Source organism: Oryctolagus cuniculus, chromosome 11 (assembly GCF_051225735.1).
Source record: "Oryctolagus cuniculus isolate XC-2025 breed Fujian yellow rabbit chromosome 11, ASM5122573v1, whole genome shotgun sequence".
NCBI classification, from domain to species: Eukaryota; Metazoa; Chordata; class Mammalia; order Lagomorpha; family Leporidae; genus Oryctolagus; species Oryctolagus cuniculus.
The window spans coordinates 55,630,872-55,697,022 of NC_142877.1; the positions used below are offsets into that span (position 1 = coordinate 55,630,872).

Below are 66,151 nucleotides of genomic sequence, written 5' to 3' on the forward strand. Positions count from 1 at the left end.
CTGCCATGTGAACCACACGGGCGTGCGTGGACCTGTGCCTCCATCTGTTTGTTGCTTGTCTATTTCAGTGATTAAAGCAAATTCCACGACAGCTTTCACAGGAGACCTGGCTGTGAATCAGAGAGGAAAGATCCATGTGGACCTGGAGAGATGAGTTTGCTTCCGTGTTCTTAAAAACAAAGAATGCAAGGAGAAACCCAAGAGGGGTGAGAATGCTTTGCTGTGAGGGGAGGGAGGGAGCAAGGGGAGAGGAGAGGCGGAGGGCACTCAGCTTCTGGCATTGTTGAAGATCCCAAAGGAAAGAGAACAGCGCCCTCAGACCTTGAAAGCAAACAACAAATACATGGAATCAGCTTTTTATCCAACTATGGGAACCCATGCAGGGAAAAACCATATTCCAGTGGCTCCGAACGACGCGGTTTCAGTCTGCATCTCCAGCAGTGTGTATCGTAGTAGAACTAAAGCTACTGCAGAGAGTGCATGCAGGAACGCAGCAGATGGTTCCAGTAGCAATACCGGGCTGAACGTTTAGATGCATCCTCAGTACAGTGTAGGATGAGAAGACTAAGTAGCATGGTGCTGGCGTCCTGAGCCAAGCTTTTCCGTGAGAGAGAGAAAAAAAAAAACAATTCAGGCATGGAGTCATCTTGTAATCTTTCATCAGAGCAGGAAGCATCGTACACACTTCTGTTTTGTTGTCATTTTTCCAAGTGCATTTTTACATTTTCCCATAGCTCTGTCTGCCAGAACTGTTTCGGAGCCCTGGGATGTCAGGGAGTGCTCCTGGCGCTCCTGGTGCTCCTGGTGCTGCACGGCCTGGTCCTGGCCATTGTTTCCCTACAAAGGCACCAGGGGAAAGGCGGATCCACATCTGCCGTGTGGGAACCCCAAGCAGGCCCAGGTCCCTGCAGGCTCAGGCAACTGAAATGCCGTTAGCGGCCAGAGGAGCACCCATTGGCCCCAGCGGGGACCAGGGAAGCCACAAAAAAGCAGCGACAGCCGTAGGGGCCTGAACCACAGTGAATTAATTCACTCATGGCGACTGTGCCATGATCCTGCCACTCACTCGCACCCCCCACCCCCACCATGCTTCGGTGTCCACGGAAGCCGGCCACAGCCGCAACCTGCTCAGGAGAAAAGTGTGGAATGGGGCCGCTACTGTGACTCTTCCGTGCAAGTTGCGTGTCCTTGCCTACAGAGGAAAGTTGCTAAGGACGTGTAGGAAGCCCAGCAAGATCACGTAGGCGCTGTCTGAGCTCTTGAAGCAAGCGTGCATCTGGGGCTCGGTGGGCGGACATGGAAACCTCAGATGAGAAGTCCATGTGCCGGCAACAGAGGGACCTTGCCCAAACCAAGGAAACCCTGGATCGGGGTCATGGGACACAGCGCTAGAGGACGGTTCCTGGTGCCACCTAGCTCACATTCTGGCCTGCAACCGCCACACAAAATCTGATCCTGTGTCTCCTACTGTCGCTCCCCCTCTTCGCGGAGGAACGACACTAGACCCTGCGTTGTTCTTTCATCTGCTCGGCCCTTCCCGGGTTTGCTGCTGGTTCTTCCCGGGTTGGCTGCCGACCCTTCCACCTCCGTGGAAGGGCGGTGCCCCCTGCCACGTTCCCCACTTCCGCGGGGGAGCGGCACACCACCGGCCGGCTCTCTCGGGGGCTGCTCAGATGTTCCTTCAGATAGATGTTCCTGGTGCATGGTGTCTCTCTCCTCTTTATAGTCCTCTTCCACCAGTCCCAACTCTGCTACCCACACGCCGAGTAGGCTGCTCTCCTCCAATCAGGAGCAAAATCAGCTCCTGCAGGTTACTGGTTGAACTGGAGGCAGCTGTGTAAAAGTTGTTTTAACTCCTCTCCCAGTGCCATATTGTGGGAGAGCAGATGCATAGAATAAGTCTTAATTCCAGTAACTTAGTCTAGTCCGAGTTGCTCCCCACACCTACAACTCGCAGGAAACCCAAAGACACAAGACACCAGTAGGCAATGACAAACCACAGGCCGCAGCATGGAAATCTCATAGTGGGGAAGAATTTGGCCACAGGTCCACGGCCCATCACGGACCCACAGGGAGCTGGCTTGACAGGAAAGAACCTCAGAGGCCCAGCAGCCCCAGGGCAGGCGGTAGGCGAGCCCACTTAGGGGCGGTAGCAGGCAAGGCAGCCACAGGGAGACGTCTCTGATGCAACCTGAGAAATACAAGTAGGAAGCATTCCATCAAGGGATGACGGCGACAAGATGATAAACCCACCATCAGACACGCAGCAAGCATTTACCATACACATCACCTGGTTTCTGGATCTCCCATAAGCGCTTGCAACAGGAGAAGCAGTTAGGTGTGCAGAGGAGGAGAGAGTGGGGGATTTGCATCAAACAGTAGTGAGAAAGCAGTGATGATGGCTCAACCTGGTGATTGGTACCAGGAGGTTCATATACCACCCTTTCGTGTCCTGTTTGAAATTTTCAGAATACACAGTGTGTTAAAGCAGGAAGATAACGTGTTACACAGAGGAACACAAATTAAATTTTTAGTGTTGCCAAAGATGATGTGTCACAAAAAATATTTCAGGTTCAAGGCTGGCATTGTGGCATATAGCGAGTAAAACCACTGCCTGCGACCCCGGCGTCCCATATGGGCACCAGTTCAAGTCTCGGCTGCTCCAATTCTGGTACAGCTCTCTGCTATGGCCTGTAAAAGCAGTGGAAGATGGCCTAAGTCCTTGGGCTCCTGAATTGGGCTGCCCACGTGCCCAGGGAGACTTGAACTTGAGATAAAGCAGACAACGCGTTGAGGTGGGAGAGGGTCCAACACGGCTTGGAGCTGAGCTGACCTCAAAGTTGCTTCCTGCGTATCTGACAATCAGTGTGCATTTCTCCTCCCAGGCCATTTACTGAATCTGGCACCCTTGCACCTAGATTCAGCCTTGTGCACTTGACCCACAGACCAGAGCACCGCTGGCTGGGCTGCTGCTCGGGACAGCTCCTGTTAGGGCCATACCATAGCTCTTCTCCTCCAAAGCGTTCCCTCATCGCTGCCCAGGGATTTCACTCCAGGTCGCTGCCAAGCACCTGCCCCAGCACAAATGAGCTCATAGCTGCCTGAGGCTCCCCTGGGGGATCTGAGGGTTTTTGTTTGTTTTTGTTTTTTTATAATTTCAATGGCAGAGAGACAGAGAGAGAGTTCCCATCCTCTGGTTCACTCCCCACACGCCCATAATACCCAGTACCCAGGTGGGAGTGTGGATCTGGAAATACAAATCAGGTGTCCCATGTGGGTGGCAGGGACTGAGCCAGCGACACCGCCCGGGTCTTAGCTGCAATGCTGAGACCCCACCTGTGTCTTGGTTTCCGTGGTTTTCATTTGTCGGTGCCAGCATCATGCCTTCCAGGTATTTACACAGTTCCTGGGGACTGATCCTGCAGGAGGGAGACAGCAGCACCAGCACCACCCCTATGGTGGGAACTTGAACCAGGGCTTGTTTTTAAAGGACATCGTGGGGAACCGGTGCTGTGGCATAGCCGGTAAAGCCACCGCCTGCAGTGCCGGCATCTCATATGAGTGATGGTTCGAGTCCCAGTTGTTCCACTTCTGATCCAGCTCTCTGCTATGGCCTGGGAAAGCAGTAGAAGATGGTCCAAGTCCTTGGGTACCTGCACCATGTGGGAGACCCAGAAGAAGCTCCTGGCTCCTGGCTTTGGATCAGCTCAGCTCTGGCTGTTGCAGCCATCTGGGGAGTGAACCAGCAGACGGAAGACCTCTCTCTGTTTCTACCTCTCTCTGTAACTCTGTCTTTCAAATAAATAAAATAAATATTAAAAAAATAAAAAGTAAAGGACATCGTGTAGGGCTGGCACTGTTATGTAGCGGGTAAAGCCACTGCCTGCAGTGCTGGCATCTCATATGGGTGCTGGTTGAAGTCTCGGCTGCTGTGGCTCGCTGTGGCTGCTCCACTTCTGATCCAGTTTCTGCTATGGCCTGGGAAAGCAGTAGAAGATGGCCCATGTCCTTGGGGGGCCCAAGCACTTGGGCCATCTTCTACTGCTTTCTGAAGCCATAGTGAATGGCTGGCCCTGTCTCCTTGGAGATGGTGAAGTGAAGCTGCGTGGATGTCCAGGCTGTCTTCTGCCAGCAGGTGCACCTGGGTTGGAGGAGCACTGAGGCTCCCTCTGGCTTCCAGCTAAATGCACCCTCACACATGCTGGGGCCTTTCATTCCTCCTGATACAGTTGCCAAATCCAGTTTACCGGAGTCTGTGGTTTTCCAGAGCGAGGCTTCTCAGTGAGTAGGAGAACAATTGTCACTCAAAGAAGGGCTTGTTTTTAAGATTTAGCTATTTATTTGAAGGTGGAGTTACAGAGAGAGAGAGAGAGAGAGAGAGAGATCTTCTATCTGCAGATTCACTCCCCAAATGGCCACCATGACGAAGACTGGTCCAGGCCAAAGCCAGATGCCTGGAGTTCCATCTGGGTCTCCTCTGAGGGTGACAGGGGCCCAAGCACTTGAGCCATCCTCCGTTGCCTTCCCAGGCCACACGAGCAGGAAGCTGGAACAGCTGGGACTTGAACGAACATTCATATGGGATGCAGGCAGAAGGATCCTTAAGGGATTCCTGGAGAAGGGCCGGTATGTCAAAGGAACACACTGGTGAGGTGCTGCATCCAAGACTTGTTCAGGGAGGAGGTGAAGAAGAGACGGAGGGAAGAGGGGTGGGTCCCGAAGTGCTAAGTGGAGAAGAAACTGCTCAGTGCGAGGAGCAGCAGGGTGGGCGAGGGGCTTGGGAATGGCCCAGCGGGGGACACGCTCATGGACAAGCCTCCCACAACAAAGTGTCTGGGTTCAATGACCAGCTCTGCTTCTGACTCCAACTTCCTGCTACTGCAGGAGGAGATTGAATTCCTAGAGGAGATTGAATTCCTAGCACCATGTGAGAAACGTGTGCTGAGTTCCTGCTCCTGGCGTTGGTCTCTGAACCAGCTGAAAACATTGCAGGCATCAGGGAGGGAACAGGCAGATGGTTTCATTCTCTCTCTCTCCCTCCCCACCCTCTGCCTCTACCGTTATCCCTCTCCGATTAATTTACAAGATTTTCTCCAAAGATGGGTACAGTCAGTGCTGTACCCCTGGAGAAAATGTCCCACCCCATGATGGGCAGCCAGGTCCAAGGCCAAGTTCAAGGAGCTGTTGACCAATGGGAAGTCTCAGGTTCACCTGCCGGGCAGCCCGCTCTTGTTGGCACAGGAAGGTGTGTGTGGCAGCTCAGGCCTCCACTCACTGCCCTGGGAGACCTGGATAGACAGTGAGGAGATGTCCAGGGGAGACGTTACCTGTGTGGCTGGGGCGTCACTGCAGAGGAACACAGCATGAGCTGAGGGCGCACATTCGGGCGGCCACGGTCACGTCCATCTTTATGGGAGAGCAGAACGTTAAGGAGGTAATGGTCACCCACGGGGAATCTGGGCCAGACAGGGTCCAAGGACAGCACACATGGCCCGACCCATGTCCCCGGGTCCTGGGGTTGCCCTTTGCCACTCATGGACGGCACCAGGCCAGTGCACGCCTGCGAGCAGCGGGGTCAGCACGTGTGACCCAGACTTGGTTTCTGAGAGTCCTAGTGAGGGGCTGGTGTGTGGGATTCAGGGAGCATTGGTTCTCGTGTTGCCTTCACCCTGCAGCCTTACTCGGGGAAGCTCGAATGTTTCAGGTGCCTCACTGAGAGGCGTATGGAGCAGCAGAATACCTTTGAAAAGGAGATGGCACTTGTCGTTCCTTTTTTTTTAGAAGATTTATTTATTTATTTGACAGGCAGAGTTATAGAGAGGCAGAGAGAGAGAGAGAGAGAGAGAGAGAGAGAGAGAGAGTCTTCCATCCGCTGGTTCACTCCCCAGATGGCTGTGCAGATCCGAAGTTAGGAGCCAGGAGCTTATTCCAGGTCTCCCACACGGGTACAGGAGCCCAACGACTTGGGCCATCTTCTACTGCTTTCCCAGGCCATAGCAGAGAGCTGGATTGGAAGTGGAACAACTGGGAATCGAACCAGCACCCATATGGGATGTGGGCACTGCAGGCAGAGGCTTTACCCGATATAGCACAGGACCGGCCCAGGCACTTGTCTTTGACTCAGCTTGAGAAACAGCAAGGCCAGGCATTAGTTCATAAATCTGCTTTATTTTGCATATATGAGAAAGCAACCACAATTTGTAGCCACCACAGAGCTACAAATCTGTCCATCTCAGAAACAGACACTTGTATTTTCACAGGCACAGCAAAGGGAGTCATCAGGACCAGTGTGATGAGGACTCTGGGAGACAACGGGACATAAAACAGAAGTTGCTCAATTTGTCGGCAGAACCCGGGGAGTTTTACAGAAATAAATCGCTGAGCTGTACACTAAGACTCAGCGCTCTAGGAAAAGATTGCTAATTTAGTACAAAAGTGAGTGCCTGCTTATGACAAAGTGACAGTTGGGAGGCAGAGGTCACCTGTGATGGTGACAAGGGCGCTCGGGCACAGCTAGCGGGACAGAGAGGAGGAGGGAGGGGCCCTCGGCAGCCTCAGGTCCAAGCAGAGAGCAGGACGGAGCTGAGGCCAGGGCAGAGCAGGCCGCCTGCCCCGAGGTCTCTGCAGCCAGGCGGGGGTCCAGGGCTGGGGGCCACGCATCAGGGGTGGGGCTCAGTGCCTGTAGCTCTTCCTGCTGGAGGTGGTGCTGCTGTACTTGATGGAGGCACCGCTGCCCCCGGCGGAGCCCAGGCCGCCCCCGAGGCTGAGGCCGATGCCGCTGCCAGCACTGAAGCCGCCTCCGAGCCCGTGGCCACTGCTGTAGGAGTAGCTGCTGCCGCCGCCCACACCTGCGCCGCTGCCACTGGCGCCGTAGCCGCTGGACACAGTGGACTGCACCACGGCTGCAGGGTGCACACAAGCACACAGCATGAGCTGGTGAGCACCTGTGCCCAGCCCCAGCCCAGTCCCAGGAGCGCCAGGGCAGGGAGGAAGGGAGCAAGGACTTACAGATGTTGACTTGTCCAACGCCTTCGCCACTCAGCCTAGGAGAGAGGACGGGGGAGGTGAGACTCAGGAGTCCCACTGAGGACCGGGGCATGGCCAGCGGCCCTCCCATGGTCCCAGAGAGACGCAGCTGGGCCCAGACTGGGAGCCCTGGGCTGGCTCAGACCAGGTGCCTTTGCACCCAGGTGCAGAGGGAGGGCAGGCCCACCTGCACTCCTCGCCCTCCAGCAGCTTCCTGTAGGTGGCGATCTCGACGTCCAGCGCCAGCTTCACATTCATGAGCTCCTGGTACTCCCTGAGCAGCCGCGCCATGTCCTGCTTGGCCTTCTGCAGGGCATCCTCCAGCCCCTCCAGCTTGGCCCGCGCGTCCTTGAGGGCCAGCTCCCCGCGCTGCTCAGCGTCGGCGATGGCCGCCTGCAGGGAGGCGCACTGGGGCGGGGGAGAGCAGGCAGAGGCTCTGAGCATCTCCATCTCCCAGATCCCATTTATCTGCCATTCCCTGGTGGAACTGGCACTGTTCCCACAACGTGGGTTTCTTGCCCTAGGCTGGGTCCACCCCTGCTCAGCCCCCTAGGGTAGGGAAGTCCCAGCATCTTGCCCGATGCGAGCCTAGGGTGCAGCAGGGACACCAGAGAGAGTTGGCCCCACCCCCGCGCACCTGCTTCTTGACGTGGTCGATCTCAGACCTCAGCCTCTGGATCATGCGGTTGATCTCCGCGATCTCCTGCTTGGTGTTGCGCAGGTCGTCCCCGTGTCTGCCGGCCGTGACCTGCAGCTCCTCGTACTGCGGGGGGGAGGGCGGGGGAGACAGACATCGGTGAGCCGCACCGGTAGGGTTTTGCGAGCGAGGGAATGATATAGAAAGACACAGAGCTGGGAAACAGAGATACACCATCCCCTGCCTCAGCCCCAGATGTCTGCCAACAGCAGGGCTGGACAGAGCCAGGTCCAGTAACATCCCCACCTCCCAGGTTGGAGCAGGAAGCACTCATAGAACCTTCACTGGCTGACCTTAGGCAGTCAGAACAGGGTTCCCATGTGAGATGCAGGCATCCTAACTGCTAGACGCTGGCCTGGCCCCGCTGTGGGTTTCTCCATGGAAACCATGTATAAGGCTTGTGATAATGTTACCATAATGACCTGGCAGGGGGCACTGGCTCAGAGGGACCCTACCAACTCTGTTTTTTGTTTTTTGTTTTTTGTTTTTTTTTTTTTTTGACAAGCAGAGTGGACAGTGAGAGAGAGAGAGACAGAGAGAAAGGTCTTCCTTTGCCGTTGGTTCACCCTCCAATGGCCGCCGTGGCTGGCGCGCTGCAGACGGCGCACCGCGCTGATCCAAAGGCAGGAGCCAGGTGCTTCTCCTGGTCTCCCATGGGGTGCAGGGCCCAAGCACTTGGGCCATCCTCCACTGCCCTCCCGGACCACAGCAGAGAGCGGGCCTAGAAGAGGGGCAACTGGGACAGAATCCGGCACCCGACCTGGACCAGAACCCGGTGTGCCAGTGCCGCTAGGCGGAGGATTGCCTATTGAGCCGTGGCGCTGGCTCCTACCAACTCTTTGTAGAGACCTGGTGACATCCTCATTTTCTAGGGTTCAGGGAGGGCCCTGGGTATCCCACAGCGGCCGCCCCGCCCTGCCCACCTTGGTCTGGTACCAGGCCTCCGCCTCGGCGCGGCTCCTCTGGGCGATGTCCTCGTACTGCGCCTTCACCTCGGCGATGATGCTGTCCAGGTCCAGGTGCCGGTTGTTGTCCATGGACAGCACCACGGACGTGTCGGAGACGTGGGTCTGCATCTGGGACAGCTCCTGTGGGGAGAGCTCCGTGACCCCTGTGCCCTGGGGGTCTCTGAGGGCCTGACCCCGGCATGAGCCCCCGCGCAGACTCTGAGTGGGGCAGATACACGGTGGGTGGAGCCACTGACCGCGTCATAGAAGGCTCTCAGGAAGTTGATCTCGTTGGTGAGACCGTCCACCTTAGCCTGGAGCTCCACCTTGTTCATGTAGGCGGCGTCCACGTCCTGGGGAAAGGGGCCACGGGCTGAGGTCAGCAGAGCGCCCCCTGCTGGGTCCCCACTGCTGGGTCCCAGGTCTGCCCCAGGGTGGGCAGGGACTCAGAGACAAGCCCCGCCCTCAGCCAGACACCTGCTGCTGACATCATAGGCTCACCTTCTTCAGAGTCACAAACTCATTCTCGGCCGCCGTGCGCTTGTTGATTTCATCTTCATATCTGCTCGGAGAAGACAGGACAGGGCTGGGGTGGGGAGCACCAGGCGGCAGAGGCCTGGCCAGGCCCCCAGAGTTTGCACGAACAGAAATAGTCCAGGCTGAGCTCATGGCACTGAGAGCCTGACAGGCAGCCTAGGGTGCCCCTCACTGTCCCGTGCTCAAGCCCTGTCGCGTGGTGCTTCTGTGCCATCAGAGGTCCTTGGACACTGTCAGGTTCATGTCCCAGCCCTCGGATGCTGCAGCTCAGGAATGGGGCCCTGGTCTGGACGCAGTCACCCTGGCCGGGACCTTGGCCCGGCAGCCCCTGAGCCGCTCCCCCACGTCACTCACTTCTTCTTGTAGTCCTCCACCAGGTCCTGCATGCCTCGCAGCTCCGAGTCCAGGCGGCCCCGCTCCCCGAGGATGCTGTCCAGCTGCCTCCGGAGGTTGCTGATGTACTGCTCGAACAGCGGCTCCAGGCTCTGCCTCGCGGGCCGGGTGCCCTGCTCCTGCAGCAGCGTCCACTTGGTGTCCAGGACCTTGTTCTGCTGCTCCAGGAAGCGCACCTGCGGGGAGCCGAGTTGGAAGGTGGAGACACTTGGCTTTGCTGTGACTTCCCTGCCTCCCATCTGCTGCTTCCCCCTAAACCTTTCCTGGGGGCTCTGCTTGGCCCTGTGTCTGGTGGGGGTGGGGAGACCCAGCGGGAAGCCCCCAGCCTCCCACTCTCAGGGCACAGCCAGCACCAGGAATGGCTGGCTGGAGTGGGGGGAGCTGCAAAGGCCCAGGCACTGCTGCTGCCTGGAACCTGTGGCCTTCCTGGGCCATCAGCCCCGTTATGTGAGCACAGAGTTCATGTCTGTCCTGCAGTAGCCGAGGAGCCCCAGGGCAAGCAATAATGTCCTGTCTGCCAAGCCCCTTCCCACCCAGGATGCGGGAACGAGCAGAAACCCGCACCTGCCATCAATGAAGTGATTTGCACAGAGCTGAAACCAAACTTCCCTCCCGCTGCTGAGTCCTGCATTTGCCGAAGGTCCCGGCTCACCTTGTCGATGAAGGAGGCGAACTTGTTGTTGAGGGTCTTGATCTGCTCGCGCTCCTCCGTCCTCACCCGCTGGATGGTGGGGTCGATTTGCAGGTTGAGGGGCGTCAGGAGGCTCTGGTTGACCGTGACCTCTTGGATGCCTCCAGGGGGGCACACGGGGAAGCCGGCGCCCCCGTAGCCACCGCCAAAACCAGCTCCACCGCCGAGCCCCAAGCCGCCCCCCATGCCAGCGCCAAAACCAAATCCGCTGCCGGCTCCACCTCCGAAGCCATAGCCACCTCCAAATCTGCTGGTGTAGCCGCCTCCGACGCCACAGCTGCCACCCACCACGGAGATCCTCCTGGAGCCCCCCACGCCATAGAGGCTGCGGCTTCCAAAGCCAGTGCCTGCACAGGCTCCCCCGAGCCCTGCACCGCCCCTGGAGCGGGACACGGAGACAGAGCTGAAGCCAGAGTGGCTGCCCCTGGGGAGTCTGGCGGAGCTGGTGCTGAAGCCGCGGCGGCTGACGCTGGTCTGGGTCCTCACGGTGGACTTGCTGGCCATGGCTGCAGGAGGGAGAAGGCTGAGCGGGCGGGAGTGCGTGAGCTGGGGCTGCGGAGCAGGTGTGTGAGCTGGGCTCCGGGCTGCACTTTATATAGGCTGAGAATGGGCTGGGCCCGTCCTGGAAGTGGAGCTGGCAGGGCGGGGAGGGCTGGCCCTCCCCATCCTGAGATCACCTGGCTTAGCAGAGAAGTTTCGAAACAGCCAGTCTGCGATTTTGCTTCCTGAGTCGGGCAAAATTCCTCTGCCTCCAGCTTGGGCTGGTCCTTAGCACAGAGAGAATTTCCTGGAATTAGATTCGCCTGGGGCCGGGCATAGCCCAGCGAGGTTGTATGTGGGACGTTGGCTGATTCTCTTACGTCTCCACCTGACTCTTCCAGGCCAGACATCACAGTCTCCTTATTTTGGGCATTATGCCCTGGTCTGGAAAGATGGCCCCCCCACCCCCGTTCCTCGCCAGGCCTTCCAGGTGTAATGGGACTGCCCCTCCTCTGTGTAATCCCACAGAGGTAGCACCAATGGAGACCAGCAGGCTGGGTTTCTGTGGACCGATCCCACCTGCAACACAGCCTGGAGCTGGCCTCTAACCCCTTATGTTCAAGGCAGATGCAGCATGGCCAAGACCAGAATGCTCGTGATGCTTGCCTCCAACCACTGCATTGTCACCCAGCTGTTACCCGTGTCCCGTCCACCCACCCAACCATTGCTGTCCACAGTCATGACCGGACATGGCCACTGTACTGAGCCCATGCACTCACAGCTGTCTGTCATGGTTTCCCCACTCTGCAGTCTAGGAAGGATGCACACAGCGAGTAGAGGCTGGGGTGCAAGGTTCCAGGGAGGTTATCTGTGCAGTGTCCCGTGCACAGCTGTGTGCAAACTCCACACCATTTCTGCAGACACAGGCCCTGTGCTGCCCTCAGGCCTCCTGGAGTCACCACCCTGGGACCCGGCAGGGAACCACGTAGGGGAGTCACAGTGCTGTCAGGTCCTGGTGGGTCCTTCTAGAACCTTCCCTGGCATACGCTCCTGTGCTGCTCCTGGGGAGCCTGTGGGATGCAGGTGATGAGTATGAGTGTGTGTGCGTGTGTGTGTGCATGGTTGTAGATATGTGTGTGTGGATAGGTGTGAGTATGTGTGTGAGTGTATGTGTGCATGCACAAGTAAGAGTTTGTGGTGTGATTGTGCGTGAGTGTATGTGTGTGTGTGTGAATATGTGAGTGTGTGTGTAAGTGTACGTGTGAGTGTGTGTGAGTGTGAGTGAGTGGGTGTGTGAGTGGTTGTGTGTGAGTGAGAGTGGTGTGAGTGAGCGGGTTGTGAAGGTGTGTGGGTGTGAGTGTGAGAGTGTGTGTGAGTGTGTATGAGTTGGATCTTGGGTGGAATTTGGTATTTTGGGAGTGACCTGGCTTTGTTGTAAGGGAATCAACATGGATTGTACATGACCACACCTTGTGCAGGTACATATTACCTGCACATACGTGTAAGTCCGCTGGAGACAATGACAAAAAGGCCACGGGATATCACAGGATCATTCTGTTGCGGGCTGTTTGTGTGGCACCGTGGGTTAGGCCACCAGCTGTGCAGCCGCCTCCCCTGTCAGGGACACCCCGGAGTCCCAGCTGCTCCTCTTCCAACCCCACTCCCTGCTATGCGTTAGTGCAAGCAGAGACAATGGCTCGAAACCCCGCTCCTGCCGCCCATGTGGAAATACTCAGTAGCCCCTGGGCTCCTGGCTGTGACCTGGCCCAGCTCCAGTGTTGTGGCCATGCAGGCAGTGAGTCACCAGATACAAGACTTCCCATTCTGTCTTACCCTCTTTGTCTCTCTACCATTCCGTTGCAAAAAAGAAATCTTAAAAAACTTAGGCAGAATGGAGTGAGAACATACGTTTATTTTGAAAACCTAAGTTTATTTAGGAGCATGTGGGGAAGATTCCACGTGTACTTTGTCACTGTCCATGTTGTCCATGAGGTGTGTGACCCGCACATAGCAGGTGGCCGGCGGCAGGGTTCTCCGTGTAAGATCTGCAAACACAGACAGACACACACACGCACACATGACCAGATGCCCAGGCTGCCTCCTCCTGTGCCGGTGTCTCCTCGTCTCGGTGCTGGGTTCTCTCCTGATGCCCTTGTCCCTGCCAGTGGCTCTCTCCTAACTGTCTGCCCCTCCCCCTCCCCCTCCCCCTCCCCTGCACCTGCACCTGAACCTGTGCCATGTGACGCAGCACTGCGCTTCCTCTGGTGCTGCTGTCCATCTGCCTTCCTCCAGGGCCCAGGACTCTGTATCAGCTCTGCCTCCTGACGCTTTCTCTTTGTGTCTCTGCACACTGTCCCTTTGCTCTGTGTGCAATTATGATTCGCATATATCAAATATGGAGAGAGAGCGGCACTCATAGAGAGAGCTGGCGATACAGAGAGTGAGAGAGAGAACACCCCCATCGCTGGTTCACACTCCTCTGTCCCCTGTAACAGCTGGGGCTGGCCCTGGGCTGTATGGATCACAGAGCTCAGAGAACTAAAGCAGGACTCCATGGCGACAGGAAGCCCAGATCTGAGCCATCACTGTTACCTGCTGGGGTCTGAGGTAGCTGGAAGCTGCAGTCTGGAGGCAGGGGTGTTTGTGTGTGTGTGTGTGTGTGTGGATCCCAGGCTCGCCCATGGGGGACACAGGTGCCTCCTTAGAGGCCCAGACCACCTACAGAGCGCCTGCTCTGCTGTCTGCTGTGTCCCGGGGCTGATTTCATTCAATCTGTTGCCTGTGTTTCTGGGCGCCTCCTGTCTGGCCAGTGTTCTGGAAGGGCCTTGGTTCCTCTGTTCCTTTCATTTTGTTCCTGCTTAGACCTTCTGTGGGTCCTAGAAGAGGCCCTGTGAGCAGCGCTCGGCTCTGTCCTTGTCATTTGAAGGAGCTGTCAGGAGAGGCAGGGCCGGGCCCGCTCCAGGCTCTCGGGTTGGCCAGGACGAGCTGGGCTGTGTGCAGATCCTCTCCGTCCTGGATTCAGCCAAGCCAGCGAGCGCCACTGCAGAGCCGCTCACAGCTCCCAGTCTGCTGTCCTAGCCTCTGCAACACCACGCCGGCTCCCGAGCGCTGTCCCCGCGGCTGGGTCCCGGATGCCCACGTGTGTGTCCAACCTCCCTCTGCGACTGCCCTGAAATGTTTCTGGAAGGAAGACATTGGGACAGGAAGCTTGAGCCCAAGCCGACAGTGCGGCTGTGAGTGTCGCTCCGCCAGCCCCAGCCAGAAGGGGAGAAACCCAGCTGGAGATCAGATCTTCCTCCCTGCTCACCACCTGAGCTGGGACCTGGTGTGTCCTCACTCCAGACCTGAGCGACAGCACCAGCATCTCTGGGTCTCACTCCTGCCCTGCTGGGACTGGAGCAGACCGCGTGCTCTGGGTTCTCAGTCTTGCAGCGGGGTCTGCACAGGAAACCTGGTGCTCCCGAGGGTCCCCACAGCTGAGCGCAAGGCTGGGACTTGGGGATCCAGAGTTACATGCACAATTTCTTTATAAGAAATCTCTCTCTCACTCCCTCTCTCTCTCACTCCCTCTCTCTCTCTCTGTCGTCACACTGTACATCCATCCTGGGATCCACTGATTCCCTAAAATATTTTCTGGAATGTTCCAATTCTATTCTCACTGTGGTATACAGCACATGTGTTAGACGGGACTCCAAGGCGACATGCATGGGAGAGAGCGGAGAGGCTGCACTTCATTAACATGAAGACTTCTGCTCTTGCATGAGAGCATGTTGCTGATTTTAGGGACCAAGGAAGAAGGGAGGCAGCCAGTCAGAGCAGAAACAACTTGGATCGAAGTCAGGACAGAGAGGCAGGGCAAGGGAGATTCTCGCTCAGCCGGTGAGCAGGGGTCTGAGAAGAGAGTCAGCCCCTGGCCAGGGCACTGCAGCCCACCGATGCTGCTTGTAGAGACAGGGTATTGGGGCGGGGGGGGAATGTGTGAGGCCCTCATCCACTGAGAGAGGACGGTTTGAAGAGGCAGAAGACCCCCTTGGTCAGAGTTTGCATCACCTGCTCCTCTCAGCTGGGAACGTAACGGGCCAAGCAGGCAGCTGAACGCCGTGGCCGCAGCACCTCAGCGTCACTCTGCCCCAGGTTCCGTGTGCCCTGTGTGAGGGTCACACTTGGGGCACACGGCCCCGAAGTCCTAAGAGGAAACCCTGTGAGAATGAGCAGTCAGGCCCTGCCGGAAGGACACCCTGATACCAGGAGGGCTCTCAGAGGCCGGGCACCCACTGAATCTCCCGGCAGAATTCCTGGACTGGAGTTTCTCCTTTAGGTTTCCGTACATAGATTCCATGTCTACCAGGAGTCTGGGGGCTTCTGATGATTTCCCCTTGGGAGCAACATGGTATTGGGCGTCCACAAGGACTTGAGCACTTGGCCCATTTTGTCTCAGGTTGTTACATGGTTTGACACGGAGCTGGGGTAGTTTGTCTATATTATGTGTCTCATGTTCACTGAGCCTTAGCTCCATTATATTTAAATTCTCTCTGTGTGTGTGTCTGTGTGTGTGTCTCTCTCTCTTTCTCTCTCAAACACACAGGCACACATACACACACATCTGGTAAGTGGTCTTAGTTGTGGAAAATCTTCCCCAGCTGTGGTCAGGGAAGAGGAGGTGGGGCCAAGGTGAGGTGCTGCCCACTTTGCATGGGCAATAGTGAAGTGGTGGGGGGGAATCTAGGATACGAGGAAGCCCCAGGCCCTGGCAGTGCCAGATCACCCTGGACAATTTCTCCAATGATGTGAGAACTGGGGGTGAGGAGAACACGGTCACGCGCAGGCAAGCTCTCCAGCCTGGAGTCCCCACTCGGGTCACCCTGAGTCATCTCAAGTATAAGTCAGGACTGGGCATGCGCTAGTCAGGGATGGGATCTCCATTCCCCCTGGGTTGGGGGCGGTGAACTCCTGGGGAGGCTCCCAGGTGTCAAGGGCGTTCCTTCCTCCTGGGGCCCTCAGGCTTCAGGACCTGTGAGCCGAGCTGCCGCCTGGCCCTGGGTGCCCAGCCTCCGGCAGCCCTGGCCTCCGGCTGCACTGGTTGACCATTCTCTGCTGTGCGGGTCCCATGCTGCACACCCCAGGTCCCACGTTTGTCTCTGTCCTCGGGTGGGATCCCAGACGTCGGTTCCATCAGCACATTGCGCTCCTGAATTGCTCTCATGGGTTGTTGCCACTCTCCTGGTACTGAAGGGTTTCTATCAACGATTTCCTGGAATGCAATACTGGGGAGAGATGGGGAGAGGATGACATAGGGGCAGATAGAAGAGGGTGCCTTTTTTTTTTTTTTTTGGCATGCAGAGTTAGACAGTGAGAGAGAGAGAGACAGAGGGAAAGGTCTTCCTCTTTCTCCATTGGTTCACCCCCCAAGTGGCTGCTATGGCTGGCACGTTATGGCCATTGCACTGCGCTGATCTGAAGCCAGGAGCCAGCTGCTTCCTCCTGGTTTCCCACGTGGGTGCAGGGCCCAAGGACCTTGGCCATCCTCCACTCCCTCCCGGGCCACAGCAGACAGCTGGACTGGAAGAGGAGTAACCGGGACAGAATCTGGCGCCCCAACCGGGACTAGAACCTGCAGTGGGGGCGCCGCAGTCAGAGGATTAGCCTAGTGAGCTGCGGTGCCGGCCAGAAGAGGGTGCTTGTACCTCTGCTGGGTCACTCCATGTAGCTGCCAGGACTGAGTTGGAATTTGGTACCTGATCCCTAACCAGAGGCTCCCAGTGCCTGAGCAGAGCGCTGGACCACAAGGAGAGCCCCTGGGACCCGTGCTGACACCCAGTGTGGGAGCAGGAGTCCCCATCCGGGGCTTCTCCACGGCATCTCCTCTCTCGCTCAGACTGAAGGATGACTCCAATATCCTAGACTTTCTCACGTGACTTTTGCCCTGATTGTCTCTGTGTGGGGTCAGTGCAGTGACCTGGACGCTGGCCTGATGCTCCTGGTCTAGCAGCTGGATATGTGTGGTTGGATCCTGCAGGGAACCTGACACAGAGGAGTCTGGGGTTTCCTGATCCCCCATAAGGACAGGAGCACAACGCATGGGGGAGGACTCTGGGTCAGCATGAGGGTACACTGATCCCCGGGTGGAGGAGCAGATCCTGTGTCCCCCAACCAGGCAGCAAGAATGACACAGGTCTTGGAAATCTGCTTTATTTATAATCACGAGAAAGCATGGGCAGAGGGAAGAGCAGGGGACACCAAGTGTGTGGACACGGACTGTGTAACCATGGGACGGCCCCTCGTGTGCCCATGGCCACGGCCAGGCAGGATCACCCCACTGCGAGAATGGGGATGTCTGGCCCAGTGGAAGAGAAAGGCAAAGGGCTCTGTTCTGGAATGGACCAGAGAGAATTTTCTAGAAAGAAGAGGGGCAGAGACACTAGTGCTGCAATGCACACCCTCGGAGACAGAACTGTGGGGACAGAGGCACAGGAAGTGGCTAAGAGACTGTGAGAGGGCAGAGGTGCCCTGTGATGGTGACAAGGGCACTCGGGCACAGCTCGGTGGAAAAGAGGAGGAGGGAGGGGCCCTCGGCAGCCTCAGCTCCAAGCAGAGAGCAGGACAGGCCTGAGGCCAGGGCAGGGCAGGCTGCCTGCCCCAGGTCTCTGCAGCCAGGCGGGGGCCCAGGGCTGGGGGCCACACATCAGGGGTGGGGCTCAGTGCCTGTAGCTCTTCCTGCTGGAGGTGGTGCTGCTGTACTTGATGGAGGAACCGCTGCCCCCGGCGGAGCCCAGGCCGCCCCCGAGGCCGAGGCCGATGCCGCTGCCAGCACTGAAGCCGCCTCCGAGCCCGTGGCCACTGCTGTAGGAGTAGCTGCTGCCGCCGCCCACACCTGCGCCGCTGCCACTGGCGCCGTAGCCGCTGGACACGGTGGACTGCACCACGGCTGCAGGGTGCACACAAGCACACAGCATGAGCTGGTGAGCACCTGTGCCCAGCCCCAGCCCAGTCCCAGGAGCGCCAGGGCAGGGAGGAAGGGAGCAAGGACTTACAGATGTTGACTTGTCCAACGCCTTCGCCACTCAGCCTAGGAGAGAGGACGGGGGAGGTGAGACCTAGGAGCTCTACTGAAGACAAGGGCAGGCCAGCGGCCCTCCCGTGGTCCAGAGGGACGCAGCTGGGCCCAGACTGGGAGCCCTGGGCTGGCTCAGACCAGGTGCCTGTGCACCCAGGTGCAGAAGGAGGGGCAGGCTCACCTGCACTCCTCGCCCTCCAGCAGCTTCCTGTAGGTGGCGATCTCGACATCCAGCGCCAGCTTCACATTCATGAGCTCCTGGTACTCCCTGAGCAGCCGCGCCATGTCCTGCTTGGCCTTCTGCAGGGCGTCCTCCAGCCCCTCCAGCTTGGCCCGCGCGTCCTTGAGGGCCAGCTCCCCGCGCTGCTCGGCGTCGGCGATGGCCGCCTGCAGGGAGGCGCACTGGGGCGGGAGGAGAGCAGGCAGAGGCTCTGAGCATCTCCATCTCCCAGATCGCATTTATCTGCCATTCCCTGGTGGAATTGGCACTGTTCCCACAACGTGGGTTTCTTGCCCTAGGCTGGGTCCACCCCTGCTCAGCCCCCATAGAGTAGGGAATTCCCAGCATCTTGCCCGATGCGAGCCTAGGGTGCAGCAGGGACACCAGAGAGAGTTGGCCCCACCCCCGCGCACCTGCTTCTTGACGTGGTCGATCTCAGACCTCAGCCTCTGGATCATGCGGTTGATCTCCGCGATCTCCTGCTTGGTGTTGCGCAGGTCGTCCCCGTGTCTGCCGGCCGTGACCTGCAGCTCCTCGTACTGCGGGGGGGAGGGCGGGGGAGACAGACATCGGTGAGCCGCACCGGTAGGGTTTTGAGAGCAAATGAGAGGTAGAGACAGATCCAGAGCTGAGGACGGAGAGACACCATCCCCTGCCTCAGCCCCAGATGTCTGCCAACAGCAGGGCTGGACACAGCCAGGTCCAGGAACTCATCCCCATCTCCCAGGTGCAGCAGGAAGCACTCATGGAGCCAAGAGCTGCGCCCTGACTGCACCCGAGCAGGACCTGAACTCAGCGGCCAGAGCAGGGCTCCCATGTGGGATGCAGGCGTCCTAACTGCTAGACCACTGGCTGGCCCATGTGGGTTTCTCCATGGAAACCATGTATCAGGTTTGTAATAACGTTACCATAATGACCCGGCAGGGGGCACTGGCTCATATGACAGCCCATCTTCTCTCAGGAGGGGACCCCAGTTATCTGCAGCCTCTGGGGTTCAGGGAGGGCCCCGGGAATCCCGCAGTGGCTGCCCCGCCATGCCCACCTTGGTCTGGTACCAGGCCTCCGCCTCGGCGCGGCTCCTCTGGGCGATGTCCTCGTATTGCGCCTTCACCTCGGCGATGATGCTGTCCAGGTCCAGGTGCCGGTTGTTGTCCATGGACAGCACCACGGACGTGTCGGAGACGTGGGTCTGCATCTGGGACAGCTCCTGTGGGGAGAGCTCCGTGACCCCTGTGCCCTGGGGGTCTCTGAGGGCCTGACCCCGGCATGAGCCCCCGCGCAGACTCTGAGTGGGGCAGATACACGGTGGGTGGAGCCACTGACCGCGTCATAGAAGGCTCTCAGGAAGTTGATCTCGTCGGTGAGACCGTCCACCTTAGCCTGGAGCTCCACCTTGTTCATGTAGGCGGCGTCCACGTCCTGGGGAAAGGGGCCACGGGCTGAGGTCAGCAGAGCGCCCCCTGCTGGGTCCCCACTGCTGGGTCCCAGGTCTGCCCCAGGGTGGGCATAGACTCAGAGACAAGCCCCGCCCTCAGCCAGACACCTGCTGCTGACATCATAGGCTCACCTTCTTCAGAGTCACAAACTCATTCTCGGCCGCCGTGCGCTTGTTGATTTCATCTTCATATCTGCTCGGAGAAGACAGGACAGGGCTGGGGCGGGGGGCAGCAGGCGGCAGAGGCCCGGCCAGGCCCCCAGAGTTTGCACGAACAGAAATAGTCCAGGCTGAGCTCATGGCACTGAGAGCCTGACAGGCAGCCTAGGGTGCCCCTCACTGTCCCGTGCTCAAGCCCTGTCGCGTGGTGCTTCTGTGCCATCAGAGGTCCTTGGACACTGTCAGGTTCATGTCCCAGCCCTCGGATGCTGCAGCTCAGGAATGGGGCCCTGGTCTGGACGCAGTCACCCTGGCCGGGACCTTGGCCCGGCAGCCCCTGAGCCGCTCCCCCACGTCACTCACTTCTTCTTGTAGTCCTCCACCAGGTCCTGCATGCCTCGCAGCTCCGAGTCCAGGCGGCCCCGCTCCCCGAGGATGCTGTCCAGCTGCCTCCGGAGGTTGCTGATGTACTGCTCGAACAGCGGCTCCAGGCTCTGCCTCGCGGGCCGGGTGCCCTGCTCCTGCAGCAGCGTCCACTTGGTGTCCAGGACCTTGTTCTGCTGCTCCAGGAAGCGCACCTGCGGGGAGCCGAGTTGGAAGGTGGAGACACTTGGCTTTGCTGTGACTTCCCTGCTTCTCATCTGCTGCTTCTCCTAAACCTTTCCTGGGGGCTCTGCTTGGCCCTGTGTCTGGTGGGGGTGGGGAGATCCAGCGGGAAGCCCCCAGCCTCCCACTCTCAGGGCACAGCCAGCACCAGGAATGGCTGGCTGGAGTGGGGGGAGCTGCAAAGGCCCAGGCACTGCTGCTGCCTGGAACCTGTGGCCTTCCTGGGCCATCAGCCCCGGTATGTGAGCACAGAGTTCATGTCTGTCCTGTAGTAGCCGAGGAGCCCCAGGGCAAGCAATAATGTCCTGTCTGCCAAGCCCCTTCCCACCCAGGATGCGGGAATGAGCAGAAACCCGCACCTGCCATCAATGAAGTGATTTGCACAGAGCTGAAACCAAACTTCCCTCCCGCTGCTGAGTCCGGCATTTGCCGAAGGTCCCGGCTCACCTTGTCGATGAAGGAGGCGAACTTGTTGTTGAGGGTCTTGATCTGCTCGCGCTCCTCCGTCCTCACCCGCTGGATGGTGGGGTCGATTTGCAGGTTGAGGGGCGTCAGGAGGCTCTGGTTGACCGTGACCTCTTGGATGCCTCCAGGGGGGCACACGGGGAAGCCAGCGCCCCCGTAGCCGCCGCCAAAACCAGCTCCACCGCCGAGCCCCAAGCCGCCCCCCATGCCTGCGCCGAAACCAAATCCGCTGCCGGCTCCACCTCCGAAGCCATAGCCGCCTCCAAATCTGCTGGTGTAGCCGCCTCCGACGCCACAGCTGCCACCCACCACGGAGATCCTCCTGGAGCCCCCCACGCCATAGAGGCTGCGGCTTCCAAAGCCAGCGCCTGCACAGGCTCCCCCGAGCCCCGCACCGCCCCTGGAGCGGGACACAGAGACAGAGCTGAAGCCAGAGTGGCTGCCCCTGGGGAGTCTGGCGGAGCTGGTGCTGAAGCCGCGGCGGCTGACGCTGGTCTGGGTCCTCACGGTGGACTTGCTGGCCATGGCTGCAGGAGGGAGAAGGCTGAGCGGGCGGGAGTGCGGGAGCTGGGGCTGCGGAGCAGGTGTGTGAGCTGGGCTCCGGGCTGCACTTTATATAGGCTGAGAATGGGCTGGGCCCGTCCTGGAAGTGGAGCTGGCAGGGCGGGGACGGCTGGGCTCTCCCCATCCTGAGTTCACCTGGCTTAGCAGAGAAGTTTCGAAACAGCCAGTCTGCGATTTTGCTTCCTGAGTCGGGCAAAATTCCTCTGCCTCCAGCTTGGGCTGGACTTCAGCACAAGCAGAATAGCTGGAATCAGAGACGCCTGGAGCGGGGCACAGCCCAGCGAGGTTGTTCATGGGTTGCTGGCTGTGTCTCTCAAGTCCCCACCTGTCCCGTCCATGGTGGACATCACAGACTCCTTATTTTAGGCATCATGCCCTGTTCAGAATGATGGCCCCTTTCCTTGCCAGGCCTTCCAGGTGTAATGGGACTGCCCCTCCTCTGTGTAATCCCACAGAGCTAGCACAGACAGAGACCAGCAGGTTAGGATTCTGAGGACGGATCCCCGCCTGCAACACAGCCTGGAGCTGGCCTCTGGTCTTTGTCCCTTTCTGCCTCGTGTGTCCAGTTCTCAGCCGTGGAGTTTCTCTAAGGTGCTCCTGTGTCCCTCGTGTCCCTGTGAGTGACAGTTCCAATGTGAGGCTGAGTGAAGTTCTCCTGTGGCTAAAACAGTCGAGAGAGGCATGGAGTAGGGTGCCCGTGGAGAATCTGAGTGCTGGTCTCTGACCCGTGTGTGCAAGTCAGACACAGCATGGCTAAGACCAGAATGCTCGTGACGCTCGCCTCCCACCACTGCATCGTCACCCAGTTGGCACGCGTGTCCCTCCACCCAGTCAACCATTGCCGTCCATAGTTATGACCAGACATGGCCAGCGTACTGAGCCCATGCACTCACTGCTGTCTGCTGTGGTTTCCCCATTTGCTGTCTAGGAAGGTTGCACACAGCGAGTAGAGGCTGGGGGGCGAGGATTCCAGGGGGTTATCTGTGCAGGAGCCCGTGCAAGGCTGTGTGCAAACTCCGCACCATTTCTGCAGACACAGGAGCTGTGCAGCCCTCGGGCCTCCTGGAACCACCACCCTCTGATCCAGCGGGGGAACCATGTCGGGGGAGTCACAGAGCCTCCAGGTCCTGGTGGGTCCTTCTAGAACCTTCCCTGGCATATGCTCCTGTGCTGCTCCTGGGGAGCCTGTGGGGTGCAGGTGCCTGGGTGTGTGTGTGAGTGAGTGTGTGAGTGTGGATGTGTGTGAATGTGTGAGTGGGTGTGGATAGGTGTGAGTGTATGTGTGAGTGTGTGTTTGAGTGTGAGTGTATATGTTTGAGTGTGAGATTGTGCATGAGTGCACAAGTGTGTGTGTTTCAGTGTGAGATTGTGCATGAGTGTATGTGTGTGATTGTGTGCAAGTCTGTGTGAGTGTGTGTAGGTGTATGTGTGAGTATGTGAATGTGAGGTGAGTGGGTGTGAGTGTGCATGAGTGTGAGTGTGTGAGTGTGAGATTGTGCATGAGTGTATGTGTGTGAGTATGTGAGTATGTGTGTCAGTCTGTGTGTGTGTAAGTATATGTGTGAGTGTGTAAATGTGAGTGTGGTGTGTGAGAGTGGTGTAAGTGAGCGGGTTGTGAAGGTGTGTGGGTGTGAGTGTGAGAGTGTGTGTGAGTGTGTATGAGTTGGATCTTAGGTGGAATTTGGTATTTTGGGAGTGACCTGGCTCTGTTGTAAGGGAATCAAGCACAGGTGGATTGTAACATGACCACACCTGTGTGCAGGTACATATTACCTGCACATACGTGTCAGCCCGCTGGAGACAATGACAAAAAGGCCACGGGGCCGGCGCCGCGGCTCACTAGGCTAATCCTCCGCCTAGCGGCGCCGGCACACCGGGTTCTAGTCCCGGTCGGGGCGCCGGATTCTGTCCCGGTTGCCCCTCTTCCACGGCCAGCCCTCTGCTGTGGCCAGGGAGTGCAGTGGAGGATGGCCCAGGTGCTTGGGCCCTGCACCCCATGGGAGACCAGGAGAAGCACCTGGCTCCTGGCTCCTGCCATCGGATCAGCGCGGTGCGCCGGCCGCAGCGCGCCGGCCGCGGCGGCCATTGGAGGGTGAACCATCGGCAAAAGGAAGACCTTTCTCTCTGTCTCTCTCTCACTGTCCACTCTGCCTGTCCAAAAAAAAAAAAAAAAAAAAAAAGCCACGGGATATGACAGGATCATTCTGTTGCGGGCTGTTTGTGTGGCACCGTGGGTTAGGCCACCAGCTGTGCAGCCGCCTCCCCTGTCAGGGACACCCCCGGAGTCCCAGCTGCTCCTCTTCCAACCCCACTCCCTGCTACGCGTTAGTGCAAGCAGAGACAACGGCTCGAAACCCGGCTCCTGCCGCCCATGTGGAAATCCTCAGTAGCCCCTGGGCTCCTGGCTGTGACCTGGCCCAGCTCCAGTGTTGTGGCCATACAGGCAGTGAGTCACCAGATACAAGACTTCTCATTCTGTCTTACCCTCTTTGTCTCTCTACCATTCCGTTGTAAAAAAGAAATTTTAAAAAACTTAGGCAGAATGGAGTGAGAACATACGTTTATTTTGAAAACCTAAGTTTATTTAGGAGCATGTGGGGAAGATTCCACGTGTACTTTGTCACTGTCCATGTTGCCCATGAGGTGTGTGACCCGCACATAGCAGGTGGCCGGCGGCAGGGTTCTCCGTGTAAGATCTGCAAACACAGACAGACACGCACACGCACACGTGACCAGACGCCCAGGCTGCCTCCTCTGTGCTGGTGTCTCCTCGTCTCGGTGCTGGGTTCTCTCCTGATGCCCTTGTCCCTGCCAGTGGCTCTCTCCTAACTGTCTGCCCCTCCCCCTCCCCCTCCCCCTCCCCCTCCCCTGCACCTGCACCTGCACCTGCACCTGTGCCATGTGACGCAGCACTGCGCTTCCTCTGGTGCTGCTGTCCAGGGCCCAGGGCTCTGTCTCAGCTCTGCCTCCTGACGCTTTCTCTTTGTGTCTCTGCACACTGTCCCTTTGCTCTCTGTGTGCAATTATGATTCGCAAATATCAAATGTGGAGAGAGAGCGGCACTCACAGAGAGAGCTGTCGATAGTCACAGAGACAGATAGAGAGAGAGAGAGAACACCCCCATCGCTGGTTCACACTCCTCTGTCCCCTGTAACAGCTGGGGCTGGCCCCGGGCTGTATGGATCACAGAGCTCAGAGAACTGAAGCAGGACTCCATGGCGACAGGAATCCCAGATCTGAGCCATCACTGCTGCCTCCCGGGGTCTGTGGTAGCCGGAAGCTGCAGTCTGGAGGCAGGGGTGTTTGTGTGTGTGTGGATCCCAGGCTCGCCCATGGGGGACACAGGTGCCTCCTTAGAGGCCCAGACCACCTACAGAGTGCCTGCTCTGCTGTCTGTGTGTCCCGGGGCTGATTTCATTCAATCTGTTGCCTGTGTTTCTGGGCGCCTCCTGTCTGGCCAGTGTTCTGGAAGGGCCTTGGTTCCTCTGTTCCTTTCATTTTGTTCCTGTTTAGACCTTCTGTGGGTCCTAGAAGAGGCCCTGTGAGCAGCGCTCGGCTCTGTCCTTGTCATTTGAAGGAGCTGTCAGGAGAGGCAGGGCCGGGCCCGCTCCAGGCTCTCGGGTTGGCCAGGACGAGCTGGGCTGTGTGCAGATCCTCCCCGTCCTGGATTCAGCCAAGCCAGTGAGCGCCTCTGCAGTCCTAGCCTCTGCAACACCACGCCGGCTCCCGAGCGCTGTCCCCACGGCTGGGTCCCGGTTGCCCACGTGTGTGTCCAACCTCCCTCTGCGACTGCCCTGAAATGTTTCTGGAAGGAAGACATTGGGACAGGAAGCTTGAGCCCAAGCCGACAGTGCGGCTGTGAGTGTCGCTCCGCCAGCCCCAGCCAGAAGGGGAGAAACCCAGCTGGAGATCAGATCTTCCTCCCTGCTCACCACCTGAGCTGGGACCTGGTGTGTCCCCACGCCAGACCTGAGTGACAGCACCAGCGTCTCTGGGTCTCACTCCTGCCCTGCTGGGACTGGAGCAGACGGTGTGCTCTGGGTTCTCAGTCTTGCAGCAGGGTCTGCACAGGAAACCCGGTGCTCCCGAGGGTCCCCACAGCTGAGTGCACAGCTGGGACTTGGGGATCCAGAGTTACATGCACAATTTCTTTTTTTTTTTTTTTGACAGGCACAGTGGACAGTGAGAGAGAGAGACAGAGAGAAAGGTCTTCCTTTTGCCGTTGGTTCACTCTCCAATGGCCGCCGCGGCCGACGCGCTGCGGCCGGAGCACCGTGCTGATCCGATGGCAGGAGCCAGGAGCCAGGTGCTTCTCCTGGTCTCCCATGGGGTGCAGGGCCCAAGCACCTGGGCCATCCTCCACTGCACTCCCTGGCCACAGCAGAGAGCTGGCCTGGAAGAGGGGCAACCGGGATAGAATCCGGCGCCCTGACCGGGACTAGAACCCGGTGTGCCGGCGCCGCTAGGCGGAGGATTAGCCTAGTGAGCCGCGGCACCGGCCGGCACAATTTCTTTATAAGAAATCTCTCTCACACTCCCTCTGTCTCTCTCTCTGTCGTCACACTGTACATCCATCCTTGGATCCACTGATTCATTAAAATATTTTCTGGAATGTTCCAATTCTATTCTCACTGTGGTATACAGCACATGTGTTAGACGGGACTCCAAGGCGACATCCATGGGAGAGAGCGGAGAGGCTGCACTCATTAACATGAAGACTTCTGCTCTTGCAAGAGAGCCTGTTGCTGATTTTAGGGACCAAGGAAGAAGGGAGGCAGCCAGTCAGAGCAGAAACAACTTGGATCGAAGTCAGGACAGAGAGGCAGGGCAAGGGAGATTCTCGCTCAGCCGGTGAGCAGGGGTCTGAGAAGAGAGTCAGCCCCTGGCCAGGGCACTGCAGCCCACCGATGCTGCTTGTAGAGACAGGGTATTGGGGCGGGGGGGGAATGTGTGAGGCCCTCATCCACTGAGAGAGGACGGTTTGAAGAGGCAGAAGACCCCCTTGGTCAGAGTTTGCATCACTTGCTCCTCTCAGCTGGGAATGTCACGGGCCAAGCAGGCAGCTGAACGCCGTGGCCGCAGCACCTCAGCGTCACTCTGCCCCAGGTTCCGTGTGCCCTGTGTGAGGGTCACACTTGGGGCACACGGCCCCGAAGTCCTAAGAGGAAACCTTGTGAGGATGAGCAGTCAGGGCCCCGCCTGGGAGGACACCCTGATACCAGGAGGTCTCTCAGAGGCCGGGCACCCACTGAATCTCCCTGCAGAATTCCTGGACTGGAGTTTCTCCTTTAGGTTTCTGTACATGGATTCCATGTCTGCCAGGAGTCTGGGGGTTTCTGATGATTTCCCCTTGGGAGCAACATGGTATTGGGCGTCCACAAGGACTCGGCCCATTTCGTCTCAGGTTGTTACATGGTTTGACACGGAGCTGGGGTAGTTTGTCTATATTATGTGTCTCATGTTCACTGAGCCTTAGCTCCATTATATTTAAATTCTCTCTCTCTCTCTTTCTCTCTCAAACACACAGGCACACATACACACACACACGTGCTAAGTGGTCTTAGTTGTAGAAAATCTTTCCCAGCTGTGGTCAGGGAAGAGGAGGTGGGGCCAAGGTGAGGTGCTGCCCACTTTGCATGGGCAATAGTGAAGTGGGGGGGAATCTAGGATACAAGGAAGCCCCAAGCCCTGGCAGTGCCAGATCACCCTGGACAATTTCTCCAATGATGTGAGAACTGGGGGTGAGGAGAACACGGTCACGCGCAGGCCAGCTCTCCAGCCTGGAGTCCCCACTCGGGTCACCCTGAGTCATCTCAAGCATAAGTCAGGACCGGGCATGCGCTAGTCAGGGATGGGATCTCCATTCCCCCTGGGTTGGGGGCGGTGAACTCTTGGGGAGGTTCCCAGGTGTCAGGGGCGTTCCTTCCTCCTGGGGCCCTCAGGCTTCAGGACCTGTGAGCCGAGCTGCCGCCTGGCCCTGGGTGCCAAAGCCTCCGGCAGCCCTGGCATCTGGCTGCACTGGCTGACCATTCTCTGCTGTGCGGGTCCCATGCTGCACACCCCAGGTCCCATGTTTGTCTCTGTCCTCAGGTGGGATCCCAGAAGTCAGTTCCATCAGCACATTGCGCTCCTGAATTGCTCTCACGGGTTGTTGCCACTCTCCTGGTACTGAAGGGTTTCTATCAACGATTTCCTGGAATGCAATATTGGGGAGAGATGGGGAGAGGATGACATAGGGGCAGATAGAAGAGGGTGTCTTTTTTTTTTTTGGCATGCAGAGTTAGACAGTGAGAGAGAGAGAGACAGAGAGGAAGGTCTTCCTCTTTCTCCATTGGTTCACCCCCCAAGTGGCTGCTATGGCTGGCACGTTATGGCCATTGCACTGCGCTGATCTGAAGCCAGGAGCCAGCTGCTTCCTCCTGGTTTCCCACGTGGGTGCAGGGCCCAAGGACCTGGGCCATCCTCCACTGCCCTCCCGAGTGACAGCAGAGAGCTGGACTGGAAGAGGAGTAACCTTGACAGAATCTGGCGCCCCAACCGGGACTAGAACCTGCAGTGGGGGCGCCGCAGTCAGAGGATTAGCCTAGTGAGCCGTGGTGCCGGCCAGAAGAGGGTGCTTGTACCTCTGCTGGGTCACTCCATGCAGCTGCCAGGACTGAGTTGGAATTTGGTACCTGATCCCTAACCAGAGGCTCCCAGTGCCTGAGCAGAGCGCTGGACCACAAGGAGAGCCCCTGGGACCCGTGCTGACACCCAGTGTGGGAGCAGGGGTCCCCATCCGGGGCTTCTCCACGGCATCTCCTCTCTCGCTCGGACTGAAGGATGACTCCAATATCCTAGACTTTCTCACGTGACTTTTGCCCTGATTGTCTCTGTGTGGGGTCAGTGCAGTGACCTGGACTCTGGCCTGATGCTCCCGGTCTAGGAGCTGCATATGTGTGGTTGGATCCTGCAGGGAACCTGACACAGAGGAGTCTGGGGTTTCCTGATCCCCCATAAGGACAGGAGCACAACGCATGGGGGAGGACTCTGGGTCAGCATGAGGGTACACTGATCCCCGGGTGGAGGAGCAGATCCTGTGTCCTCCAACCAGGCAGCAAGAAAGACACAGGTCATGGAAATCTGCTTTATTTATAATCACGAGAAAGCACGGGCAGAGGGAAGAGCAGTGGACACCACCTGTGTGGACACGCATTGTGTAACCACGGGACGGCCCCTCGTGTGCCCATGGCCACGGCCAGGCAGGATCACCCCACTGCGAGAATGGGGATGTCTGGCCCAGTGGAAGAGAAAGGCAAAGGGCTCTGTTCTGGAATGGACCAGAGAGAATTTTCTAGAAAGAAGAGGGGCAGAGACACTAGTGCTGCAATGCACACCCTCGGAGACAGAACTGTGGGGACAGAGGCACAGGAAGTGGCTAAGAAACTGTGAGAGGGCAGAGGTGCCCTGTGATGGTGACAAGGGCGCTCGGGCACAGCTCGGTGGACAGAGAGGAGGAGGGAGGGGCCCTCGGCAGCCTCAGCTCCAAGCAGAGAGCAGGACGGAGCTGAGGCCAGGGCAGGGCAGGCCGCCTGCCCCAGGTCTCTGCAGCCAGGCGGGGGCCCAGGGCTGGGGGCCACGCATCAGGGGTGGGGCTCAGTGCCTGTAGCTCTTCCTGCTGGAGGTGGTGCTGCTGTACTTGATGGAGGCACCGCTGCCCCCGGCGGAGCCCAGGCCGCCCCCGAGGCCGAGGCCGATGCCGCTGCCAGCACTGAAGCCGCCTCCGAGCCCGTGGCCACTGCTGTAGGAGTAGCTGCTGCCGCCGCCCACACCTGCGCCGCTGCCACTGGCGCCGTAGCCGCTGGACACGGTGGACTGCACCACGGCTGCAGGGTGCACACAAGCACACAGCATGAGCTGGTGAGCACCTGTGCCCAGCCCCAGCCCAGTCCCAGGAGCACCAGGGCAGGGAGGAAGGAAGCAAGCACTTACAGATGTTGACTTGTCCAACGCCTTCGCCACTCAGCCTAGGAGAGAGGACGGGGGAGGTGAGACCTAGGAGCCCCACTGAGGACCGGGGCATGGCCAGCGGCCCTCCCGTGGTCCCAGAGGGACACAGCTGGGCCCCCACTGGGAGCCCTGGGCTGGCTCAGACCAGGAGCCTGTGTACCCAGGTGCAGAGGGAGGGGCGGGCTCACCTGCACTCCTCGCCCTCCAGCAGCTTCCTGTAGGTGGCAATCTCGACGTCCAGCGCCAGCTTCACATTCATGAGCTCCTGGTACTCCCTGAGCAGCCGCGCCATGTCCTGCTTGGCCTTCTGCAGGGCGTCCTCCAGCCCCTCCAGCTTGGCCCGCGCGTCCTTGAGGGCCAGCTCCCCGCGCTGCTCGGCGTCGGCGATGGCCGCCTGCAGGGAGGCGCACTGGGGCGGGGGAGAGCAGGCAGAGGCTCTGAGCATCTCCATCTCCCAGATCACATTTATCTGCCATTCCCTGGTGGAATTGGCACTGTTCCCACAACGTGGGTTTCTTGCCCTAGGCTGGGTCCACCCCTGCTCAGCCCCCTAGAGTAGGGAATTCCCAGCATCTTGCCCGATGCGAGCCTAGGGTGCAGCAGAGACACCAGAGCGAGTTGGCCCCACCCCCGCGCACCTGCTTCTTGACGTGGTCGATCTCAGACCTCAGCCTCTGGATCATGCGGTTGATCTCCGCGATCTCCTGCTTGGTGTTGCGCAGGTCGTCCCCGTGTCTGCCGGCCGTGACCTGCAGCTCCTCGTACTGCGGCGGGGAGGGCGGGGGAGACAACATCGGTGAGCCGCACGGTAGGGTTTTGAGAGCAAATGAGAGGTAGAGACAGATCCAGAACTGAGGACGGAGAGACACCATCCCCTGCCTCAGCCCCAGATGTCTGCCAACAGCAGGGCTGGACACAACCAGGTCCAGGAACTCATCCCCATCTCCCAGGTGCAGCAGGAAGCACTCATGGAGCCAAGAGCTGCGCCCTGACTGCACCCGAGCAGGATCTGAACTCAGCGGCCAGAGCAGGGTTCCCATGTGGGATGCAGGCGTCCTACTGCTAGACCACTGGCTGGCCCATGTGGGTTTCTCCATGGAAACCATGTATCAGGCTTGTAATAACGTTACCATAATGACCCGGCAGGGGGCACTGGCTCATATGACAGCCCGTCTTCTCTCAGGAGGGGACCCCAGTTATCTGCAGCCTCTGGGGTTCAGGGAGGGCCCCGGGAATCCCGCAGTGGCTGCCCCGCCCTGCCCACCTTGGTCTGGTACCAGGCCTCCGCCTCGGCGCGGCTCCTCTGGGCGATGTCCTCGTACTGCGCCTTCACCTCGGCGATGATGCTGTCCAGGTCCAGGTGCCGGTTGTTGTCCATGGACAGCACCACGGACGTGTCGGAGACGTGGGTCTGCATCTGGGACAGCTCCTGTGGGGAGAGCTCCGTGACCCCTGTGCCCTGGGGGGTCTCTGAGGGCCTGAGCCCGGCATGAGCCCCCACGCAGACTCTGAGTGGGGCAGATACACGGTGGGTGGAGCCACTGACCGCGTCATAGAAGGCTCTCAGGAAGTTGATCTCGTCGGTGAGACCGTCCACCTTAGCCTGGAGCTCCACCTTGTTCATGTAGGCGGCGTCCACGTCCTGGGGAAAGGGGCCACGGGCTGAGGTCAGCAGAGCGCCCCCTGCTGGGTCCCCACTGCTGGGTCCCAGGTCTGCCCCAGGGTGGGCAGGGACTCAGAGACAAGCCCCGCCCTCAGCCAGACACCTGCTGCTGACATCATAGGCTCACCTTCTTCAGAGTCACAAACTCATTCTCGGCCGCCGTGCGCTTGTTGATTTCATCTTCATATCTGCTCGGAGAAGACAGGACAGGGCTGGGGCGGGGGGCAGCAGGCGGCAGAGGCCCGGCCAGGCCCCCAGAGTTTGCACGAACAGAAATAGACCAGGCTGAGCTCATGGCACTGAGAGCCTGACAGGCAGCCTAGGGTGCCCCTCACTGTCCCGTGCTCAAGCCCTCTCGCGTGGTGCTTCTGTGCCATCAGAGGTCCTCGGACACTGTCAGGTTCATGTCCCAGCCCTCGGATGCTGCAGCTCAGGAATGGGGCCCTGGTCTGGACGCAGTCACCCTGGCCGGGACCTTGTCCCGGCAGCCCCTGAGCCGCTCCCCCACGTCACTCACTTCTTCTTGTAGTCCTCCACCAGGTCCTGCATGCCTCGCAGCTCCGAGTCCAGGCGGCCCCGCTCCCCGAGGATGCTGTCCAGCTGCCTCCGGAGGTTGCTGATGTACTGCTCGAACAGCGGCTCCAGGCTCTGCCTCGCGGGCCGGGTGCCCTGCTCCTGCAGCAGCGTCCACTTGGTGTCCAGGACCTTGTTCTGCTGCTCCAGGAAGCGCACCTGCGGGGAGCCGAGTTGGAAGGTGCAGACACTTGGCTTTGCTGTGACTTCCCTGCCTCCCATTTGCTGCTTCTCCTAAACCTTTCCTGGGGGCTCTGCTTGGCCTGTGTCTGGTGGGGGTGGGGAGACCCAGAGGGAAGCCCCCAGCCTCCCACTCTCAGGGCACAGCCGGCACCGGGAATGGCTGGCTGGAGTGGGGGGAGCTGCAAAGGCCCAGGCACTGCTGCTGCCTGGAACCTGTGGCCTTCCTGGGCCATCAGCCCCGGTATGTGAGCACAGAGTTCATGTCTGTCCCGCAGTAGCCGAGGAGCCCCAGGGCAAGCAATAATGTCCTGTCTGCCAAGTCCCTTCCCACCCAGGATGCGGGAACGAGCAGAAACCCGCACCTGCCATCAATGAAGTGATTTGCACAGAGCTGAAACCAAACTTCCCTCCCGCTGCTGAGTCCGGCATTTGCCGAAGGTCCCGGCTCACCTTGTCGATGAAGGAGGCGAACTTGTTGTTGAGGGTCTTGATCTGCTCGCGCTCCTCCGTCCTCACCCGCTGGATGGTGGGGTCGATTTGCAGGTTGAGGGGCGTCAAGAGGCTCTGGTTGACCGTGACCTCTTGGATGCCTCCAGGGGGGCACACGGGGAAGCCGGTGCCCCCGTAGCCGCCGCCAAAACCAGCTCCACCGCCGAGCCCCAAGCCGCCCCCCATGCCTGCGCCGAAACCAAATCCGCTGCCGGCTCCACCTCCGAAGCCATAGCCGCCTCCAAATCTGCTGGTGTAGCCGCCTCCGACGCCACAGCTGCCACCCACCACGGAGATCCTCCTGGAGCCCCCCACGCCATAGAGGCTGCGGCTTCCAAAGCCAGCGCCTGCACAGGCTCCCCCGAGCCCCGCACCGCCCCTGGAGCGGGACACAGAGACAGAGCTGAAGCCAGAGTGGCTGCCCCTGGGGAGTCTGGCGGAGCTGGTGCTGAAGCCGCGGCGGCTGACGCTGGTCTGGGTCCTCACGGTGGACTTGCTGGCCATGGCTGCAGGAGGGAGAAGGCTGAGCGGGCGGGAGTGCGGGAGCTGGGGCTGCGGAGCAGGTGTGTGAGCTGGGCTCCGGGCTGCACTTTATATAGGCTGAGAATGGGCTGGGCCCGTCCTGGAAGTGGAGCTGGCAGGGCGGGGACGGCTGGGCTCTCCCCATCCTGAGTTCACCTGGCTTAGCAGAGAAGTTTCGAAACAGCCAGTCTGCGATTTTGCTTCCTGAGTCGGGCAAAATTCCTCTGCCTCCAGCTTGGGCTGGACTTCAGCACAAGCAGAATAGCTGGAATCAGAGACGCCTGGAGCGGGGCACAGCCCAGCGAGGTTGTTCATGGGTTGCTGGCTGTGTCTCTCAAGTCCCCACCTGTCCCGTCCATGCTGGACATCACAGGCTCCTTATTTTAGGCATCATGCCCTGTTCAGAATGATGGCCCCTTTCCTTGCCAGGCCTTCCAGGTGTAATGGGACTGCCCCTCCTCTGTGTAATCCCACAGAGCTAGCACAGACAGAGACCAGCAGGTTAGGATTCTGAGGACGGATCCCCGCCTGCAACACAGCCTGGAGCTGGCCTCTGGTCTTTGTCCCTTTCTGCCTCGTGTGTCCAGTTCTCAGCCGTGGAGTTTCTCTAAGGTGCTCCTGTGTCCCTCGTGTCCCTGTGAGTGACAGTTCCAATGTGAGGCTGAGTGAAGTTCTCCTGTGGCTAAAACAGTCGAGAGAGGCATGGAGCAGGGTGCCCGTGGAGAATCTGAGTGCTGGTCTCTGACCCGTGTGTGCAAGTCAGACACAGCATGGCTAAGACCAGAATGCTCGTGACGCTCGCCTCCCACCACTGCATCGTCACCCAGTTGGCATGCGTGTCCCTCCACCCAGTCAACCATTGCCGTCCATAGTTATGACCAGACATGGCCAGCGTACTGAGCCCATGCACTCACTGCTGTCTGTTGTGGTTTCCCCATTTGCTCTCTAGGAAGGTTGCACACAGCGAATAGAGGCTGGGGGGCGAGGATTCCAGGGGGTTATCTGTGCAGGAGCCCGTGCAAGGCTGTGTGCAAACTCCGCACCATTTCTGCAGACACAGGAGCTGTGCAGCCCTTGGGCCTCCTGGAACCACCACCCTCTGATCCAGCGGGGGAACCATGTCGGGGGAGTCACAGAGCCTCCAGGTCCTGGTGGGTCCTTCTAGAACCTTCCCTGGCATATGCTCCTGTGCTGCTCCTGGGGAGCCTGTGGGGTGCAGGTGCCTGGGTGTGTGTGTGAGTGAGTGTGTGAGTGTGGATGTGTGTGAATGTGTGAGTGGGTGTGCATAGGTGTGAGTGTGTGTTTGAGTGTGAGTGCATATGTTTGAGTGTGAGATTGTGCATGAGTGCACAAGTGTGTGTGTTTCAGTGTGAGATTGTGCATGAGTGTATGTGTGTGATTGTGTGCAAGTCTGTGTGAGTGTATGTAAGTGTATGTGTGAGTGTGTGAATGTGAGGTGAGTGGGTGTGAGTGTGCATGAGTGTGAGTGTGTATGTGTGAGATTGTGCACGAGTGTATGTGTGTAAGTGTGTGTCTATGTGTGTGAGTGTGATTAGTATATGTGTGAGTGTGTTAATGTGAGTGTGGTGTGAGTGTGAGTGAGAGTGGTATGAGCGAGCGGGTTGTGAAGGTGTGTGGGTGTGAGTGTGAGAGTGTGTGTGAGTGTGTATGAGTTGGATCTTGGGTGGAATTTGGTATTTTGGGAGTGACCTGGCTTTGTTGTAAGGGAATCAACATGGATTGTACATGACCACACCTGTGTGCAAGTACATATTACCTGCACATACGTGTCAGCCCGCTGGAGACAATGACAAAAAGGCCACGGGATATGACAGGATCATTCTGTTGCGGGCTGTTTGTGTGGCACCGTGGGTTAGGCCACCAGCTGTGCAGCCGCCTCCCCTGTCAGGGACACCCCTGGAGTCCCAGCTGCTCCTCTTCCAACCCCACTCCCTGCTATGCGTTAGTGCAAGCAGAGACAACGGCTCGAAACCCGGCTCCTGCCGCCCATGTGGAAATCCTCAGTAGCCCCTGGGCTCCTGGCTGTGACCTGGCCCAGCTCCAGTGTTGTGGCCATGCAGGCAGTGAGTCACCAGATACAAGACTTCTCATTCTGTCTTACCCTCTTTGTCTCTCTACCATTCCGTTGCAAAAAAGAAATTTTAAAAAACTTAGGCAGAATGGAGTGAGAACATACGTTTATTTTGAAAACCTAAGTTTATTTAGGAACATGTGGGGAAGATTCCACGTGTACTTTGTCACTGTCCATGTTGCCCATGAGGTGTGTGACCCGCACATAGCAGGTGGCCGGCGGCAGGGTTCTCCGTGTAAGATCTGCAAACACAGACAGACACGCACACGCACACGTGACCAGACGCCCAGGCTGCCTCCTTCTGTGCTGGTGTCTCCTCGTCTCGGTGCTGGGTTCTCTCCTGATGCCCTTGTCCCTGCCAGTGGCTCTCTCCTAACTGTCTGCCCCTCCCCAACCCCTGCACCTGCACCTGCACCTGCACCTGAACCTGTGCCATGTGACGCAGCACTGCGCTTCCTCTGGTGCTGCTGTCCATCTGCCTTCCTCCAGGGCCCAGGGCTCTGTCTCAGCTCTGCCTCCTGACGCTTTCTCTTTGTGTCTCTGCACACTGTCCCTTTGCTCTCTGTGTGCAATTATGATTCCCTTATATCAAATTTGGAGAGAGAGTGGCACTCATAGAGAGAGCTGTCGATGCAGAGAGAGAGAGAGAGAGAGAGAGAGAACACCACATCGCTGGTTCACACTCCTCTGTCCCCTGTAACAGCTGGGGCTGGCCCCGGGCTGTATGGATCACAGAGCTCAGAGAACTGAAGCAGGACTCCATGGCGACAGGAATCCCAGATCTGAGCCATCACTGTTACCTGCTGGGGTCTGAGGTAGCCGGAAGCTGCAGTCTGGAGGCGGGTGTGTGTGTGTGTGTGTGTGTGTGGATCCCAGGCTTGCCCATGGGGGACACAGGTGCCTCCTTAGAGGCCCAGACCCCCTACAGAGCGCCTGCTCTGCTGTCTGTGTGTCCCGGGGCTGATTTCATTCAATCTGTTGCCTGTGTTTCTGGGCACCTCCTGTCTGGCCAGTGTTCTGGAAGGGCCTTGGTTCCTCTGTTCCTTTCATTTTGTTCCTGTTTAGACCTTCTGTGGGTCCTAGAAGAGGCCCTGTGAGCAGCGCTCGGCTCTGTCCTTGTCTTTTGAAGGAGCTGTCAGGAGAGGCAGGGCCGGGCCCGCTCCAGGCTCTCAGGTTGGCCAGGACGAGCTGGGCTGTGTGCAGATCCTCCCCGTCCTGGATTCAGCCAAGCCAGCGAGCGCCACTGCAGAGGCGCTCACAGCTCCCAGTCTGCTGTCCTAGCCTCTGCAACACCACGCCGGCTCCCGAGCGCTGTCCCCGCGGCTGGGTCCCGGATGCCCACGTGTGTGTCCAACCTCCCTCTGCGACTGCCCTGAAATGTTTCTGGAAGGAAGACATTGGGACAGGAAGCTTGAGCCCAAGCCGACAGTGCGGCTGTGAGTGTCGCTCCGCCAGCCCCAGCCAGAAGGGGAGAAACCCAGCTGGAGATCAGATCTTCCTCCCTGCTCACCACCTGAGCTGGGACCTGGTGTGTCCCCACGCCAGACCTGAGTGACAGCACCAGCGTCTCTGGGTCTCACTCCTGCCCTGCTGGGACTGGAGCAGACGGTGTGCTCTGGGTTCTCAGTCTTGCAGCGGAGTCCGCACAGGAAACCCGGTGCTCCCGAGGGTCCCCACAGCTGAGCGCAAGGCTGGGACTCGGGGATCCAGAGTTACATGTACAATTTCTTCTTTTTTTTTTTTTTGACAGAGTGGACAGTGAGAGAGAGAGAGAGAGAGAAAGGTCTTCCTTTTGCCGTTGGTTCACTCTCCAATGGCCGCCGCGGCCGACGCGCTGCGGCCGGAGCACCGTGCTGATCCGATGGCAGGAGCCAGGAGCCAGGTGCTTCTCCTGGTCTCCCATGGGGTGCAGGGCCCAAGCACCTGGGCCATCCTCCACTGCACTCCCTGGCCACAGCAGAGAGCTGGCCTGGAAGAGGGGCAACCGGGATAGAATCCGGCGCCCTGACCGGGACTAGAACCCGGTGTGCCGGCGCCGCTAGGCGGAGGATTAGCCTAGTGAGCCGCGGCACCGGCCGGCACAATTTCTTTATAAGAAATCTCTCTCACACTCCCTCTGTCTCTCTCTCTGTCGTCACACTGTACATCCATCCTTGGATCCACTGATTCATTAAAATATTTTCTGGAATGTTCCAATTCTATTCTCACTGTGGTATACAGCACATGTGTTAGACGGGACTCCAAGGCGACATCCATGGGAGAGAGCGGAGAGGCTGCACTCATTAACATGAAGACTTCTGCTCTTGCAAGAGAGCCTGTTGCTGATTTTAGGGACCAAGGAAGAAGGGAGGCAGCCAGTCAGAGCAGAAACAACTTGGATCGAAGTCAGGACAGAGAGGCAGGGCAAGGGAGATTCTCGCTCAGCCGGTGAGCAGGGGTCTGAGAAGAGAGTCAGCCCCTGGCCAGGGCACTGCAGCCCACCGATGCTGCTTGTAGAGACAGGGTATTGGGGCGGGGGGGGAATGTGTGAGGCCCTCATCCACTGAGAGAGGACGGTTTGAAGAGGCAGAAGACCCCCTTGGTCAGAGTTTGCATCACTTGCTCCTCTCAGCTGGGAATGTCACGGGCCAAGCAGGCAGCTGAACGCCGTGGCCGCAGCACCTCAGCGTCACTCTGCCCCAGGTTCCGTGTGCCCTGTGTGAGGGTCACACTTGGGGCACACGGCCCCGAAGTCCTAAGAGGAAACCTTGTGAGGATGAGCAGTCAGGGCCCCGCCTGGGAGGACACCCTGATACCAGGAGGTCTCTCAGAGGCCGGGCACCCACTGAATCTCCCTGCAGAATTCCTGGACTGGAGTTTCTCCTTTAGGTTTCTGTACATGGATTCCATGTCTGCCAGGAGTCTGGGGGTTTCTGATGATTTCCCCTTGGGAGCAACATGGTATTGGGCGTCCACAAGGACTCGGCCCATTTCGTCTCAGGTTGTTACATGGTTTGACACGGAGCTGGGGTAGTTTGTCTATATTATGTGTCTCATGTTCACTGAGCCTTAGCTCCATTATATTTAAATTCTCTCTCTCTCTCTTTCTCTCTCAAACACACAGGCACACATACACACACACACGTGCTAAGTGGTCTTAGTTGTAGAAAATCTTTCCCAGCTGTGGTCAGGGAAGAGGAGGTGGGGCCAAGGTGAGGTGCTGCCCACTTTGCATGGGCAATAGTGAAGTGGGGGGGAATCTAGGATACAAGGAAGCCCCAAGCCCTGGCAGTGCCAGATCACCCTGGACAATTTCTCCAATGATGTGAGAACTGGGGGTGAGGAGAACACGGTCACGCGCAGGCCAGCTCTCCAGCCTGGAGTCCCCACTCGGGTCACCCTGAGTCATCTCAAGCATAAGTCAGGACCGGGCATGCGCTAGTCAGGGATGGGATCTCCATTCCCCCTGGGTTGGGGGCGGTGAACTCTTGGGGAGGTTCCCAGGTGTCAGGGGCGTTCCTTCCTCCTGGGGCCCTCAGGCTTCAGGACCTGTGAGCCGAGCTGCCGCCTGGCCCTGGGTGCCAAAGCCTCCGGCAGCCCTGGCATCTGGCTGCACTGGCTGACCATTCTCTGCTGTGCGGGTCCCATGCTGCACACCCCAGGTCCCATGTTTGTCTCTGTCCTCAGGTGGGATCCCAGAAGTCAGTTCCATCAGCACATTGCGCTCCTGAATTGCTCTCACGGGTTGTTGCCACTCTCCTGGTACTGAAGGGTTTCTATCAACGATTTCCTGGAATGCAATATTGGGGAGAGATGGGGAGAGGATGACATAGGGGCAGATAGAAGAGGGTGTCTTTTTTTTTTTTGGCATGCAGAGTTAGACAGTGAGAGAGAGAGAGACAGAGAGGAAGGTCTTCCTCTTTCTCCATTGGTTCACCCCCCAAGTGGCTGCTATGGCTGGCACGTTATGGCCATTGCACTGCGCTGATCTGAAGCCAGGAGCCAGCTGCTTCCTCCTGGTTTCCCACGTGGGTGCAGGGCCCAAGGACCTGGGCCATCCTCCACTGCCCTCCCGAGTGACAGCAGAGAGCTGGACTGGAAGAGGAGTAACCTTGACAGAATCTGGCGCCCCAACCGGGACTAGAACCTGCAGTGGGGGCGCCGCAGTCAGAGGATTAGCCTAGTGAGCCGTGGTGCCGGCCAGAAGAGGGTGCTTGTACCTCTGCTGGGTCACTCCATGCAGCTGCCAGGACTGAGTTGGAATTTGGTACCTGATCCCTAACCAGAGGCTCCCAGTGCCTGAGCAGAGCGCTGGACCACAAGGAGAGCCCCTGGGACCCGTGCTGACACCCAGTGTGGGAGCAGGGGTCCCCATCCGGGGCTTCTCCACGGCATCTCCTCTCTCGCTCGGACTGAAGGATGACTCCAATATCCTAGACTTTCTCACGTGACTTTTGCCCTGATTGTCTCTGTGTGGGGTCAGTGCAGTGACCTGGACTCTGGCCTGATGCTCCCGGTCTAGGAGCTGCATATGTGTGGTTGGATCCTGCAGGGAACCTGACACAGAGGAGTCTGGGGTTTCCTGATCCCCCATAAGGACAGGAGCACAACGCATGGGGGAGGACTCTGGGTCAGCATGAGGGTACACTGATCCCCGGGTGGAGAAGCAGATCCTGTGTCCTCCAACCAGGCAGCAAGAAAGACACAGGTCATGGAAATCTGCTTTATTTATAATCACGAGAAAGCACGGGCAGAGGGAAGAGCAGGGGACACCACCTGTGTGGACACGCATTGTGTAACCACGGGACGGCCCCTCGTGTGCCCATGGCCACGGCCAGGCAGGATCACCCCACTGCGAGAATGGGGATGTCTGGCCCAGTGGAAGAGAAAGGCAAAGGGCTCTGTTCTGGAATGGACCAGAGAGAATTTTCTAGAAAGAAGAGGGGCAGAGACACTAGTGCTGCAATGCACACCCTCGGAGACAGAACTGTGGGGACAGAGGCACAGGAAGTGGCTAAGAAACTGTGAGAGGGCAGAGGTGCCCTGTGATGGTGACAAGGGCGCTCGGGCACAGCTCGGTGGACAGAGAGGAGGAGGGAGGGGCCCTCGGCAGCCTCAGCTCCAAGCAGAGAGCAGGACGGAGCTGAGGCCAGGGCAGGGCAGGCCGCCTGCCCCAGGTCTCTGCAGCCAGGCGGGGGCCCAGGGCTGGGGGCCACGCATCAGGGGTGGGGCTCAGTGCCTGTAGCTCTTCCTGCTGGAGGTGGTGCTGCTGTACTTGATGGAGGCACCGCTGCCCCCGGCGGAGCCCAGGCCGCCCCCGAGGCCGAGGCCGATGCCGCTGCCAGCACTGAAGCCGCCTCCGAGCCCGTGGCCACTGCTGTAGGAGTAGCTGCTGCCGCCGCCCACACCTGCGCCGCTGCCACTGGCGCCGTAGCCGCTGGACACGGTGGACTGCACCACGGCTGCAGGGTGCACACAAGCACACAGCATGAGCTGGTGAGCACCTGTGCCCAGCCCCAGCCCAGTCCCAGGAGCGCCAGGGCAGGGAGGAAGGAAGCAAGCACTTACAGATGTTGACTTGTCCAACGCCTTCGCCACTCAGCCTAGGAGAGAGGACGGGGGAGGTGAGACCTAGGAGCCCCACTGAGGACCGGGGCATGGCCAGCGGCCCTCCCGTGGTCCCAGAGGGACACAGCTGGGCCCCCACTGGGAGCCCTGGGCTGGCTCAGACCAGGAGCCTGTGTACCCAGGTGCAGAGGGAGGGGCGGGCTCACCTGCACTCCTCGCCCTCCAGCAGCTTCCTGTAGGTGGCGATCTCGACGTCCAGCGCCAGCTTCACATTCATGAGCTCCTGGTACTCCCTGAGCAGCCGCGCCATGTCCTGCTTGGCCTTCTGCAGGGCGTCCTCCAGCCCCTCCAGCTTGGCCCGCGCGTCCTTGAGGGCCAGCTCCCCGCGCTGCTCGGCGTCGGCGATGGCCGCCTGCAGGGAGGCGCACTGGGGCGGGGGAGAGCAGGCAGAGGCTCTGAGCATCTCCATCTCCCAGATCACATTTATCTGCCATTCCCTGGTGGAATTGGCACTGTTCCCACAACGTGGGTTTCTTGCCCTAGGCTGGGTCCACCCCTGCTCAGCCCCCTAGGGTAGGGAAGTCCCAGCATCTTGCCCGATGCGAGCCTAGGGTGCAGCAGAGACACCAGAGCGAGTTGGCCCCACCCCCGCGCACCTGCTTCTTGACGTGGTCGATCTCAGACCTCAGCCTCTGGATCATGCGGTTGATCTCCGCGATCTCCTGCTTGGTGTTGCGCAGGTCGTCCCCGTGTCTGCCGGCCGTGACCTGCAGCTCCTCGTACTGCGGCGGGGAGGGCGGGGGAGACAACATCGGTGAGCCGCACGGTAGGGTTTTGAGAGCAAATGAGAGGTAGAGACAGATCCAGAACTGAGGACGGAGAGACACCATCCCCTGCCTCAGCCCCAGATGTCTGCCAACAGCAGGGCTGGACACAACCAGGTCCAGGAACTCATCCCCATCTCCCAGGTGCAGCAGGAAGCACTCATGGAGCCAAGAGCTGCGCCCTGACTGCACCCGAGCAGGATCTGAACTCAGCGGCCAGAGCAGGGTTCCCATGTGGGATGCAGGCGTCCTAACTGCTAGACCACTGGCTGGCCCATGTGGGTTTCTCCATGGAAACCATGTATCAGGCTTGTAATAACGTTACCATAATGACCCGGCAGGGGGCACTGGCTCATATGACAGCCCGTCTTCTCTCAGGAGGGGACCCCAGTTATCTGCAGCCTCTGGGGTTCAGGGAGGGCCCCGGGAATCCCGCAGTGGCTGCCCCGCCCTGCCCACCTTGGTCTGGTACCAGGCCTCCGCCTCGGCGCGGCTCCTCTGGGCGATGTCCTCGTACTGCGCCTTCACCTCGGCGATGATGCTGTCCAGGTCCAGGTGCCGGTTGTTGTCCATGGACAGCACCACGGACGTGTCGGAGACGTGGGTCTGCATCTGGGACAGCTCCTGTGGGGAGAGCTCCGTGACCCCTGTGCCCTGGGGGTCTCTGAGGGCCTGAGCCCGGCATGAGCCCCCACGCAGACTCTGAGTGGGGCAGATACACGGTGGGTGGAGCCACTGACCGCGTCATAGAAGGCTCTCAGGAAGTTGATCTCGTCGGTGAGACCGTCCACCTTAGCCTGGAGCTCCACCTTGTTCATGTAGGCGGCGTCCACGTCCTGGGGAAAGGGGCCACGGGCTGAGGTCAGCAGAGCGCCCCCTGCTGGGTCCCCACTGCTGGGTCCCAGGTCTGCCCCAGGGTGGGCAGGGACTCAGAGACAAGCCCCGCCCTCAGCCAGACACCTGCTGCTGACATCATAGGCTCACCTTCTTCAGAGTCACAAACTCATTCTCGGCCGCCGTGCGCTTGTTGATTTCATCTTCATATCTGCTCGGAGAAGACAGGACAGGGCTGGGGCGGGGGGCAGCAGGCGGCAGAGGCCCGGCCAGGCCCCCAGAGTTTGCACGAACAGAAATAGACCAGGCTGAGCTCATGGCACTGAGAGCCTGACAGGCAGCCTAGGGTGCCCCTCACTGTCCCGTGCTCAAGCCCTCTCTCGTGGTGCTTCTGTGCCATCAGAGGTCCTCGGACACTGTCAAGTTCATGTCCCATCTGACAGACTCAGTATGTACAAGAATGGGGCCCTGGTCTGGACGCAGTCACCCTGGCCGGGACCTTGGCCCGGCAGCCCCTGAGCCGCTCCCCCACGTCACTCACTTCTTCTTGTAGTCCTCCACCAGGTCCTGCATGCCTCGCAGCTCCGAGTCCAGGCGGCCCCGCTCCCCGAGGATGCTGTCCAGCTGCCTCCGGAGGTTGCTGATGTACTGCTCGAACAGCGGCTCCAGGCTCTGCCTCGCGGGCCGAGTGCCCTGCTCCTGCAGCAGCGTCCACTTGGTGTCCAGGACCTTGTTCTGCTGCTCCAGGAAGCGCACCTGCGGGGAGCCGAGTTGGAAGGTGGAGACACTTGGCTTTGCTGTGACTTCCCTGCTTCTCATCTGCTGCTTCTCCTAAACCTTTCCTGGGGGCTCTGCTTGGCCTGTGTCTGGTGGGGGTGGGGAGACCCAGAGGGAAGCCCCCAGCCTCCCACTCTCAGGGCACAGCCGGCACCGGGAATGGCTGGCTGGAGTGGGGGGAGCTGCAAAGGCCCAGGCACTGCTGCTGCCTGGAACCTGTGGCCTTCCTGGGCCATCAGCCCCGGTATGTGAGCACAGAGTCCATGTCTGTCCCGCAGTAGCTGAGGAGCCCCAGGGCAAGCAATAATGTCCTGTCTGCCAAGCCCCTTCCCACCCAGGATGCGGGAACGAGCAGAAACCCGCACCTGCCATCAATGAAGTGATTTGCACAGAGCTGAAACCAAACTTCCCTCCCGCTGCTGAGTCCCGCATTTGCCGAAGGTCCCGGCTCACCTTGTCGATGAAGGAGGCGAACTTGTTGTTGAGGGTCTTGATCTGCTCGCGCTCCTCCGTCCTCACCCGCTGGATGGTGGGGTCGATTTGCAGGTTGAGGGGCGTCAGCAGGCTCTGGTTGACCGTGACCTCTTGGATGCCTCCAGGGGGGCACACGGGGAAGCCGGCGCCCCCGTAGCTGCCGCCAAAACCAGCTCCACCGCCGAGCCCCAAGCCGCCCCCCATGCCTGCGCCGAAACCAAATCCGCTGCCGGCTCCACCTCCGAAGCCATAGCCGCCTCCAAATCTGCTGGTGTAGCCGCCTCCGACGCCACAGCTGCCACCCACCACGGAGATCCTCCTGGAGCCCCCCACGCCATAGAGGCTGCGGCTTCCAAAGCCAGCGCCTGCACAGGCTCCCCCGAGCCCCGCACCGCCCCTGGAGCGGGACACAGAGACAGAGCTGAAGCCAGAGTGGCTGCCCCTGGGGAGTCTGGCGGAGCTGGTGCTGAAGCCGCGGCGGCTGACGCTGGTCTGGGTCCTCACGGTGGACTTGCTGGCCATGGCTGCAGGAGGGAGAAGGCTGAGCGGGCGGGAGTGCGGGAGCTGGGGCTGCGGAGCAGGTGTGTGAGCTGGGCTCCGGGCTGCACTTTATATAGGCTGAGAATGGGCTGGGCCCGTCCTGGAAGTGGAGCTGGCAGGGCGGGGACGGCTGGGCTCTCCCCATCCTGAGATCACCTGGCTTAGCAGAGAAGTTTCGAAACAGCCAGTCTGCGATTTTGCTTCCTGAGTCGGGCAAAATTCCTCTGCCTCCAGCTTGGGCTGGACTTCAGCACAAGCAGAATAGCTGGAATCAGAGACGCCTGGAGCGGGGCACAGCCCAGCGAGGTTGTTCATGGGTTGCTGGCTGTGTCTCTCAAGTCCCCACCTGTCCCGTCCATGCTGGACATCACAGGCTCCTTATTTTAGGCATCATGCCCTGTTCAGAATGATGGCCCCTTTCCTTGCCAGGCCTTCCAGGTGTAATGGGACTGCCCCTCCTCTGTGTAATCCCACAGAGCTAGCACAGACAGAGACCAGCAGGTTAGGATTCTGAGGACGGATCCCTGCCTGCAACACAGCCTGGAGCTGGCCTCTGGTCTTTGTCCCTTTCTGCCTCGTGTGTCCAGTTCTCAGCCGTGGAGTTTCTCTAAGGTGCTCCTGTGTCCCTCGTGTCCCTGTGAGTGACAGTTCCAACGTGAGGCTGAGTGAAGTTCTCCTGTGGCTAAAACAGTCGAGAGAGGCATGGAGCAGGGTGCCCGTGGAGAATCTGAGTGCTGGTCTCTGACCCGTGTGTGCAAGTCAGACACAGCATGGCTAAGACCAGAATGCTCGTGACGCTCGCCTCCCACCACTGCATCGTCACCCAGTTGGCACGCGTGTCCCTCCACCCAGTCAACCATTGCCGTCCATAGTTATGACCAGACATGGCCAGCGTACTGAGCCCATGCACTCACTGCTATCTGTTGTGGTTTCCCCACTTGCTGTCTAGGAAGGTTGCACACAGCGAGTAGAGGCTGGGGGGCGAGGATTCCAGGGGGTTATCTGTGCAGGAGCCCGTGCAAGGCTGTGTGCAAACTCCGCACCATTTCTGCAGACACAGGAGCTGTGCAGCCCTCGGGCCTCCTGGAACCACCACCCTCTGATCCAGCGGGGGAACCATGTCGGGGGAGTCACAGAGCCTCCAGGTCCTGGTGGGTCCTTCTAGAACCTTCCCTGGCATATGCTCCTGTGCTGCTCCTGGGGAGCCTGTGGGGTGCAGGTGCCTGGGTGTGTGTGTGAGTGAGTGTGTGAGTGTGGATGTGTGTGAATGTGTGAGTGGGTGTGCATAGGTGTGAGTGTATGTGTGAGTGTGTGTTTGAGTGTGAGTGTATATGTTTGAGTGTGAGATTGTGCATGAGTGCACAAGTGTGTGTGTTTCAGTGTGAGATTGTGCATGAGTGTATGTGTGTGATTGTGTGCAAGTCTGTGTGAGTGTGTGTAGGTGTATGTGTGAGTATGTGAATGTGAGGTGAGTGGGTGTGAATGTGCATGAGTGTGAGTGTGTATGTGTGAGTGTGTGCACGAGTGTGAGTGTGAGATTGTGCACGAGTGTATGTGTGTAAGTGTGTGTCTATGTGTGTGAGTGTGATTAGTATATGTGTGAGTGTGTTAATGTGAGTGTGGTGTGAGTGTGAGTGTGAGTGAGAGTGGTATGAGCGAGCGGGTTGTGAAGGTGTGTGGGTGTGAGTGTGAGAGTGTGTGTGAGTGTGTATGAGTTGGATCTTGGGTGGAATTTGGTATTTAGGGAGTGACCTGGCTTTGTTGTAAGGGAATCAACATGGATTGTACATGACCACACCTGTGTGCAGGTACATATTACCTGCACATACGTGTCAGCCCACTGGAGACAATGACAAAAAGGCCACGGGATATGACAGGATCATTCTGTTGCGGGCTGTTTGTGTGGCACCGTGGGTTAGGCCACCAGCTGTGCAGCCGCCTCCCCTGTCAGGGACACCCCCGGAGTCCCAGCTGCTCCTCTTCCAACCCCACTCCCTGCTACGCGTTAGTGCAAGCAGAGACAACGGCTCGAAACCCGGCTCCTGCCGCCCATGTGGAAATCCTCAGTAGCCCCTGGGCTCCTGGCTGTGACCTGGCCCAGCTCCAGTGTTGTGGCCATACAGGCAGTGAGTCACCAGATACAAGACTTCTCATTCTGTCTTACCCTCTTTGTCTCTCTACCGTTCCGTTGCAAAAAAGAAATTTTAAAAAACTTAGGCAGAATGGAGTGAGAACATACGTTTATTTTGAAAACCTAAGTTTATTTAGGAGCATGTGGGGAAGATTCCACGTGTACTTTGTCACTGTCCATGTTGTCTATGAGGTGTGTGACCCGCACATAGCAGGTGGCCGGGGACAGGGTTCTCCATGTAAGATCTGCAAACACAGACAGACACACACATGCACACGTGACCAGATGCCCAGGCTGCCTCCTTCTGTGCTGGTGTCTCCTCATCTCGGTGCTGGGTTCTCTCCTGATGCCCTTGTCCCTGCCAGTGGTTCTCTCCTAACTGTCTGCCCCTCCCCCTCCCCCTCCCCCTCCCCTGCACCTGCACCTGCACCTGTGCCATGTGACACAACACTGCGCTTCCTCTGGTGCTGCTGTCCATCTGCCTTCCTCCGGGGCCCAGGGCTCTGTTTCAGCTCTGCCTCCTGACGCTTTCTCTTTGTGTCTCTGCACACTGTCCCTTTGCTCTCTGTGTGCAATTATGATTCGCATATATCAAATGTGGAGAGAGAGCGGCACTCACAGAGAGAGCTGTCGATAGTCACAGAAAGAGATAGAGAGAGAGAGAGAACACCACATCGCTGGTTCACACTCCTCTGTCCCCTGCAACAGCTGGGGCTGGCCCTGGGCTGTATGGATCACAGAGCTCAGAGAACTGAAGCAGGACTCCATGGCGACAGGAAGCCCAGATCTGAGCCATCACTGCTGCCTCCCGGGGTCTGTGGTAGCCGGAAGCTGCAGTCTGGAGGCGGGTGTGTGTGTGTGTGTGTGTGTGTGTGTGTGTGTGGATCCCAGGCTCGCCCATGGGGGACACAGGTGCCTCCTTAGAGGCCCAGACCCCCTACAGAGCGCCTGCTCTGCTGTCTGTGTGTCCCGGGGCTGATTTCATTCAATCTGTTGCCTGTGTTTCTGGGCGCCTCCTGTCTGGCCAGTGTTCTGGAAGGGCCTTGGTTCCTCTGTTCCTTTCATTTTGTTCCTGCTTAGACCTTCTGTGGGTCCTAGAAGAGGCCCTCTGAGCAGTGCTCAGCTCTGTCCTTGTCATTTGAAGGAGCTGTCGGAGAGGCAGGGCCGGGCCCGCTCCAGGCTCTCGGGTTGGCCAGGACGAGCTGGGCTGTGTGCAGATCCTCTCCATCCTGGATTCAGCCAAGCCAATGGGTGCCACTGCAGAGCCGCTCACAACTCCCAGTCTGCTGTCCTAGCCTCTGCAACACCACGCCGGCTCCCGAGCGCTGTCCCCACGGCTGGGTCCCGGATGCCCAAGTGTGTGTCCAACCTCCCTCTGGGACTGCCCTGAAATGTTTCTGGAAGGAAGACATTGGGACAGGAAGCTTGAGCCCAAGCCGACAGTGCAGCTGTGAGTGTCACTCTGCCAGCCCCAGCCAGAAGGGGAGAAACCCAGCTGGAGATCAGATCTTCCTCCCTGCTCACCACCTGAGCTGGGACCTGGTGTGTCCTCACTCCAGACCTGAGCGACAGCACCAGCGTCTCTGGATCTCACTCCTGCCCTGCTGGACTGGAGCAGACTGCCTGCTCTGGGATCTATGTCTTGTATCAGAGTCTGCACAGGAAACCCGGTGCTCCAGAGGGTCCCCACAGCTGAGCGCACAGCTGGGACTTGGGGATTCAGAGTTACATGCACAATTTCTTTATAAGAAATCTCTCTCACACTCCCTCTCTCTCTCACTCCCTCTCTCTCTCTCTCTGTCGTCACACTGTACATCCATCCTGGGATCCACTGGTTCCCTAAAATATTTTCTGGAATGTTCCAATTCTATTCTCACTGTGGTATACAGCACATGTGTTAGACGGGACTCCAAGGCGACATGCATGGGAGAGAGCGGAGAGGCTGCACTTCACTAACATGAAGACTTCTGCTCTTGCATGAGAGCCTGTTGCTGATTTTAGGGACCAAGGAAGAAGGGAGGCAGCCAGTCAGAGCAGAAACAACTTGGATCGAAGTCAGGACAGAGAGGCAGGGCAAGGGAGATTCTCGCTCAGCCGGTGAGCAGGGGTCTGAGAAGAGAGTCAGCCCCTGGCCAGGGCACTGCAGCCCACCGATGCTGCTTGTAGAGACAGGGTATGGGGGGGGGGGAGTGTGTGAGGCCCTCATCCACTGAGAGAGGACGGTTTGAAGAGGCAGAAGACCCCCTTGGTCAGAGTTTGCATCACCTGCTCCTCTCAGCTGGGAACGTCACGGGCCAAGCAGGCAGCTGAACGCCGTGGCCGCAGCACCTCAGCGTCACTCTGCCCCAGGTTCCGTGTGCCCTGTGTGAGGGTCACACTTGGGGCACACGGTCCCGAAGTCCTAAGAGGAAACCCTGTGAGAATGAGCAGTCAGGGCCCGGCCGGGAGGACACAATGATACCAGGAGGTCTCTCAGAGGCCGGGCACCCACTGAATCTCCCGGCAGAATTCTTGGACTGGAGTTTCTCCTTTAGGTTTCTGTACATGGATTCCACGTCTGCCAGGAGTCTGGGGGTTTCTGATGATTTCCCCTTGGGAGCAACATGGTATTGGGCGTCCACAAGGACTTGGCCCAATTTGTCTCAGGTTGTTACATGGGTTGACACGGAGCTGGGGCAGTTTGTCTATATTATGTGTCTCATGTTCACTGAGCCTTAGCTCCATTATATTTAAATTCTCTCTCTTTCTCTCTCTCTCTGTGTGTGTGTGTCTCTCTCTCTCTCTCTTTCTCTCTCAAACACAAGGGCACACATACACACACGTGGTAAGTGGTCTTAGTTGTGGAAAATCTTCCCCAGCTGTGGTCAGGGAAGAGGAGGTGGGGCCAAGGTGAGGTGCTGCCCACTTTGCATGGGCAATAGTGAAGTGGGGGGGAATCTAGGATACGAGGAAGCCCCAAGCCCTGGCAGTGCCAGATCACCCTGGACAATTTCTCCAATGATGTGAGAACTGGGGGTGAGGAGAACACAGTCACGCGCAGGCAAGCTCTCCAGCCTGGAGTCCCCACATGGGTCACCCTGAGTCATCTCAAGTATAAGGCAGGACCGGGCATGCGCTAGTCAGGGATGGGATCTCCATTCCCCCTGGGTTGGGGGCGGTGAACTCCTGGGGAGGCTCCCAGGTGTCAGGGGCGTTCCTTCCTCCTGGGGCCCTCAGGCTTCAGGACCTGTGAGCCGAGCTGCCGCCTGGCCCTGGGTGCCCAACCTCCGGCAGCCCTGGCCTCCGGCTGCACTGGCTGACCATTCTCTGCTGTGTGGGTCCCATGCTGCACACCCCAGGTCCCACGTTTGTCTCTGTCCTCGGGTGCGATCCCAGACGTCGGTTCCATCAGCACATTGCGCTCCTGAATTGCTCTCACGGGTTGTTGCCACTCTCCTGGTACTGAAGGGTTTCTATCAACGATTTCCTGGAATGCAATACTGGGGAGAGATGGGGAGAGGATGACATAGGGGCAGATAGAAGAGGGTGTCTTTTTTTTTTTTTGGCATGCAGAGTTAGACAGTGAGAGAGAGAGAGACAGAGGGAAAGGTCTTCCTCTTTCTCCATTGGTTCACCCCCCAAGTGGCTGCTATGGCTGGCACGTTATGGCCATTGCACTGCGCTGATCTGAAGCCAGGAGCCAGCTGCTTCCTCCTGGTCTCCCACGTGGGTGCAGGGCCCAAGGACCTTGGCCATCCTCCACTGCCCTCCCGGGCCACAGCAGAAAGCTGGACTGGAAGAGGAGTAACTGTGACAGAATCTGGCGCCCCAACCGGGACTAGAACCTGCAGTGGGGGCGCCACAGTCAGAGAATTAGCCTAGTGAGCTGCGGTGCCGGCCAGAAGAGGGTGCTTGTACCTCTGCTGGGTCACTCCATGCAGCTGCCAGGACTGAGTTGGAATTTGGTACCTGATCCCTAACCAGAGGCTCCCAGTGCCTAAGCAGAGCGCTGGACCACAAGGAGAGCCCCTGGGACCTGTGCTGACACCCAGTGTGGGAGCAGGAGTCCCCATCCGGGGCTTCTCCATGGCATCTCCTCTCTCGCTCAGACTGAAGGATGACTCCAATATCCTAGACTTTCTCACGTGACCTTTGCCCTGATTGTCTCTGTGTGGGGTCAGTGCAGTGACCTGGACGCTGGCCTGATGCTCCTGGTCTAGCAGCTGGATATGTGTGGTTGGATCCTGCAGGGAACCTGACACAGAGGAGTCTGGGGTTTCCTGATCCCCCATAAGGACAGGAGCACAACGCATGGGGGAGGACTCTGGGTCAGCATGAGGGTACACTGATCCTTGGGTGGAGGAGCAGATCCTGTGTCCCCCAACCAGGCAGCAAGAACGACACAGGTCATGGAAATCTGCTTTATTTATAATCACGAGAAAGCATGGGCAGAGGGAAGAGCAGGGGACACCACCTGTGTGGACACGGACTGTGTAACCATGGGACGGCCCCTCGTGTGCCCATGGCCACGGCCAGGCAGGATCACCCCACTGCGAGAATGGGGATGTCTGGCCCAGTGGAAGAGAAAGGCAAAGGGCTCTGTTCTGGAATGGACCAGAGAGAATTTTCTAGAAAGAAGAGGGGCAGAGACAATAGTGCTGCAATGCACACCCTCGGAGACAGAACTGTGGGGACAGAGGCACAGGAAGTGGCTAAGAGACTGTGAGAGGGCAGAGGTGCCCTGTGATGGTGACCAGGGAGCTCGGGCACAGCTCGGTGGAAAGAGAGGAGGAGGGAGAGGCCCTCGGCAGCCTCAGCTCCAAGCAGAGAGCAGGACGGACCTGAGGCCAGGGCAGGGCAGGCTGCCTGCCCCAGGTCTCTGCAGCCAGGCGGGGGTCCAGGGCTGGGGGCCACGCATCAGGGGTGGGGCTCAGTGCCTGTAGCTCTTCCTGCTGGAGGTGGTGCTGCTGTACTTGATGGAGGAACCGCTGCCCCCGGCGGAGCCCAGGCCGCCCCCGAGGCCAAGGCCGATGCCGCTGCCAGCACTGAAGCCGCCTCCGAGCCCGTGGCCACTGCTGTAGGAGTAGCTGCTGCTGCCGCCCACACCTGCGCCGCTGCCACTGGCGCCGTAGCCGCTGGACACGGTGGACTGCACCACGGCTGCAGGGTGCACACAAGCACACAGCATGAGCTGGTGAGCACCTGTGCCCAGCCCCAGCCCAGTCCCAGGAGCGCCAGGGCAGGGAGGAAGGGAGCAAGCACTTACAGATGTTGACTTGTCCAACGCCTTCGCCACTCAGCCTAGGAGAGAGGACGGGGGAGGTGAGACCTAGGAGCCCCACTGAGGACCGGGGCATGGCCAGCGGCCCTCCCGTGGTCCCAGAGGGACACAGCTGGGCCCCCACTGGGAGCCCTGGGCTGGCTCAGACCAGGAGCCTGTGTACCCAGGTGCAGAGGGAGGGGCGGGCTCACCTGCACTCCTCGCCCTCCAGCAGCTTCCTGTAGGTGGCAATCTCGACGTCCAGCGCCAGCTTCACATTCATGAGCTCCTGGTACTCCCTGAGCAGCCGCGCCATGTCCTGCTTGGCCTTCTGCAGGGCGTCCTCCAGCCCCTCCAGCTTGGCCCGCGCGTCCTTGAGGGCCAGCTCCCCGCGCTGCTCGGCGTCGGCGATGGCCGCCTGCAGGGAGGCGCACTGGGGCGGGAGGAGAGCAGGCAGAGGCTCTGAGCATCTCCATCTCCCAGATCCCATTTATCTGCCATTCCCTGGTGGAACTGGCACTGTTCCCACAACGTGGGTTTCTTGCCCTAGGCTGGGTCCACCCCTGCTCAGCCCCCTAGAGTAGGGAATTCCCAGCATCTTGCCCGATGCGAGCCTAGGGTGCAGCAGGGACACCAGAGCGAGTTGGCCCCACCCCCGCGCACCTGCTTCTTGACGTGGTCGATCTCAGACCTCAGCCTCTGGATCATGCGGTTGATCTCCGCGATCTCCTGCTTGGTGTTGCGCAGGTCGTCCCCGTGTCTGCCGGCCGTGACCTGCAGCTCCTCGTACTGCGGCGGGGAGGGCGGGGGAGACAACATCGGTGAGCCGCACGGTAGGGTTTTGAGAGCAAATGAGAGGTAGAGACAGATCCAGAACTGAGGACGGAGAGACACCATCCCCTGCCTCAGCCTCAGATGTCTGCCAACAGCAGGGCTGGACACAGCCAGGTCCAGGAACTCATCCCCATCTCCCAGGTGCGGCAGGAAGCACTCATGGAGCCAAGAGCTGCGCCCTGACTGCACCTGAGCAGGATCTAAACTCAGCGGCCAGAGCAGGGCTCCCATGTGGGATGCAGGCGTCCTAACTGCTAGACCACTGGCTGGCCCATGTGGGTTTCTCCATGGAAACCATGTATCAGGCTTGTAATAACGTTACCATAATGACCCGGCAGGGGGCACTGGCTCATATGACAGCCCATCTTCTCTCAGGAGGGGACCCCAGTTATCTGCAGCCTCTGGGGTTCAGGGAGGGCCCTGGGGATCCCATAGCGGCTGCCCCGCCCTGCCCACCTTGGTCTGGTACCAGGCCTCCGCCTCGGCGCGGCTCCTCTGGGCGATGTCCTCGTACTGCGCCTTCACCTCGGCGATGATGCTGTCCAGGTCCAGGTGCCGGTTGTTGTCCATGGACAGCACCACGGACGTGTCGGAGACGTGGGTCTGCATCTGGGACAGCTCCTGTGGGGAGAGCTCCGTGACCCCTGTGCCCTGGGGGTCTCTGAGGGCCTGACCCCGGCATGAGCCCCCGCGCAGACTCTGAGTGGGGCAGATACACGGGGGGTGGAGCCACTGACCGCGTCATAGAAGGCTCTCAGGAAGTTGATCTCGTCGGTGAGACCGTCCACCTTAGCCTGGAGCTCCACCTTGTTCATGTAGGCCGCGTCCACGTCCTGGGGAAAGGGGCCACGGGCTGAGGTCAGCAGAGCGCCCCCTGCTGGGTCCCCACTGCTGGGTCCCAGGTCTGCCCCTGGGTGGGCAGGGACTCAGAGACAAGCCCCGCCCTCAGCCAGACACCTGCTGCTGACATCATAGGCTCACCTTCTTCAGAGTCACAAACTCATTCTCGGCCGCCGTGCGCTTGTTGATTTCATCTTCATATCTGCTCGGAGAAGACAGGACAGGGCTGGGTGGGGAGCACCAGGCGGCAGAGGCCCGGCCAGGCCCCCAGAGTTTGCACGAACAGAAATAGTCCAGGCTGAGCTCATGGCACTGAGAGCCTGACAGGCAGCCTAGGGTGCCCCTCACTGTCCCGTGCTCAAGCCCTGTCGCGTGGTGCTTCTGTGCCATCAGAGGTCCTTGGACACTGTCAGGTTCATGTCCCAGCCCTCGGATGCTGCAGCTCAGGAATGGGGCCCTGGTCTGGACGCAGTCACCCTGGCCGGGACCTTGGCCCGGCAGCCCCTGAGCCGCTCCCCCACGTCACTCACTTCTTCTTGTAGTCCTCCACCAGGTCCTGCATGCCTCGCAGCTCCGAGTCCAGGCGGCCCCGCTCCCCGAGGATGCTGTCCAGCTGCCTCCGGAGGTTGCTGATGTACTGCTCGAACAGCGGCTCCAGGCTCTGCCTCGCGGGCCGAGTGCCCTGCTCCTGCAGCAGCGTCCACTTGGTGTCCAGGACCTTGTTCTGCTGCTCCAGGAAGCGCACCTGCGGGGAGCCGAGTTGGAAGGTGGAGACACTTGGCTTTGCTGTGACTTCCCTGCTTCTCATCTGCTGCTTCTCCTAAACCTTTCCTGGGGGCTCTGCTTGGCCTGTGTCTGGTGGGGGTGGGGAGACCCAGAGGGAAGCCCCCAGCCTCCCACTCTCAGGGCACAGCCGGCACCGGGAATGGCTGGCTGGAGTGGGGGGAGCTGCAAAGGCCCAGGCACTGCTGCTGCCTGGAACCTGTGGCCTTCCTGGGCCATCAGCCCCGGTATGTGAGCACAGAGTCCATGTCTGTCCCGCAGTAGCTGAGGAGCCCCAGGGCAAGCAATAATGTCCTGTCTGCCAAGCCCCTTCCCACCCAGGATGCGGGAACGAGCAGAAACCCGCACCTGCCATCAATGAAGTGATTTGCACAGAGCTGAAACCAAACTTCCCTCCCGCTGCTGAGTCCCGCATTTGCCGAAGGTCCCGGCTCACCTTGTCGATGAAGGAGGCGAACTTGTTGTTGAGGGTCTTGATCTGCTCGCGCTCCTCCGTCCTCACCCGCTGGATGGTGGGGTCGATTTGCAGGTTGAGGGGCGTCAGGAGGCTCTGGTTGACCGTGACCTCTTGGATGCCTCCAGGGGGGCACACGGGGAAGCCGGCGCCCCCGTAGCCACCGCCAAAACCAGCTCCACCGCCGAGCCCCAAGCCGCCCCCCATGCCAGCGCCGAAACCAAATCCGCTGCCGGCTCCACCTCCGAAGCCATAGCCGCCTCCAAATCTGCTGGTGTAGCCGCCTCCGACGCCACAGCTGCCACCCACCACGGAGATCCTCCTGGAGCCCCCCACGCCATAGAGGCTGCGGCTTCCAAAGCCAGCGCCTGCACAGGCTCCCCCGAGCCCCGCACCGCCCCTGGAGCGGGACACGGAGACAGAGCTGAAGCCAGAGTGGCTGCCCCTGGGGAGTCTGGCGGAGCTGGTGCTGAAGCCGCGGCGGCTGACGCTGGTCTGGGTCCTCACGGTGGACTTGCTGGCCATGGCTGCAGGAGGGAGAAGGCTGAGCGGGCGGGAGTGCGGGAGCTGGGGCTGCAGAGCAGGTGTGTGAGCTGGGCTCCGGGCTGCACTTTATATAGGCTGAGATGGGCTGGGCCCGTCCTGGAAGTGGAGCTGGCAGGGTGGGGAGGGCTGGGTTCTCCAAATAGTGACATCACACCTCCCCCCTGTATTCTAGAAAGGTATGAAATATTCAAATTGCTCTTTGGCTTCCTTTAGTCATGGAGAAATTCTCCTGCCTCCAGCCTTAACTTGATCCGTGCACAATGAGCCCCGATGTGCACTCACTCAAGTCATGCCTTAGTCATGTCCTCAAACAAAGGAGACAAGGAGCTGATCTGTCTTAATTGTCCCTTCCTCCAGCCTCTGCAGACACTCCCTGGGCCCCCTTCCCACACAGGCCTGCGTCTCCACCACCGCCTCCCCTCCCAGCAGGGTGGGTCTCGCCCGGAGGGTTCTGCAGCGTTTGCCCAACGGCCTGAGCAAGAAGTGGCCTGCTGTTTGCTTCCTTCATGTTGGAACCAGTTTTTCGGGAGGTCCTGGCAGTCTCCTCCTTGGGATCTTGGGCATGGGTGGGGGGATCCCAGGGGAGACCTGCCCCCTCCTATTTGTGCTCAGAGCAACAAAGCCAGGAGCCTTTCTCCCATGTGATTGACAGAGCGCTGACTTGCACCTGTAGCCTCCCTGGGATAACAGAAACAGACAAGGCCCAGAGATATGCTGCACGAAGTTTCTCTCCCATGTGCACCCCACCCCCCCCTTCGTGTCTGCTGCAAATCCGTCTGCGCTTGCGCCTGAAGTTCTGACAATCTTTCCCGTCTGCTCTTCTGGGATGTCTGCACAGAGCTGCATGTATGGAACCTTAAACCAGCAGAAGGGAAACCATGAAGCAAACCCCAGCTTTCCTTTTCCCATCGAGCCTGACATTTCTGGAGAATCAGGGGCCATTTTACTAGGGGTGTGTGCAGAACGTAGTGGGGCAGACAGCAGCTGTCTATCATGGCCATGTGTGTGCGTGAAACGTGATGAGTTCCCAAGTCAATTCCAAGTTTCTGTTTCTCGCCTCAGCACCTGGGGTCTCGGAGTCCTGCTCCCACTCTGAATCTCTCCCCCTCGCTGGTCGGCAAGAGTCAGGCTCTGTTCCCCGAAGAGGGCCGTGAGGGTCAAGTTCCCAGGCGCTCAGCAGGGTCAGTGCGTGAGCAGATGTGGAGTAGTTGCTGGGGTGTGTATTTCCGTGAGAGCGTGCATTTGAACGAGCAACCATGCCTGGACAGACAAAATGCATCCCCCTGCCATGGGGTGACCCTTACAGAAGCAGTCCCTTCTCTCCCAGCTCTGGGGGCACGGTGTCCTGGAAGGCAGGTCTTGCCTCCCCGGGAGGTGCTAACTCAGCGTCTGGCAGGTCGAGAGCCTACTCCAAACAGTGGAAGCGGTGCCCCTCCCTCCACCCTGCTTGCACAATGGATGACCAAGAATGTGTTGCCACTCGGTTCTGGGAATGAAGCACTTATCTTTTTGGTCTCTCCCACTGTACTCCCTGAGGCCACAGGCCTTGTGCTTGACATGGAGGGTGCTGGAATGAGGCAGGGGGTTGCCCCTGCAGGCGGGAGGGTGCTCTATGCATTTACCCAGCACCCTGTGTCTATGCAGGGCCCGGCATCTCTCACAGCTTCTAAACTGCAGTGGCCCAGCTGAGTAGTTGTGACAGGCATGGTGTGACCCACAGAGCCTACAGCAGTCGCGACATGTCTCTTTAAGGAAAGCACTGACCAACCTCTGGTTAAGAGTGTAGGCTCAGGTGACAGGTGTCTGGCCTCGCAGGTGAGACAGTTGGGACACTCACATCCCACAGTGGAATGCACGGGTCGAAGTCCTGGCTCCGGCTCCCGATTCCAGCTTCCTGCTATGCACACCTCAGGAGGCAGCAGTGATGGCTCAAGGAATTGAGCCCCTGCCACCCACATGGGAGCTCCAGATAGAGCTCATGGCTCTCACCTGTAGCCTGGCCCAGCCCCAGCCATGGTGGGCATTTGAGGAGTGAACGTGCATATGGGAGCTCTCTCATACTTCTCTGTCTCTTTCTCAAATAAATAAATAATAATAATAATGGAAAAAGCACGTGGGCTCTGAATTTCAAGAGCTCAGGCCCCTGACTATCCTGCAGATTGCCCTGGCACTCTGTGTTTTGTTTTTCAAAAAAAAGATTGACTTCTTTATTTGAAAGGCAGAGGGACAGAGAGGGAGAGAGAGACAGAGATCTTTCCTTTGCTGGGTCACACGTCCACAATGCCTGCAACCCTGGGACAAGGCCGGGCTTTGAAGCCAGGAGCCAGGGATTCCATTCTGGTCTCTCCATTCTGGCAGGCAGGCACCCAACCTTTTTGTTGTGAGTTAGGTTGGGCCTAAATTCCTGCTCCAGGCTCTTGCCTCTTGCTTCGAGAAGCATTCTCAGTACGGGCATAGACACAACGTGCAACATGATGGAGTTGATTTAGAGAAGGAGGAACACACAGAGGCACACGCGGGGGCATTGTTCAAGGGGCATGGGCCAGGAAAGGAAGAGAGAGATTTTCCTATTCTGCTCGCTCTGGGTCCACACGGGGGGGAGAGAGAGAGAGAGAGAGAGAGAGAGAATGTTTCCTCTTGTGAACTCAGAGAGGGGCGTGGTTACACAGTATCACCCCCAGATCCCAGGTCAGGGGAAGTACATCCTGGGCAAAGGGTCAGGTGTGTGGATAAGCTTACATGAGGCGGGGGAGGTGTGGCTCCCAGCTCGGGACCCTAATTTAGCTAAGCTGTCTTATCCCGTTGCAACCTGAGCTATCGCTGGTGTCTCCCAAGGTTCACATTAGCAGGAACGCCAGAGTCAGGGCCTGGCAACTGGCACATGAGCCCAGGCACTCCACTGTGGGATGCTATGCTTCATTTTCACACCCTGGGGGTAAGAATAGGAGCCTTCCCACAGTGTAGCTGGGAACTCACGGCGGATCATTTATGTGACGGTCTTAGCACAGTGGCGCACAGGTTCTCAATGAGGTTGGGCTAACGCCATTGTTATAAGGCAGTGTGAGCAGCTTTGGTGTGGAGGGGCCCATGAGAAGCTTCAGGAACTGGAACACAGGTGCAGTGTGTGTGCTGGGGATGGGGTGAGGGGTGGGGAGGACTGTGGGGGAACTGAAAGCAAGAATGCAGGCTGGTGGTACATTAGCCAGGACCTAGGAAGCCATGCCCAGGGCATTCCCTCGCTCCTGGGGGCCGTGCAAAGGCACACAGGAGACACAAACTGGAGCAGAAGAAATTTGCAAACTTGCAGGTGCTCAGAGCAGCAGCAGCACTGGACAGAGCTCTGCCCCTAGCCGAGGCGGGGCGGGGGGCAGCATGCAGCGCATTGTGTGAGAGCCCAGAAGACACCACTGTGGTCAGAGAGGAGGTGTGAGCCCTCGGCAGGAGCCCGGCCGGCTGCCCCCACCCCCTGGAGCCAGGCTGCCCACTTTTCCCCCTCTGGCCTGTGCACAAAGGAATGGCTGCAGCCAGCCAGCGTGGGGGGTGGGGCGCCGGTCCCTCCTGCAGCCCTGAGTTTCTCCCCTTGTGAGGGTGGGCGTGGCCTCATCCCTGAAGGAAGTCTGTAGTTCCGTGGCGGTGGGGACCTCACATTCTACCGTTCAGCCCATCAGAAGGTGGTTTCACCCCAAGGTCTGACCCAGCGCTGGGCTCAGCAGGTGCCCCAGACTGCACACGCCGCGTAGAGAATCCTGTTAAGTTTCTTGGCACAAGTATGTCTCTTGCTGATAGATTTACAAGATGTTCTGTAATACACACACACATGAAGAGCTTAAAAAATATCTGCACCCCACCTGCCAAGGACTGTCTGGAAACAAGTTCCAGGGACACTGATCAGGCTGCGGTCAGCTGGGAGGACTCACGGTGGGTGGGGCGGTGGTGGGGTGCACAGCGAGGGCTTCTAAGGCCATGGAGGGGAAGTTGGAGCGGACCACCATTTGTCCCTAGCCCCACCCCCGGGCGATTCATTTCTAAGCCCACTCCTCCCCAGCCCCACAAGCCTTATGGGCTCGAAGTTGTCCTTGATATTCTGCATCTTCCATCAGATGGAGAAATACCCAGCATTCTCCAGCTGCTCTCAGACCTCCCTGGGCCCAGCTGTCCCAAGGAGTCTCCCAGAATCCCTCCCTCTCCTCCCTCTGCCAATCTGCTTTAGCACCGGGAGAAGGTCACCTTCCTGGATGCAGGGAGCTCCCTGGGTGGCTACAGGGTTGGCTTCTCAGAGGAAGTGTCTCCCGTCATCCACAATCACGCCCCGTGGAGGAGCTCAGGGGCGCTCTGTCTCCCCAGGGAGCCCAATGGGGGTGGCGCTGCTGTCGTAACAAGATTAAAGCAGGGTGCGCATTTGGACCAGCACTGAAGACTCTGCTTGGGATACCCTCATCCCAGATCAGAGTATGTGGGTCTGAGTCCCAGCTCCACTTCTGTTTCTAGCTTCTGGCTCATGGGCACCCTGCAAGGCAGCAGGTGATGGCTTCAGTGACTGAGCCCCCTGCCATCCACGTGCCCAGGTCAGCGGGCACTTCCCACCATGTCCCTAGCATGGAGGAAGGGCAGGAGGAGCCCAGGAGAAGTCAGCTCAGAGGATTTGCCCTGTCTCTTCTGCCTCCCTGGGCGGGGCAGGCAGATGAGAACGAGGGATCAACTTCTTGTCATCATCAGCAAAAGCTCAGGTTAAGAGCCTTAATCCTACAAGCAATAGGATGATGCTCCTCAGAAGGGAATCCCACAGACCCAGCCCCGTCCCCTGGGAGCAGCTGGGGACGGAGAAAGACGAGCAGACGCACGAGGGAAGAATGTGGACAGGAGTGCTGGGCTGCAGCGGCGGGCGGAGTCTTCCATGGTGGAGTGGCTCAGAAAGTTTCCAAACTGTCACAATTGCACGAGGGGACTTTAAAAGGCTCATGCGAAATGGAATTGAAAGATAGGTATTTTGGGTGCAAGATATTTTTAAAATCCTTGTGTATGAAATGTTTTCAAAATGTTTATGAAAAATGAATATTGTGCCAACGCCGCAGCTCAATAGACTAATCCTCCGCCTTGCGACGCCAGCACACCAGGTTCTAGTCCCGGTCGGGGCGCCAGATTCTGTCCCGGTTGCCCCTCTTCCAGGCCAGCTCTCTGCTGTGGCCCAGGAAGGCAGTGGAGGATGGCCCAAGTGCTTGGGCCCTGCACCCCATGGGAGACCAGGAGAAGTACCTGGCTCCTGCCTTCGGATCAGCGCGGTGCGCTGGCCACAGCACGCCGGCCGCGGCGGCCATTGGAGGGTGAACCAACGGCAAAGGAAGACCTTTCTCTCTGTCTCTCTCTCTCACTGTCCACTCTGCCTGTAAAAAAAAAATATGAACATTGTGAAAAAGCTATGGCACCAGCATTGTGGCTCAGAGGGTTAAGCCACTGCCTGTGAATGCCGGCATCCCATAAGGGCACTGGTTCAATTCCTGGCTGCTCCACTTCCGATCCAGCTCCTGCTAATGAGCCTGGGAAATCAGCAGAAGATGGCCCAAGTGCTTGGGCCCTCTGCTACCCATACGGGAGACCCGGATGAAGCTCCTGGTTCCTGGCTTTAGTCTGGCCCAGCCCCAGCTATTGTGACCATTTTGGCAGTAAACAAGCAGATGGAAGACCGCTCTCTCTCTTTCTCTTTCCCCCTTCTCTCTCTGTAACTCTGCCTTTCAAATAAATACATAAATCATTAAAAAGAAAGAAAAAAAGCTATGCATGAATTTCAAAAGCAGTTGGCACCAAAATAAGCTTATTTTCAATTCCATTTCTGCAAGTGTTCTACTGTCCCCATGCTTTCTTCAGTCACCAGGCTGCTGGTACACACACAGTGGTTGCTGACCAGCCCAGCTCCTGGGTCATGGGTGCTTCTCAGTCTGCCCACACACTGTGCACTTGTTTTGTCCAGAACACCATGATGGAGTCACATACCTGGATGCAGCCCCAAGTACCTTTCTCTACAGTCCCAGGAAGTCTCTGCCAACTCCCCAACTCCCCTTTTCAGCGAGATGCAGCGCTCTCTCTCTCTTTCTCTCTTTTTCTCTCTCTCTCAGTTGCGTTGTGGAGTTTTGAGGTCACTGAGAGAACATTTTCCATAGATCAAAGCATTGCCCACCCCAGAACGGTGGTCCCAAGCCCCCTCCCCACCCCGAAGCCGTCATTCCTGTGACCTTGTTCAGTGGGGATGTGTCAAGACCCTCCTCTTCTACCTGGAGGGGCTGTCACTTCAGTCATCACAGGTAGTGGGCGACAGAGGGCCCCGGGGTGAATTAGGGCGCAGGAGGCATGCCCTGAAGAGCGTGTCTCGGGTGCCCGTGCAGTTACAGGAATAATGCTGACTGCTCGCTCGTCCTGGGAACAGCGGCTCACAGTCACATAAAACCGAGCTCCTGAGTAATACGTTGCGAAAGTGCTCAGTGCTCTCTGCCACACCCTGTACGCCCTGGGCATGAGGTAGGCAGGTGCACTCGGGTGTTAAAGGCATCGGTGGTCAGAGCTGTGCTGGGACGTGTTTGGAAGAGCCAGGGACCCATTGGCCCTCGTGACCCAGGAGAAAGAGAGGCAACGGGCATCTTGTGAACGAGACATCTTGATGATCTGAGACAGGAAGTGACGCTCGAGGTGGCAAGAAGGGCATTGGAGAAGATGTGGACAGGGAAAATGCTGGGCTGAAGGACAGCACCTGACCAGGGCGTGTGTGCCTGGAGCCAGCAGGGCAGGTGGTCTGGGGGTCGGTGGGGGGCGGGGGTGAGGCCTCACATCTCCTTGGCCCGTGTCCTTGGTCCTCCGTAAGAACAGGGGTGGGATGGAGCCCCAGTAGTGCTCCAGAGGGGTCTATGGGATCCCCAAAAAGCATCCTCAGCAGACTAGCTTCTCCATCTCCTCCCAGGTCCCCACCTCCTTTCTCATTCCTGTCTCCAGTCTGCGTTTCTGGTGTCCGCTTCATCATGGTGCAGGTTCCCCGCCTCCCCACACTGCACAGGTTTTTAAAAGTGCAGCTGGGGGCCGGCGTTGTGGCCTCTGGGACCGAGCTGCTACTTACAATGCCAGCATCCTATAGCAGAGCGCTGGTTCGAGTCCCAGCTGTTCCACTTCTGATCCAGCTCCCTCCCAATGCCACTGAGAAAGCAGCAGGAGGTTGGCCCAAGTGCTTGGGCCCCTGCTACCCATATGGAGACTAGGATGGAGTTCCAGGCTCCTGGCTTCAACCTGGCCCAACCTTGGCTGTTGTGGCTATTTGGGGAGTGAATTAGCAGGTGGAGAATCAATCTCTCTCTCTCTCTCTCTCTCTTTCTCTCCCTCTCCCTCTCTCTCTTTCCCTCTGAAACCTTACCTTTCAAATGAATAAATAAATCCTTAGAAAAATTAAAATTAAAACTGCAGCCGGGGGACAGAATGCCCCCATCAGCACTCCCTCCCCACCCCAGCCCTCCAGCCCATGAGACCTGGTGACTTATGACGTAATGAGTCATACCCCGAAACTGGGGGTGCTTTGCAGTAATTCTTCACCAAAGCCGCCCCTTTCTAAATCATCTGCCTCAACATACAAATCCCCTAGAAAGCAAACAAGCCTCTGTCTCCTCTGGGATTTCTTGGCATTTGCTGGCGGCTTCCTCTGTTAATCCTTTGAACCCCCAGGCTGTGCTTAGAGAGAGCCTTGATAATAAGAACAGGAGTCTGTGGAATTCACTTTGCAAGTGAGAGGGGATCTGAAAAATTGAACTTCCTTGCTCTCTGCCTCCAGACCTGACTGGCTAAACCGGGTTCCATTCCCACTGCCCTTCTTTCCTTCCCATCTACCCTAGAGGAGCAGGAGGAGAAGTGAAAGATCCCCTGTCTCCCTCTTAAAAAAAGAAGAGTTTTGGGGGCCAGCGCTGTGGTGTAGCGAGTAAAGATGCCAGCTGCAGTGCCAGCATCCCATATGGGTGCCGGTTTGAGTCCCAGCCTCTCCACTTCCGATCCAGCTCTCTGCTATGGCCTGGGAAAGCAGTGGAAAATGGCCCAAGTCCTTGGGTCCCTGCACCTGTGTGGGAGACCTCGAAGAAGCTCCTGGCTTCAGATTGGCACAGCTCCAGCCGTTGCTGCCAGTTGGGGAGGGAACCAGCGGATAGAAGACTCTCTGTCTCTCTCTGCTTCTCCTTCTCTCTTTGTGTAACTCTGACTTTCAAATAAATAAATAAATCTTTTTAAAAAAAGAAGAAGAGCTTTGTTTCTTAAGGCATATTTCATTTAGAATGAAACACACCCATCTTAAACGTAGAAGTCAACGCCCCTCTATAACCCACACACTATCTCAATACAAACTAGTCCAGAAGATTCTTCCAGAAAATTCCTTTTGGCCTTGTGCATCTACTGCCCAAAGAGGACATTGTTTTGGTTGTTCCACCAAAGAATCACACCATCTGTAACACACACACACATGTGCACACATGAGCTCACACACGCATGTCATTTTCTGTGACCGCCCCTTTTTTCACTCAGCAAACTGTGCTTGGGGTTCGGCCAGGTGGTGGTTTTAGTTCATTTTTCTGTAGCTGAGTGCTGTGCCAACGTGTACAGAACCACAGTTACTCAGGCCTGCTCCTGAGCTCCTGGGACCTTTCCAGGGGTTATATATCCCTGGGTGTTCCTCCAAACACATTGTCATTTTCTTTAAATGAATACTTGAATACTTAGAAATGAAATTGTTGCATCAAGGATAAGCATGCGTTTGTTTCCAAAAGTAGTTACAACTTTTTTTTTAAAGAGACACTGTTGTATTTTACAGCAATTTTAGGTGCAGGGCAAAATTGAGCAGCAAGTCCAGAAAGGTCTCAGGTACCTCCTATTCCCCCCTCCCCCACCACGCATGACCACCCTCGCTGTCAGCTTCCCCAGCCATCAGCGACGCTACGTTTACATGTTATTAGCAATCAAAGCCCATAGTTTTCACTGGGCTCCCTCTTGGTGTGTGCATTCCGTGTGTTTTGAAAAGTGCATAATGGCACGGGTCTAGGCTTCCAGCACCATGAAAAATGGTTTCCCTGCCCCCAACATTCTCTGTGCTCCACTTATCAATCACTTCCTCCCCCTCCCCCTCCCGACCCCGGGACCCCTGAAGACCACCGACCTTCACAGCTTTGCCTTTTACAGAGCATCAGGTAGTTGGAGTCGCACAGTGTGCAGCCCTTCCACGTTGGCTTCTGTTGCTCAACAATTGGCTTTGAAGTTGCCGCCGCCATCTTCCTGATTGGAGAGCTCACTCTTTGCAGCCCTGCATGATGTCCCATTGTCTTGCTGGGCTCCTCTTGATCCGTTCAACTCCTGAAAGACATCTGGATGGCTTCCAAGTCGTGGCAGCTGGAAATAGAGCTGCTAGAAGCATCCAGGAGCAGGTGTCTGTGTAGACATGTGTTTTCAACTCGTGTGGGAAAATACTAAAGAATGTGATTGCTACATCCTGTGGTGAGAGTCTGTTCAGTTTTGTAAGAGACTGTCCAACAGTATCTGGAGCGTTTCATGTCCCCTCCAGCAATGAGTGAGAGCTCCTGTCACCCCCACAGACTTGCCGGCCTCTGTTGTTATCAGCGTTCTGGACTTTGGCCATCCAGACAGGTGCAATGAGGTGGTTCAGTGTTTTGATTTGCATCCTTTGATGACATGCGCTGGGCAGCATCTTTCCGTCTGCTTCTTTGCCACCTGTAGATCTTCAGCGAGGCGTCCGATAAGAACTTCAGCCCATTCAGTAACCCAGTTGTTCATCTTCTGCTGTTGAGTTTCAGGAGTTCTTGGTGCATTTTGGGTAGCAGTCCATATCTGTCATCAGCTTTGCCTTCTGTCCGCATTCTCTCCCAGTCTGTAGTTTGACTTCTCATTCCCATCGCAGTCTTTCACAGAGCGGGAGTGTTCGTGTTAATAGTGTCCAGCTTATCAATTGTTTCTTTCTTTGATCACACCTGCCGTCTTCTATCTAGGAAGTCATAACTATAACCAAGATCATCAACCAAGTGTTATGTCATCTTTTAGGAATTTCACAGTTTTAAGTTTACATTTAGGGCTATGAGCAATTCCAAGTAATTTGTTTTTAAGATTTTATTTATTTATTTGAAAGGTAGAGTTACCGACAGAGAGAGGGAAATAATACAGAGAGAGAGAAAGAGAGAGAGAGAGAGAGAGAGAGAGAGAGAGGTCTTTCATCTGTTGGTTCACTCCCCATTTGGCCGCAATGGCTAGAGCTGCGCTGATCTGAAGCCAGGAGCCAGGGGCTTCTTCCAGGTCTCCCACATGGGTACAGGGGCCCAAGGACATGGGTCATCTTCCACTGCTTTCCCAGGCCATAGCAGAGAGCTGGATTGGAAGTGGAGCAGCCGGCACTCAAACTGGCTTGAATCCATATGGGATGCTGGTGCCACAGGCGGAGGCTTAGCCCACTATACCACAGGGCCAGCTCCCTGAGTTAGTTTTTTAAAGATTTATTTATTTAAAAGGTAGAGGGACTCAGAGAGAGAGGGAGAGATAGAGAGAGAGAAAGGTCTTTTGTCTGTTGGTTCACCCCCCAAACGCTACAACAGCCAAGCCTAGACCAGCCTGAAGCCAGGAGCCTGGAATTCAGTCTGGGTCTTCTCTCATGTGGATGGTAGATACCCAAGTCCTTGGGCCATCATCTGCTGCCTTCCCAGGCACATTAGTGGGGAGCTGGATTGGAAACCAAGTACTCCAATATGGGATGCATGTGTCCCATGTAGCAGTTTAATCTGCTGCTCCACAATGCCCCCTGCCCCTGAAATTTTTTGTGGAGAGTATAAAGTGTATGTCTAGATTAGGTGTTTTGTTTTGTTTTGTTTTGCATCAGACTTTGACAAACCCTGGGCAACTTAGGCTATAGTGAAAGTTTATTCCAGTGTCTTCTTCACTCCCTCTGCTGGAAGCATACAGTTTTTCGCCAACAGTTAGTGGACCAAGTACAGCCCCTAGAGGTAAAACTCATGAAAGTACAGGCGCGCCCTTAAAACTGGAGCTTCTAATTATCAAGCCAATCCCAGCTGAGCCTCCAGCAACTTCTCCATGACAGCGTTCTGCCTCCCCAAGTATTGTGTGCTGCAGGGATTTCTGCTCGTGGGTTGCCGCCCTGGTAGAGGATTCTACGTAATCACCCATCTTTCTCTACAATTGTAGGAGCCGTGGTTTATCATCTGACCTCTCTGCTATGGCCTGGGAAAGCAGCAGAAGGTGGCCCAAGGACTTGGGCCCTGAACCTGCGTGGGAGACCTGGAAGTAGCTCCTGGCTCCTGGCTTTGGATCGGTGCAGCTCCGGCCATTGTAGCCATTTGGGGAGTGAACCAGCAGATGGAAGACACCTCTATCTCTCTCTCTCTCTCTCTCTCTCTCTCACACACACACACACACACACACACACCTCTGCCTCTCTGTAAAAAAAAAAGGAAGGAAGGAAGTCAGTGTGCATTTCTCCTCCTGTGTAATTTACTGAATCTGGCAACCTTGCACAT

The 66,151-nt window shown here is 58.1% G+C and overlaps 5 protein-coding genes across 5 annotated transcripts; all 5 read right to left on the reverse strand.

Moving 5' to 3' along the window:
• Positions 1 to 6,150: 6,150 nt before the first annotated feature.
• On the reverse strand, positions 6,151 to 10,854 carry LOC138844352 (keratin, type II cytoskeletal 6A-like). The gene is made up of 9 exons (XM_070052272.2): positions 10,253 to 10,854; positions 9,562 to 9,776; positions 9,172 to 9,232; positions 8,928 to 9,023; positions 8,647 to 8,811; positions 7,664 to 7,789; positions 7,214 to 7,434; positions 7,009 to 7,043; positions 6,151 to 6,902 (listed from the first exon to the last, which is right to left on the reverse strand). The coding sequence occupies exons 1-9, from the start codon at positions 10,793 to 10,795 to the stop codon at positions 6,673 to 6,675; spliced, it is 1,692 nt and encodes a 563-aa protein (XP_069908373.2). The 5' UTR covers positions 10,796 to 10,854; the 3' UTR covers positions 6,151 to 6,672.
• Positions 10,855 to 16,944: 6,090 nt separating this feature from the next.
• LOC138843098 (keratin, type II cytoskeletal 6A-like) lies at positions 16,945 to 21,296 on the reverse strand. The gene is made up of 9 exons (XM_002710998.6): positions 20,693 to 21,296; positions 20,003 to 20,217; positions 19,613 to 19,673; positions 19,369 to 19,464; positions 19,088 to 19,252; positions 18,459 to 18,584; positions 18,007 to 18,227; positions 17,803 to 17,837; positions 16,945 to 17,696 (listed from the first exon to the last, which is right to left on the reverse strand). The coding sequence occupies exons 1-9, from the start codon at positions 21,233 to 21,235 to the stop codon at positions 17,467 to 17,469; spliced, it is 1,692 nt and encodes a 563-aa protein (XP_002711044.3). The 5' UTR covers positions 21,236 to 21,296; the 3' UTR covers positions 16,945 to 17,466.
• Positions 21,297 to 28,394: 7,098 nt separating this feature from the next.
• On the reverse strand, positions 28,395 to 32,736 carry LOC138843071 (keratin, type II cytoskeletal 6A). The gene is made up of 9 exons (XM_002710999.6): positions 32,133 to 32,736; positions 31,444 to 31,658; positions 31,054 to 31,114; positions 30,810 to 30,905; positions 30,528 to 30,692; positions 29,902 to 30,027; positions 29,452 to 29,672; positions 29,246 to 29,280; positions 28,395 to 29,139 (listed from the first exon to the last, which is right to left on the reverse strand). Exons 1-9 carry the CDS (start codon positions 32,673 to 32,675, stop codon positions 28,910 to 28,912), a joined length of 1,692 nt encoding a protein of 563 aa, XP_002711045.3. The 5' UTR covers positions 32,676 to 32,736; the 3' UTR covers positions 28,395 to 28,909.
• Positions 32,737 to 39,473: 6,737 nt separating this feature from the next.
• LOC138844214 (keratin, type II cytoskeletal 6A-like) lies at positions 39,474 to 43,824 on the reverse strand. The gene is made up of 9 exons (XM_070051454.2): positions 43,221 to 43,824; positions 42,532 to 42,746; positions 42,141 to 42,201; positions 41,897 to 41,992; positions 41,616 to 41,780; positions 40,989 to 41,114; positions 40,539 to 40,759; positions 40,333 to 40,367; positions 39,474 to 40,226 (listed from the first exon to the last, which is right to left on the reverse strand). The coding sequence occupies exons 1-9, from the start codon at positions 43,761 to 43,763 to the stop codon at positions 39,997 to 39,999; spliced, it is 1,692 nt and encodes a 563-aa protein (XP_069907555.2). The 5' UTR covers positions 43,764 to 43,824; the 3' UTR covers positions 39,474 to 39,996.
• Positions 43,825 to 50,298: 6,474 nt separating this feature from the next.
• On the reverse strand, positions 50,299 to 54,658 carry LOC138844215 (keratin, type II cytoskeletal 6A-like). Its single transcript, XM_070051455.2, has 9 exons — positions 54,045 to 54,658; positions 53,356 to 53,570; positions 52,967 to 53,027; positions 52,723 to 52,818; positions 52,442 to 52,606; positions 51,815 to 51,940; positions 51,364 to 51,584; positions 51,158 to 51,192; positions 50,299 to 51,051 (listed from the first exon to the last, which is right to left on the reverse strand). The coding sequence occupies exons 1-9, from the start codon at positions 54,585 to 54,587 to the stop codon at positions 50,822 to 50,824; spliced, it is 1,692 nt and encodes a 563-aa protein (XP_069907556.2). The 5' UTR covers positions 54,588 to 54,658; the 3' UTR covers positions 50,299 to 50,821.
• Positions 54,659 to 66,151: the final 11,493 nt, after the last annotated feature.

What these genes read in the sequence shown, in the direction of transcription:
- LOC138843098 (XM_002710998.6), bottom strand. Translation starts at nt 21,235, where the DNA reads ATGGCCAGCAAGTCCACCGTGAGGACCCAGACCAGCGTCAGCCGCCGC. An exon ending in TGAGAGCCTTCTATGACGCG is followed by an intron (nt 19,253 to 19,368) that starts GTCAGTGGCTCC and finishes CTCTCCCCACAG; the next exon opens with GAGCTGTCCCAGATGCAGAC. An exon ending in CGTTGGACAAGTCAACATCT is followed by an intron (nt 17,697 to 17,802) that starts GTAAGTCCTTGC and finishes TGCACCCTGCAG; the next exon opens with CCGTGGTGCAGTCCACCGTG.
- LOC138844214 (XM_070051454.2), bottom strand. Translation starts at nt 43,763, where the DNA reads ATGGCCAGCAAGTCCACCGTGAGGACCCAGACCAGCGTCAGCCGCCGC. An exon ending in TCGACCACGTCAAGAAGCAG is followed by an intron (nt 40,760 to 40,988) that starts GTGCGCGGGGGT and finishes CCCCCGCCCCAG; the next exon opens with TGCGCCTCCCTGCAGGCGGC. An exon ending in CTGGAGGGCGAGGAGTGCAG is followed by an intron (nt 40,368 to 40,538) that starts GTGAGCCCGCCC and finishes CCTCTCTCCTAG; the next exon opens with GCTGAGTGGCGAAGGCGTTG.
- LOC138843071 (XM_002710999.6), bottom strand. Translation starts at nt 32,675, where the DNA reads ATGGCCAGCAAGTCCACCGTGAGGACCCAGACCAGCGTCAGCCGCCGC. An exon ending in AGTTTGTGACTCTGAAGAAG is followed by an intron (nt 30,906 to 31,053) that starts GTGAGCCTATGA and finishes CCCTTTCCCCAG; the next exon opens with GACGTGGACGCCGCCTACAT. An exon ending in CTGGAGGGCGAGGAGTGCAG is followed by an intron (nt 29,281 to 29,451) that starts GTGAGCCCGCCC and finishes CCTCTCTCCTAG; the next exon opens with GCTGAGTGGCGAAGGCGTTG.
- LOC138844352 (XM_070052272.2), bottom strand. Translation starts at nt 10,795, where the DNA reads ATGGCCAGCAAGTCCACCGTGAGGACCCAGACCAGCGTCAGCCGCCGC. An exon ending in TCGCCTCCTTCATCGACAAG is followed by an intron (nt 9,777 to 10,252) that starts GTGAGCCGGGAC and finishes GGCTCCCCGCAG; the next exon opens with GTGCGCTTCCTGGAGCAGCA. An exon ending in CTGGAGGGCGAGGAGTGCAG is followed by an intron (nt 7,044 to 7,213) that starts GTGGGCCTGCCC and finishes CCTCTCTCCTAG; the next exon opens with GCTGAGTGGCGAAGGCGTTG.
- LOC138844215 (XM_070051455.2), bottom strand. Translation starts at nt 54,587, where the DNA reads ATGGCCAGCAAGTCCACCGTGAGGACCCAGACCAGCGTCAGCCGCCGC. An exon ending in GTGGAGGACTACAAGAAGAA is followed by an intron (nt 53,028 to 53,355) that starts GTGAGTGACGTG and finishes TTCTCCGAGCAG; the next exon opens with ATATGAAGATGAAATCAACA. An exon ending in TGAGAGCCTTCTATGACGCG is followed by an intron (nt 52,607 to 52,722) that starts GTCAGTGGCTCC and finishes CTCTCCCCACAG; the next exon opens with GAGCTGTCCCAGATGCAGAC.